Source organism: Ptychodera flava, chromosome 7 (assembly GCF_041260155.1).
Source record: "Ptychodera flava strain L36383 chromosome 7, AS_Pfla_20210202, whole genome shotgun sequence".
NCBI classification, from domain to species: domain Eukaryota; kingdom Metazoa; phylum Hemichordata; class Enteropneusta; family Ptychoderidae; genus Ptychodera; species Ptychodera flava.
The window spans coordinates 25,513,446-25,574,393 of record NC_091934.1 but is presented as its reverse complement, the minus strand read 5'-3'; the positions used below and the strand labels follow the sequence as shown (position 1 = coordinate 25,574,393).

The window sequence follows — 60,948 nt, the reverse complement described above, 5'->3', positions numbered from 1 at the left end:
GCATGGTTGCAGAATATTGCATCGTTGTGCAAATTATGAGGTGAAAAAGAGGTTTCTGGTTTTCATTGTGGATATTATGTTTGGTAGACATGGAATAAAAATATTAAAGACTAATCATGGAAATTAATTTGGCTTGTTCCATTTCCAACTGTACAGTTGCTAGATATTATTATACAGTGCCTATATATTCTCATGTAGGAGTAACTCGGTATCATTTGGAATCAGAAAATGTATTTACATTTGTAAAGCTGTACTATCTATAACTGTTCCCCTGTTTTTATATTTTGTCCTGGTATCAAGTGTGGTTTCTCGTCTAACTCTGTAAAGCATGATGAATGTAAGTTTTTAGCCAATGAACACAACTTAATTGTGTACAATCACTGCTGTTTAATGTTGAAAATTGAATTTACGTCTGGATTTAAAGTCATTTAACGACAAAAAAAACAATCAGACCATACACAACCACATCCTGTATTAACAAGCAGAAAACTAGATATTTTAGGAAGCAAGAAACGTTATAAACAAGGATAAACAGAAGAAAAATAGCGAAGAATTGTCAGAAATTACAGACAGTAACCCTTTGCTGCAGATGCAAAAAATTGTAAAACACCAATGTTGAGAAGTCCCTATCAATGTCCCTTGCAATGTTCATATCTTCCTAGGGAAGTGAAGAGATTTGATCAGCACTTCATCTGGATATATACACTGCTTGAACACTGCTGTGCATTAAATCAGCTTTTCTGAAGTTCCTTGCTGTTTCCTTATGAATATTTGAATACTGCATGGGAAATTGACAGTGCCTTATCAAGTTTGGTATTTTATATTTCTTGCATCTGCATTATAAATCCTAAAGATCAGAAAAGGACAAGCGATAAAAATGTCTGTTTACTTTTCAGTACCAAACTCTGCAAAAGTCAATAGAAAAACTGACCTGTAAAACAGTGCAATTAAAGAGGATTCACAAGAGGCTAACACACAAGAAATACCATATGATAAGTAATCCGCAGGTAAGTATTTTCTGGCAGGAGACTACAGCAATATGAAGGATTAAAATTTGAAGCATATATAATTATAGTAGCTTTGCATGTGGGCCTTAGGTTGTTTCGACCGGCTTCACCTACAAGCACTGTGCTGCAAATAATCATGCACTTTTGCACATTTACAAAAATACTGAAAAAAATATCCTTTTAACTGAAACATGCAGAATTTACGATGAAGAGAAGTGGAGACATGTAGTCCATTTCTGTTTCACTCGTTTGGACCTGCTTTTCCAAGATGAAAATGTTCACATCTGAATAAAATGCCTGTACTGTTTGTTTCAAAATGTCATATTGTCTTCATACTGTCGATATATTCAACCCTTTTCAAGTTTCTCAATATCATTCCATAGCATTCAAAACATGCGTAGCCGGTATGGCCGCCGAACACGCCACCATTGCAAGCGTGTAGGAAAACTAGACATTGTGTAATATTGACTTCCACACTGAAAGGGGTTGCAAATAATGTCAGTATGAGGATATGATATTTTGTAATGAACAGTGCAGGAAATTCATTTATATGTGAACATTTTCAATTGGAAAGCAGGTCCAAATGAGTGGGACAAATCGGCCACTTTCATGACCCCTGTGTGACCCCTACATCCTGGCATTTTTGTTGGTATAAGTTTTACTAATTTGAGTTCAAACTCTGCAACCGTGAACCTAATTATCATTGAAATTTGTGTACTCCAACTCATCCTTGAACAAAACTTAGGATTTTATTTGTCACAAAGGGAGAAAAGTTGAAGGTTGTATGATGCCATACCAACAGAAATACCAGATTGTGAGGTCACTCAGGGCTCAGGGGTCATGAAAGTGGCCTATTGGTTTGCGTCATCTCAACTTCTATTCATATCCTGTGGCAGTGCTTTTCCAAGCTTAGCATAAAATATGCAAATTGCCTGAAAACAATTTTCAATATCAAATATTATTTTATAGCACGTGACAAATTTGCATCATTTGTGGGTGAAGAAGAATATTATTACTGATAGTTTTTTGTTGTGCATTGAACGAGTGTAAAATACAAGTAATATTTCAAGAGTATTACCATACAAAATAATTCTGTATATTGAATAACTGGTTAAAGATCTTTCTTTACCAGATGAGGTGCGTCAAGTCATATCTAATTCTGTCATACCAAAGGAGAGTTCACCAATTACAGAAAGCCCATCAACAGATGAGACAGAGCATTGCTTCGTTACAGAGGCACTGCATTACTGAAACTGCTGGCTGCATCAGACAACATGAAAAGGTGAGTTTTTAACTTTTCCCTTTAAGTGATGATCCCTTATGTATGACAGGTGTCCAGTAACTTGTAATAATTTCTCACTGAATTACATTAGATGACAGTTGGTTTTACTGGAACACCACCTGCACATTTTTTCACAAAATGCAATCCAACAAGAAGGTTCAGCACTGTCACTTGTTATGCTGTGATTACTGAAGAAAATGAAATATGTTAGTATCATGTCATTCTATTTCTGAAACACCGGATATACACTTGATAATCTCAACAAAACAATCCATTTTGATGCATATTGCATGATAGTTGCAATTTCAGGAAATGCACAGAAGACGCCAGACAGGTGGTACTAGAGCTGAGAGCAATCCCGGTGAAGATTTACATGGGAAGAAATGTAATTATCTTCAATAAATCAAAGCACTGATTGGATTGACAACACTTAAAACCATTATTCATCTTCCAAAATTAGGTCTCTTCAATGGCAAAAGATAACCATGAAGAGTAAAGGCGTAAAATGGACCTTGCCTCAGTATGTTTACCACTTATGACTTATAAGTAATTAAATTTGGATGAAAATTAAATTTGGATGAAAATGTTTTTAAGTTGCTTGAAATAGAATATCGAATCAATAAAGTAATGTTTTGTATGTCTTTTTCAAATTTACACCAGATAATAATAGCTTAATTGTCATGTTGCTACAATAAAGTCATGTCATGATCACTTTTCCTTCACACTCTCTTTCATTAACCATGTCCTCACTTATCTAAAAAATTGTAATTGCTTCTTATCATAGCATAAAGTCATCATACTTATAATATCACCCCAATTAACATCTAAACTCTTTCTCTTTTTACATACTTTCTACATCACCCAATTTAGTACTACATCCCATCACATCACATCACATCCTAACTATCACTAGCTTCATTTATCTTTCTACATCCAGGATCAGACGTTTGTGAGACTCTATAGCTCAGCGGTCAGAGCACAGATCCATGTTACAGCACAGACGGGATCTGGGGGTCCCAGGTTCAAACCCTGGTGGAGTCAATGTACTTTTTCCTGGCATTAAGAGTCCAGCAGTACTGAATGATGTATTTGCTGCATCTCTGTTCCATCACCATTTTCAATCTTCCACATCTGGCAATTAAAACACATTTCATTTTCCAGGTTTATTCCATTACAGATTTTACTGATGAATTTACTTCCAGTGGAATACCATGTATCCTGAGTTCACTGCTCCTGAAAATGAACAAGTAGATATCAATGAGCACTATTTTATAATAGTTTAATTCCAAATTATTTGTAGAAAGTTGCACACTTAATAAGATTCATGAATTATTTTTATTGTTAGTTGTACATGTTATTCAAATATGAATGCAGATTTAACAAACAGATGAAACTGTAAGAGATGTAATTACTGGGCATTTCAATTTTTTTTTTTGGAATTCTCACAAGAAACTTCAGTAGATGCACACGCACAAAATATAACACAACATCCAAAAGTTACAGCTAATTGAGCTTCAAGAAATATTTTATTTTGTACAGGTAATGGGGCATTTACCTAAAAACGAACTCTGGGATAAGCTTTATTCATTATTAAGTTTTACTCTCTTTTTATAATCCATATGCAGGACAAGAAGCTGACGTGTGTGCAATATCTGGATGCAAATATCCGGGAAGTAAACGTTTACAAACCTTGCATGGTGTGTACGAGCTAAAAGATGATATTGTGTTAAAGATGAACAACAAAGACCACATTAAAACCTGCAACAGACATTTCAACAATGAAAAAAAACGTGGCCACCCACATGGGCACACTAAATATCAAACCAAAAATAATCTGCCAAAAACAGTTACAATGAAAACTTGTAGTCTCTGTCACAAGGAATGCAATGTAAGTCAGTCACAACCATGCAATCTGCACTGTGTGACACTTGGACTAACAAATCCCCAAACATACCAAGTCACATGTGATTTCTTAGATGAACATGAAGAAATACCATTAGAACAGAAAAAAGAAAAATAAATCTAAACAGTAATTTGTACAGCACCATAAGTGACAGTGTCAACATCGAGTATATCTGCATGATGTGCAAAAAGCTTGTGTTACCATTACTTAAATGCCAAGAAAATACAGAGAAAAACTCCATACCATTAAATCACCATTACAAACAAAAAATCAACACACAATGCAGCATATTGACACTTCATTTTGTTCTGAATTAATCAAACATGTTAAATGTAAAAGCAAGCTTCCAAACAACTGGTCTGTTTGTAGTTACGACCAAAATACAATCCTTTTTCAGAACATTTAATTTTCAATGAAACTTGGCACGTTCCCCGTATGATCAAATCAGTCTATGACCATGATGTATTAGTCTGTCAATTTTATCTTCTTGGTAAAATGATAGAAACTAAAAAAGTGACCGGGAATTTTGAAGAAATTTATGACAAATTGTCAGATGAATTAGAAACACACTCTAAAGTGAGAATCTGTTGTGGTATTAACTCAACTGATGACATTCTAGCATGTCAGGAATACCAAGTTACACATAAAGAAAGTTCCCCTTTCACAATAAGCCAACAAGCATTTTCACCTCGACCATCAAACCAAATCATAGTCAAAACGATACGAGCGCACAATAAAAATGATGACACCAAAAATTGCCAAATAAAAGCTGGCAGTGATAGGGAAAGATGCCCTGCTTGTTCATCGCTGTGTACATACATAAAGAGAAATATTACCAAAAATGTAAACACTTCAACACCACCTCCAAAAACAAGTTTTTTCCAAATTAACATATGAAGCTCTACTTCAGCGGGCCAGGAAACTTGCGTCTAAAGTAAAGCTATTCAAGAGGAAAATGAACACATTGTCAGAAACTATTTTTTAATGAATGCAAACCCGAAAATCAAATAGAAGCACCGTCAAATATCAATCTCACATCAACAAATCTCACTACATTGTTTGACTACGCTATCAGAAATAATATCCTGTGGAAAATTCAGTACTCTACAGTCTGATATCAGACACGGTAATATCTCTAACACAGCATGAAAAAGAATCAAAAAATCGAAAAATTACAGAAAATCATCGTCCAAAAGGCATTCGCTTTAGCCCCCTCGTAATTAAATTTTGTGCCAGAATAGCAGAAAAATGTGGTAAAACTGGATATGAAGTTGTTAGAAATATAATTCCCATACCAACGTGGCAAACTATCAAAACCTACCGCCAATCATCAAAGTCGTATCATCCCATTAATGAGGAAAACTTGAAACTTATGACACAAGAACTTGCACGAAGGAACTGTAAAGGGATTGGTGGTGTCCACTGGGACGAGATGATAATCCGTAGGGTGTGACGGTATGCCAACGAACAAACAACCTCATTGGATTTGAAGACCTTGATATTCCAGATTTGTACACTAACAGAGATATGCTCACAGAGACTCAAAAAACAACACTACAAGAAGATGAAGATGATGGAGGCTTTCCTTTGCATTCATCAGACAGTGATTATGAAGAAATGGATCCTGGCACTGAAAAAGAACCACTGGCACCAGCAAGACTAATTTTACAGTATTTTTGGACATCTCTTGAAGGGACTTCATTGGCCCATTGCAAGTTTTCCTCTTGATACGATAAACTCTAACAAACTGAAGAAATGCACTGATTCAGTATTAAGGGCCCTTGGAGGTTTGAAATTTGGAGACAACAAAAAAATTGAGACTATTTATGGTGTGTGTGACGGGGCTACCCACAGTGCTGCCTTCATAGAAAGGAATAACAAATTAGATTGGATGTCAAGAAATCCATACAATGATAACAAACCAATTTTCTGGTTATGTGACCCTCCCCACATAATGAAGCGATTACGTAACTTTGTTCTTTGTCCAGACAGAAAGTTGACACTTCATTCCTCTCATATAAAACCTGAACATTTCTTTGATGTGGCACTACATAAAAGAACTAAATTATCTGAAAAACACATCAACCTTGATAAATGTACCAAAATGAATGTCAAACGTGCAGTCGAAACGCTTTCAGAAGAAGTAGCTGAAGACATGAAAATAAGCTCTTATGGAAGATCGGAAACTTGGCTGACAAGGCAATACATACACAACTGTACAACATACTTCTCAGTAATGAACGATGTTGAAGAGGACCACCAGAGTTTGAAAAATTAGTAAAAGTATTACTTTTTTTTAAGAATTGGTTTTCCATATTAAAGCATCATGAAAAGGATCGGGCCTCAACAAAGACTGATTACTGGAAACAGTTCATTTCACTGCAAACATACAGAGATGTTCTAAGATCTATCAGAGGATTTATAGCTCTCAGTGGATACTAAAAATAAACCATCCTGAAATAAAATTTGTGCCAAGGACAACCAATCAAGACGACGTAGAAACTACTTCAGTTTACAGCGGGCAAGACTGACTGGAGGTGAACCGACAGTTGAACAATACATGGACGGAAATAGCACACTAACAACATCATTCTCCTCAAAGCTGAGAGAACGATCTTGTAGAACAATTTGGTTCTTACAATAAGGCAGTCCTCCCAAATTTTGTTTCAATACCACTAAGAAGAAAAGTCACTCCTGTCGATTCTGAATCAGCAACAACTCAAGATCTGTGGTCTACCTCAGATGTACTCACAGAAAATCTTCAAAACCATCATTCCAGCATATAGACACATTTCAAAGCAAGGCCAAAGAATTTCAACTCATTCGACACGCACAACAAACAATTAAATAATTCTTTTAAAGATGCCAAATAAAATGAAATTCAATACACTCACCGTATTTTGTCATTAATGACAGAGAAAACCAATCAACAAACTTTGCTAGACTTTCTTCACCATCTAGACTGTACACTAAGAACCAAATATTACAATACTCCATCTTGGACACCTTCAACATATATGACATCAGTGGAATGCCTAAGGAAAGAAAAAGCTGTAAGAGACCACTGGACAAAGTTACTAGAATCTGTGAATTTGACACCAGCTTCCAAATTCAACAGGAACAAAGCATACAGTTACTTGGAAACTTTGTCAAAAATTTGCACGACGAAGGTGTGTGACATATCTGGCTACTGATGGTCTTAACCCTACAGTAAAAACAACTGCTGTCAGGAAATTACTAAAAGAATATTCCGAAGATGTTCAAGCGCCCCACACCAATGATGTCTGTTTTAATTGTGGAGTTAAGGGTCACTGGGCAAGACAATGCAGAGCTACAGCAAAGCATGATGAGAGTGGCTGAAACATCAAACTGCTACTTTTGTGGAGAAGCTGGTCATCTGAAGAAGTCTTGTCCTAAACTGAATATTAGATTTAGTGAGGTAATAATGCTAATGAAGCAAGACATTGCAAATTCTATTACATCTACAAGGAACAACAATGCATTTTACAATGGTGTACAGTGCATAGTGCATAGTGCAGTTACATTTAAAGGGGAAGGACACCAATGCTGATTTTGTCATAAGTGCCTCATCTAGGTTCACTAATAGTGGGGAAATCATTTTCACCAATTATAAATCATGCAATTTCTCTACAACAGACGGGAAAATCATGCAAGGTGCTCATATTCAGGGCTTCAAAATGGATAGAGCCTGACTGCTGCCATTAATTTTTGGTCACCCCATAAGCACTAAAATCTAATATTTCTTTCAAAGAACTCACCTTTATTTTTCATCAACAATCATTATCCACAATCATTATCCACTGTTTAACTGTTCATGATACTAGAAGAACAAAATAACAAAAATATCATCAATGAGACGGAGACGCTCACATTTTTTTGCAAAGTGGGTTTTAATACTATTATACATCAGACAACAACTAAGTTACTTGTAGATACAAAATCAAGATACTTCTATGTGAAAAATTTCATCAATACTTTAAAAGATATAAAAGATATAGCTAAAAGATATAGCTGTATCTAAGTTATGCTAAATTTAGCCTGGTGTCAACTGACCTGTTACAGCTGATGACACCATATTGTACATGTACACATTACCAAAAATGAGATAAGCTCACCCACAAATACATTTTGGATATTTTCACAGTAATTTTTAATCAGTATAATGAGAATACCCAAAGGAACCCCAAAACTAAAATTCAAAATAATTAGATCAATAAATTTTGTAAAGAAAAATTTTGACCAAAATGCCAAAAAATTGCCCCAAATACATTAGTATTTCCTACATAATATTAGTATGTTACAAAGAGAGGATAGCTACCATATAAGACTCTAAAATCAAATGTCAAAGCATTGCAACCAGAAAATTGAGAGAAATAAATTCTTGATCCAAAATGTCAATAAATTACAATCTGTTTTGTTTTTTTGGACAAATTTTGTATAGTTAATCCTAGCATATAAACATGTAAATGCCCATATCAGTGCCAAAAATCCATTGCAGTGACATTCACAACTCTTAATTCTTAATTTTAGTATAGACATGTTTCAAAACTGAACATTATGCCAAATTTATAGCTTTTGTGTCCTTTCCCTTAAATTTTACAGAATGGAACACCAGCTGCTGAAGTCCTAAAACTGCCAGAGGTGAATTTGGACAACCGTATAGAGAGTATGAGTGACAACCAACAAATCAATGGAGACAGAAAAGACAGCAGATATTTTAGACAGTGTTCTTCAGAATGGTTTGAAGTGAGACGAGGCCTTATCACTGGTAGTAAAGCTGCAACAGCTTTGGGTAAATTGTTAATTTTATAAAATCATGCGACTGTCATAAAAAATAAATTTATTGAGTGCACGTAGACAATGACAATGATTATGCAAAAGCAGATGAACATATTTTAAATGGCATATTGCTACGAAAATGTGCTTTACCCCATTTTCATCTTTACATTGTGCATTCTCAAAGGTCTCCTTACTGTGCTGTACCAGGCACTCCACCAATAATCTTGTATCTTGAAATCTGCTTCTAACAGGATGGAGAGGAAAGAAGGAGATGGATGACTTGTACCGAAGTCTAAGGAACCACGATGACACACAGCTACAGCCAAATAAAGCTATGAAGTGGGGAACCATGTGTGAAGACTCTGGTGTTGTCACATACATACATTATTTAAATATTACTAAATTTGTGAAGACAGGGTTTTGGGTTTTTGAGGACAACGAAAAATGTAAATGGCTAGGAGCCTCACCTGATGGCATTGTTAACAACAAAATTGTAATAGAAGTTAAATGTCCATTTAGCAATGGCAAATTATTTCCTTATAAAAATATTCCAATAAATTATATACCACAAATACAGCTTGAAATATTGGTTACAAATACAGATGAGTGTCATTTTGTTTGCTGGACACCCAAAAAAACAACTATTTACAGAATTAAAAGAGACAACGAGTTTATTGCACTCCTACTAACAAATCTGAAAAAATCTGGGATTGTGCCCAAAGTGGAAACCCTGTAATATTAACAGAACAAACAAAAATATTAAAGTTGAAGGCAAAAGAAATTATTAACAAGAGTGAACTTCTCATTTCAGCTCCTTCATTCAAATCAAATGATATTTCTAAACACAAATTCTTCGATGATTTTTGCAAACATGATGACCTAAAACAAATACAGACATTTTAAAGACAGCTTCTTCCCATGTTTCTCAATATTACCAATCTTATTCTTATAATTCAGGAGGTGTAAGTAATTCATGTTTTATTGACACATTTTTGGAATGTATGTATAATGTTGTAAAAAGGAAACTTTCAGCCTTTGAAAACATTTCAAACCAAAGTGAAATAATGTCAACTTTTATGAAATCTTTAGATCTTAGATCTAGAAATATGTTCCATGCAAGCAAAATGTCAATGTGGCACTACCTGTGCAACCATACCACAGATGGTCTTATGCTTTTTCCAATAGGTAATATGGCTGCCATTGGAACCATTTTTGATAAATTTTATCAGAATATGAAAGAAAATGAAAAGCAAATGTTTTTTTTTAAAAACATCCTTATTTAATCAATGTCCAGCTGTTCAAACACACAACAAACAGCACATAGCATGGTGTCAGACCCTACCACTGTTACGAAAGTCAATTACTCTTGATTTTGTCAATAATCAAGGAAAGGGATATGATGTGGTTAAGTTGTTAGAATTTTTACTTACACAAAGGAGAAATCCCAGCATTTACAGATGTCATAGACGACTTGGTGATAGGGTCTGCAATACCACTGTATTTACAACATTGTCTGTAATAAATGAACCATATTTGTTTACTGTGGAGCTAGAAAAAGATGAAAAAAATTATCTTCAACCATTCTTATTAGAAAATAACCTTGATATTCATATAGGCCAAAATATTCAATATGATTTGGCAGCTATTATTTACCATAATGCCCATCATTTCTGGTGTGAGATTTTTTGTTCTAGTGTTGGGTGCAAGCCAGGATGGTATATGTACAATGACACATTGGATAATGGGAAATCACAGTATAAGGGTAGGAAGCCTTGCGTTGCTAATCCAGAATACATGTACATTTTAATTTTTGAAAGACATGCATCAAACACATCTTCATCAATGTATGCCAGCAAAACAATCAAGGATGCAATGTCTATGTTTCATGTCAATAACACCATTGCAAATGAAAGGCAGAATAAAACAAATTTGACTACTGTCTTACAGCAATGCCATATAGAAATAATGGATAAAGACACCATTTCAACACTGAAAGAAAAAATATTGGCCAACAAGGCCCAAATAATGAGTATGGCTTGTGGCATTCAAAGCACATCAACAAGCCAATCTAATGACTCAGAAGCAAATGACACACACGAAAAAAAGATCTCGCTTGTTGAGCTAAGTAATAGCAATAAGGATGGACCAATAGAGCTTTCTATCCTTGATCATAACTACAGCACAAATATCAAGCGATGTCATTCAAACAACGAAATTGGTCCATCAGAAATATGTCTCTCTACAAAAAGGCGACGTACAAAGTCTTCAATATACCCAGAAAATGAATGGGTAAAATAGCGCAGTGTATGGATCCGAGGTATAAACTAGAAGGAGATTCAAGGTCACCAGGCCGATTTTGACATAATGTCCTTTTGGTTCCATAAGTAGGGGAAAATCATTTTCACAAACCATACATCATGCATTTTTTCTCAAACAGGGGTGAAGGCTTGCATGTGTGGGGGCTTCAAAATGGCTGCAATGGAGTTTTTAGGGATCAACCATTCTTGCATGAGGACTGGCTCTGCTGAAGTTGTTGACCTTTCACAACAAATAATGTTGGCATATCTCTTCTTTACACTCAGAGTTAACGGCTAAATGTTGTTTACATCTCTAAATTTCAGAAGTGGAAACATTGCTACTTGAAAATCATTGACAATTAGTTGCAGTTTCACGGTTTTGTCCCCATGCAAAAAAGGTTGATCCCTAAAAAGCACCATTGCACGTATGATTTAAAATAACAATAAGGCCGAGTCTCTGAAATGTTCTTTTTTTTAATCTTAACGTGCTTTATTGTTTACCAGGTACACAGCAATTTTAGCCAAAGTTAACTTTCAAACAATGAACGCATTGTTTCACTGAATTTGACTTATAATGAGACATTCTTAACTTTTTTTAAATGGATCTATTAAGTACCAGTATGTCATTGCTTGAGAGTAGGTACCACTCAGCAATAATCATCCATTTTGTTCATGTAATCTTTTTTATTGAATGAGCAATTAACTTTCAGAAAGTGAAATTCACTCTCAGATTAATTCTCTTGAATTTATTCAGCTTCTGATTTTGACCACAGTAAAGTTTAGAATTTAGGCTTCAAAAAAATTGTGCTGGTAACATGCACTGCCACCAATTTTTTCACAACAATATGTATATTGAGTTCAAGCTAACAACCTTGATGAGCATTGATATGTATTTTTAAATTTATAAAATCAATGTTGTGTTATGGATTACATGTCCAGAATCTGTCCTTAACATTATATTGCAGTCATGTTTTTTTTTTAATCTATTGCAGAGTAAGATTTCATTAATAATTTCAAGGGAACATAACAACCTTACCATTGTGATATAAACTGTGCCTGTAACTAATAAAAAGGTTAGCTTTTCATTTTTAAACATACAAGTACAAAAATGTTATAGAAACTTACCTTCATACTGCTTATGGACATTTGGATTTGGCATGGATTCATTGATCTAAAATATAAAATGACAAAAATCATTTGTCAGGATTAATTATTACACCAGCGATTGGCTGTTTTCAGGACAAATACATAACCCTACCCACTGGTATTGTGTACCAATCATTTTTTGCCAAAAAAACATGTTCATTTTTGTTCTAAAGGGTTGAAGGTTATGTAGTGGTCATGAAAACAGCTCCTTTAACAGGGCTCGAAATTAACTTTTTTGATCACTTGCATTTTGGGCAAGTATAAAAGATTTTTACTACCCCCATGGACAATACTACTTGCCCAAGTGTTTTTTATATTTCTATTCTTTTATTTTGGGTTGTCATCATTTATGTTCGTTTCAAACATCGCAGTCCATTAGTGTTGATCTGCATGCTTTTTGTCATCTTATCCACCAATAATCAATCACAAGATTCAGACATTTAGGGACTTGCAAATCATTTAAAATCATTTCATATTCTAATCAGCATTTTTGGTAAATCAAACTTGGTAAATGTGCTGATGCAACAGCAAAAATGACTTGACGTGCGTCTCTTAAATGATTCAAACTCTAAAAGCACATTTTTTGCAGATGTACTCATATTCCATTGCTTGATCAGTAGAAACAATGGAATTATTTTTTTTTTCAACATCTTGTCTTGTCATATCTATCCTACCATGAGCTTTTATGAATTGTCTACGGTAATATTTTTAACCTTTACTTGTTAAATTAAATGTGTACATTTTAATCTCATAAATGACTGAGTCAATAAACTAAAGAATTGCTTCAACAAGCTTCATTCGTATATGTATTGTTTGTATACTAATAGTATAGATGAGTTATTATTTCATTAAAAGTGAAATAAAAAATCGTGTCAAGGACACAGTCGCTTCCATATAGTGTGCTAGGCAGATTTCAGAGATTTTTAGCCAAAAATGTGATAAATTGCCCCAAAATTCAAATATAGAAATTTCACTTACAATTTGGGTATATCTACTTAGGTCAAAAATAGAAACCTGCATAATACAAATTTTAAAAGCAGTTGGATAAGCCACATTTCAGAGAAGACTAATTTTGGACCAAAAATAGGGAAAATTGGAAAACAAAACAATCCCATTTTGACCAAAATAACCAAGAATTTGGATGTATTGCTTGACAAAGTCACTGGAAAATAAAATAAACATATTCTAGTCACTGAGAACCATCCTTTCACCAAGTTTGAATGATATACCTGACATAATTTCATATTAGAAAATATAAGCTCTTTTTGGTATTTATATATAAAACCAAATATGAGCTAAAAAGATAATGATGTATGATCAGTCAGGATTTTTAAGAGACACATGAATGGAGACATCATAATGACAGCTGTTTACCCAGCAGGGTGTAATGAAACATGTTTTTGCAGTGCCAGCTGTTTAAGGTAGTTTTAATATTTTTCATATGATATATTTGTCAAACTCATTGGGAGAACAAAAATACGAGAAAAATACTCAAAAGTTACAGCTCATGGAACTTTAATTTGTTTCACATTGTGTGATTGACCCTTTTTTTGCTCTGACAAGCAAACAAACAAATTTATTTTTGTGACTAACTCTGGCAAGATGAGTTCATATCAGGGTGGTGTAACACTATGTCATGACTGGTCAAACGGTCTTGTTTATTAGTGAAATTAGAGAAGAAAAGAGCATGTGATTCATGGAATGGATTTGTGATGTTGACAAATCAGAAAGTTTCATCAATGTTTTCAAAAAAGTAACTGCCCTAGATAAAATTGAAGACAATGTCTCCTTTTGATCTAAGCCCTCCAAGCCAAAGTCTCCATTGTACTGATCCTCTCACAGATTAAACATTGAAAAGTTCTTAGATAGGGTGAACTTGAACATGAAAGAACTGCAGTACTCAAGTGGCATACTTCAGGAAATATGACATCAAATCAATTCCAGCAATCATAATCATTCAAGTATTATTACCAGGTCCAATAAACAATAAAAACAAACAAACAAACAAACAAACAAACAAACAAACAAATCAATGACAAAATCAGTAGTACAATCTTGAACCACTTTATAAGATCAGAGCCTAGTTAACCAGGCTAGCTAGCATGCTACACCCGTCAAGATTGAACTAGAGTGACATGTTACTGTACAGTAATTCAGCTAGCTGCCAAATTACTGTTCTGAGTCAAAGTCAGGAATGCTGTCTCTCATCATCTGAGTGACAGATTTGTCATATTTGACCTTTGATTTTTCTCACTTTCTGTGACAAAGTTGCTACATTTCCGGTCGAATTTGCAAGATAGATAGCTGTTTTCACATCCTCAAAAAGAGTGTCTCAGATTTCCCCTTTCATTGTTTTAAAGATATGGGCAGTTAAATGTGTTGGACTAAAATTTTTATTGCTCAAAAAAGAAGGGCAAGCATAAGAAATCTGTGACACTGTTTTCAAGCATATAACAATATCTTTCCATGATATAAATTTCAAACAGAAATCTATCGTGGATCCTTGGGTCCTATTGATTTTCATAACTTTCCTAAAATTGATCTTCTCAAAATCAACTGTGACTGATTAAGACATCATTTCACATGTGATGATTCTAGAATTTCATTGCATACTAATTATGAGTATTATAACAATTACCTGGTGTTTCTACATGATAATTGGTGGTGTCACGGTCCCTCCACACCCACAGGTTATCGTAACGTTGCTTGGATAGTCGTTCGAGGCGGGCGGCCGCAGGTCGCCGTTACATGTTTTACCAACTAAACGGCGACCTCTGGCCGCCCACCTCGAACGACTATCCAAGCAACATTACGATAACCTGTGTCCACACCGTGATGGTGTACATGACAAACAACATGCGTTTATGAGTATGACAGCCATTAAAATATATCAAACCTGGCAAAATTCTTTAAATTTATTGATAAATCTTTTGAAAAAGGGCAAACCTTTCAAAATTGGCATGCACTAACCTGGTGTACCAAGGATTCCATATCTGCAATCAAAATCAGTGCCACGTATATGGAAATGTCCCATCCAGGCGGTTTTTTGCAGCAAAAACGTCATTTTATGGACGATTTTAGGTCAAGTGGTGATGACCACAGCTGACAATTTTTCACGAATAAAACCAAAAATAAATGCAAGAGCCTGTCAAAAGCACACGAAACATAAATTCCGATTCACTATCGAATCAAAGATATCATCCTTCAGTGAAATGAAAACATATTTACATGACAAGGAGCTGAAATACGACGGGGTCGTTTCTGCATCGGCGACTCACTCACGCCCGCTATCAGCTGTTTGACCTCTGACGTCACAAATGTACATAGCATAGGACCGCGCGTCGCGTTCGGAGTTTTCCCCTCCCTCCTGCCCTCGTCGGATGTTCTCCTGACGAGAACGGTACGCCCAAACGCACCCACGCTGTTTTATAGTGCGCCCTCGATAATCTGAGTACTGTCTGACTTTTGTTTTTCAGGCTTCAGGCACACTGGTTGCTCATTCTGTCGATATTAATTGATTGCAAAAGAACTGTGGGCAGTATTTTATCCTCGGCTAGGTTCGAGCCCAATCAGCAAAATGGGACAATTATGGCTCATAAGTCCGTAAAAAAATATAAACCCTTACTAAATGAGGCTATCATGAAACAAATAGAGGAAATCAATGGGAAGATGTTGCAATAAAGTTTAAAGAAAGTACACGGCGCTCTGTGCATTTTTGTAAAATTTCTCGGGTCGTTTCATTAAAATGTGTTGTGCTGTTGTTGCTGTTGTTGTTGTTGATGTGATGATGATGATGATGATGATGATGATGATGATGATGATGTGGTTGTTGTTGTTGTTTTAACCAGCAACCCTTACAACGAGTAAAAATAAAATGTTCTGTGCCAGCAGTAGAGGAAACTCTTTCAAAGCAACTAAAAATGAAAGAAGCACACCGTTTCCAATAAGGCGTACGTGTAAAAGACCGTAATATGATTCTATGACGCGCGCTTCTAAATATGATTATGTTGCAATGCACAAATACACAAATTTCAAGTATGATGATACTGTTAAAAACATTAGCTGGTAAACATTTCTTTTCATTTCATATGCCCACCATCTACGCCTCACTGAATAAAAATACCGTCTATAAAGGTATATTCTATGTGAACGGATTCCGACCGCACAAAAAATTAAATATTCTTTCAGCACTTCTACAAAGACTTGGTTCAGGTCGCCGACTATCAAAAATTAAAATAATTTGCAACATATTCTCTTGTGTATCTCCTATTTCATACAAACCAATTCGAAACTTTGCAGCCCAGGTCAGGTTTTCCTAGCGATCGATTGCGTTACCCTTGAGTACGGTGCGCAGTAGTGAGTTGGTTTCAGTGATTTCGGGTGAAACTCCCTTGTATTGCGTTTAACCTCACTCATCACGTTCACCCCACTCACAAGTTCATAAATCACAGACTTGAACCAAGTCTAGTTTCTATTTCTATTTATCTTTTGTTCGAAACAAGTGAATGAGAATGTAGCTCCTCTGTACTCTTGTTTCCCGTCTACTGCGAGGAAAACACCGTCAACGGTAGTACGATGATTTCATAAAGAGTCAAATACTCCTGCATGTATGTACATGGGGCAGCCATCAAAGTGGTTCGTGCAAAAAGTCGTTCGTATTGTTTCAGCGATTTCTTGGCAGGCGGGCTGACATTTCACTCGCTTCAGTTGGCGGAAAACGGGCATGTTACAATTTTTTCTCGTTTTAGAGGGCATAGATTTTCTCTTGCCTGGAGTCATAGCGGACAAGTTGAAAAGGCCAAATGGTCCGACAGGGAGTAAACTTCGGTAGCTTTCGGAAGTTTGTCAGGGAAAGGGGAAAACATTTGGCAAACAGATTACAGTAGGGACTTTTGCTATGTGGGGGCGGGGGGGGGGGCGCTTTTCGAATTCTGTCTAGAGAAAGACAGCGGGGTGATTGGATGACGGGGAGTAGGGAGATAGAAAACTAATGAGTTGGAGGAGAATTTTTAAAGTTATAACGGAAGGGTTGTTACAAAGAGCTATTTAATACTTACCCTCTTAATTTCAATTTTATTGATATACGCAAGAGTATCATGTTTGTATGTGAAAACTAATTCGATTAAAGTTCTCAAATTCATCTGATGGACCCCTCCCCAACCCCCACCCGGAGTACCAGTCTATTTAAGTTTTTTTCCACTACAGTGGAAAGATCTATTTTAGACAGCAATTCACACATGACATGACAGTTATAGTCAGAGTTAAGTCAAGACCTATGTGACTTACGCGTCTTACTTTTTTCGACCTTTGATATTCGTTCAAGTTTTAGTCACTAGGTTTTACGATCCTTGGAAAATTTGCGCAAGCTTCTGACAGAGAATCCATGGGCGCATGATACAGTACCGTTGAATTGCGAGAAATCTATAACAAGAAGCTGTTTATTACGGAACAAAACAAAGCAAAATGAAGTAAAATATTAAATCTTTCACTATATTCACAATTTCAGTGAGTAAACACAATTAAAGTGTATACAGAAACAATGGGTGATGATGGACAGTGGGGCGAATTAATGTATCAGTACGCTGGTCTTACGAGCCGTGATAACAATGCATAGAAAATGAAACGTCGCTTGAATGAAGACTGATTAAAATTGGTATTATTTCGAAAATTGCCACCAGCAGAATGGTTCATTAATGCGGATCAATTTTGAGAAACCATAAAATGTGTAATTCCTCATTTTTTCTTCTTAGTCACGATTGCCTGATCAAATCAACTTACTTAAGATTCATAAAATGCATATCTTTTCATCTGGCGGGGGTTTTTTTTGGAATGTTGTCCACAAACTATTACAGTGTTGGTTTTATCGCATATCTGGATTATGGTCAGAGATATTTTTATCCGAAACGCGTGTCGTGCAATCCCACCTCGTAACTTCTGATGCTCGCACATTTTCCCAAAGTTACAGCTCGGCTGGCGTATCTCGACAGGCCCATCAAAGCAAAGGTATGGGAAGCTTGCGGTCTCAATTTCGACCCCTCCGATCTTATACGGCATTGGCTTCAGACCAAACATTACGTTTCGGAGAATTTGACCATGGCGGCGGCCAGCTTTGATGCATTCGAACCTGCGACCCCCACTTTCTTTAACTGCCGATAGGAGACCGCCTGGCCTGGCTTACATGGTAAATGTGGACCTGCCTCTGTGTAGAAGGTTGAGAAGTTGAGCGAATAAAGAGATTAAATTAACTCGATATGCATCATATAATAATCTTAAAGTTATACTGTCCCTCTTCACTCTCGATATCGTTCGCTGGAGTATTAATATAGAACACGCCTCGAAATTGAAAGGGTTTGCAAATTTTTTTCATAGGGAAACTTTGACTCATTCCCTTTCAAAATAAAAAGTAAAAAAATAAATAAATAAATAAATAAGAGAAACAAATTACCGAATATTTCCCGACACTTGAAATCCAAAATGGCTGCCATCCCTGTATTAATTCGACCGGAGAAAATATTATCTCCGATTTTCACGAAAATAAGCTGGCAAAGTTCTATTTTCTTCATAAGCTTCAAATTCAGCCCTCGATATGTGGTAGACCAAAATGTATCGGAAAAGTTTGAGAGTCTGTGGCGCATTCTACCTTCCAGGAAGAACGCGCCTCTCAAACTTTTCCCATTCTTTTCTGATCTACCCCTTGTGGGGGCTCATTTTGAAGCCCTTGGAGAAAGAAAACGTTTCAACGTCTTAGTTTTTTGAAAATCGAAGTTTTTTTCCCATAGAGATAACACAGGGATGGCGACCATTTTGAAATTCAAATATCGGTAAACCTTGGGTAGTTTGTTTCTCTATTACTAAAACTTTGCACAGCGACCCCTTCTTGATTTTGAAAGGTAATGGTTGAAACATTTCTCAAATAAAGTTTTGAGCAAAAGTTTAAGTCTTTCACTTTTGAGACGCATACTGCCTTAAAGGGACAGAGGGATACTGTTTTCACATGATATCTGCTGTAGAACACAGACAAACCACTCTTCATCTCTTCGCTACTAAAGTAAATAGAAATACAAATTATAGCCTTGCAAACGCGACTCATCGTGCAAGGTATGGAAGCAAGGAAGGAATTCTAGCGAGGAGTAGAATTAAGTTGTCACCAATAACATTAGACATTCACATATCGGAAGCGTTGACTATTTGGCTTCTTTGGTAGCAGGACAAGGAAATCTATATAAAAAACATGAATTGAAATTACATAAGAATCAAATTTGTGGAACTTTAGGTCATTTAAAGGTATGCAGTCACCTGTAATCTAAATATGCCCATATATGGTCAAAGGGGCGTACCTTTGTATTCAAAATGCCAATGTGAGGGCGCTCTCTTTAAAAAGCGGCCACCAACTTAAAATCTGTGATTGGTAAGATTTTCTCTCTCCATGGTAACTGTGGTAAAATTGGAACAGGTGACAGTATACCTTTAATTTTGCATTTTTTGCCATTTTGGCTAGGATAATGTTAATATGAAAAAATCGAAAAACTCGTTATAGTTTTGATTTTTTGTTTCACTTTAATAGTTTCGTTGTTTTGACCTAAAGGCACAAGGTATTTACTTAGGGAAAGGTTATCGGCTTCCCGTTGTCGAGAGGTGAGCGAAACGTCGTTTGGCTTGTACGAAGAGAGTCAAGTTTAAGGGTGAACACACCAAAAGGGCGCGGCTTTTCGGACTTTGATTTTTGTTAACTGTTCTTTTCGTGGACCCAATTGGAAGGCTATGGAGTAAACGAATTCTTAGGCCTAACTGTTTTGTTTTTTGTCAAAAAAAATTGAATATTTACATTTTTGGCCATGGAAGGCGCTGCAGCCATTTTGAATTTTCAATAACGGTAAATTTTAGGTGATTTGTTTCAGCAATACCAAACGTTGCACTGTGACCCATATTTGTTCTGTTGGATTCACAATCGACCACTTTAAAGGGGCGATCCCAGATCCCTGGTTCTCGTACAAGTGGTTGTTGACATTCACTGCTTCTGTGATTTCAGTCCTTTGTTCTTCTTTAAAAGTTGTGCACAGATAGTCAATTTGCAAAGAGATAAAGCTGACAAAAACCCCGCCCCTGGAGCCGGAGGTGTCTTGGCCAAGCTTGCGACTTTGAGTTTCGGGGCGTGTGCTACCTTAACGAATGGCTAACCTGGTGGCAAAATCAGGTGTAATAAAGTGTACAGGGACACGAACAGTTTAAACTTAAAAGATATACTGATCTAATGATGGTCTTCAGGCAGGAGAAGATTTGTAGCATGGAGAAGGAACCCCGAGGAAGCCGGGATGGTATATTTGTCCATCCCGAGCCTTGACAGCTCTAGTACGGCATCCCTGCTTGATGTATGTTTATTAGGCATTTAGATAACGGATTTGACAGGTTATTGGCCTGTAAAAAACGCTGATGGCGCTCTGGTTACTGGCTGTAATATTTTATTGGGTCGAGAAGAATGCAGGCAAGAACGCTGGATAACACGGATTAAAATTTGTGGGCCATAAAAGCCAAAGCGAGAAATCTCATTGATGCTGTATCGTTTGTCCACTGGTCGTTCTTAATTTCAGCATATTTTTGCTGTCATTTTATTTCGCGAGTTTTAATAGCCACCGTTTTACAATACTCTTGTTCTGAGCGCCGAAAAAATATGATTTATAGCCGGTATTCATTTTATAAATTTGTCGACTGCGTGTTTTAATAGCCGCGTATATGCGGGGGAGAGGTCGTGACTTTGGGACGATGTATGGGTTGTGGTATTCGGGAATTCGCGATAACACGAGTCGCACCAGGCCGCATGCATGTGCGGTTTACGGACGATGTACCCCGCTGGGTTAAGTTTTATGTCAAATTTAATAGCGACCTTCCGCCGAGGTAAAAATGCAAAATATTGACTTTTATTATTTTCCGCGACTCCGCTGGCGAGAAAAGCTGAAACAGATGTTCGGACGTGGAGTACGAGTTCGCTGTCTGAAAGGGCATGTATGACGTCACTCTGACGTCATCCTGAATCACACTCTGAGTAGATCCGTATTCAACGTGATATCGAACAATGTGAGCCTGGCGAAAAGATATTTCAAGTCTTTACCATTCTTCAAATGCAACTTATGTTAAAATGCTTGCAGGAGTGTGACCACAGAACGTTTTTTTTCAATGGCGACAACTTAGACTGAATAATTTTCGAGTAGCAATTCAAACATGACCGCCGCAAATATACGCGTAAACGCCTTAAATTAATCGATCAAATCCATCTACAAGGAATGAAAAAGTGACATTTTCAAAGACGATATTACGTAATAACGGGAATCAAAAACATCTCTCCGAAGACTGGAAGATATTTTGTTTAGGAGGCAAAAATGAAAAAAATCCCCAGCTAATCATGCTTTCACATCAAACGTTGGCTACTGTAAATTTCACATACTGGCTGCTAAATTTGACGCAACTGGCTTAACCAATCACATACGTTTATTGTGAGTGCTATTTCTAAATTCTCAATTGCCAAAGAATTTCTTCAAATACTTCCTCAAGTAGAGTATGAACTAAACTCAAAAAATGCAAAGTTCCAGGTTTTTATTGCCGTGTAAATACTACAGTTGATCATGAGAGGAATGCCTTTAATAAAAATAAAGTATCGCAACGTCCAAAAGAAGAAAATGGAAAGGCTTTATTGTTAGATAGTGTCAGTCATTTGGAAAAGGAAGGCCATTTCCTCAGTAAAGTGATGAGTAACTCCATCTATCTATTCACTAAACCATCAATCCATCCATCCATCCATACATACTGTATACATGCATACATTATGTAGAGAATATACAAGACACGTATTTGAAGATTATATGGTTTAGAAATGTCTGTCTGTCTGTCTGTCTGTATGTATGTATGTATCTAATATGTATGTATTTATGCATCTATCTATCTATCTATCTATCTATCTATCTATCGCCCTACCTATCTATCTATCTATCTATCTATCTATCTATCGCCCTATCTATTTCAACCTCGATGTAAATCCCAAGTTCTTCAGTAAATCTTTGGCATACGTTTGACTGAATTGTGAAAGGACTACACGGTTTTAGTTCATAGCCCATCTAGATTTAAGGGGTTGGTAAGAAAAGCGTTCATAAATGCCATTTTCCACACTGCGTATAATACATCCATTTGTGTTTCTTCCTCTAGGGCTCACGCCTTCGTTTCGATACACCTCACCGATTAGCAGAATAGTACATAGGATTGAGACACAATGACAGTGACCTGTTTACTCATCTAAGCAATCATTGCGTTGACAAGTATGAATGCAGTAGTGTAGAATTTGAAAGAGTTTGGAGAGAGAAAAAAAATCAGAAGACGAAAACTTTCCCAATTCAGAGCTATATATATTTTTACAGTTTGTAAAGTGAACCTCAACAGTAAATACATGGCAAACAAAAAAACATTTAAACTGTTGCTTGTAATAATGAGAATTCATGTTGAAAATGTTTTAAATTGTATTTACTATAAAATGGACACAGGACTTAAGTTACTCAAATATTTTCATAAATACATTCATCTGTGACAAAAAATGACGTCATGCCGTAAAAGATAAAAAGTCTCGACATAAATGGACAATCGGGAAAGTGGCTCTACAGCATCGTCTGAAAACTGCCAACCGTGTTGAGATCGGGCATCCAGCGCTTCGTTACAAAAAGTATGATATTAAGCACATTTAATTTCAAGAGGTGAGCGTGAAATTAGATGAAAATTAAACGATTTCACCAAACGACTGAAAAGGGGCAAATGGTTAGATTTCTTGACATCCCGATATGTAAATTAATTGTCAGTGTAGGTCGAAGGTCAAAGCAATTCTCTCAGTTTCAAACAAGAGCCGTTTATAGAAACTTGACAAACGCGCATGACTATTTCTGTGGGGCCCATCGTATTTTTAAGACTCATATAAACCTGTTTTATTGCTTATAATACTGAACTTCCATAAATAATCACTATAGTCTTTGTGTGGCAAGTGAAATTTATAATGCCGGTTAGTTTTTTTTACCCATTAGTATTTATATGGGCCCTCTTTATTGATGGGGAGAACTTAAACTTTACAACAAACCAGAAGTGACAAGTACTGACCCTGCAATTCGTTAAGCTTTTTACGTACAGTTTGCTGAGAAGGTAAGTTGATTGACAGTGAATATACAGACTTTACAGTGTGTTTCGGCGGCTTTTGCGAAGCACACTATGACGTCACTACTTGTTTTAGTTGGATAATAATCCGGTCATCCGGAATATCGAGTTTTTTTGGCATGGACAGATGCAGGTAACCTACGGCACGTACGCCAACAACGCCAAAATTCTAGTATCAGGTCACGGCATATTTTCACCCAACGCTTTGTGCCAGATAGCATAATCGAGCACTTTTTGTCGCAAACCAGTTGAGATTGAGTGCGATTTGAATTGCACTCACATCAGAATCATAAAACTACAATGCAGTGGTGAAAGTTTTGGCAAGATTGTAGGAGAGACGAAAGCTCAAGAACGGTAATAAATGTGCCAGCTTTTGGTTTGTATGTCGAGGGTACAACAAGTGGAATGTCACAAATTTTCACAACGACATCTGAGCAACAAGCACACATCCGCTGAACGACATCAATGCTGTCTACATTTATTACCGGACTGAGTCACGTTAAGAAGAGGGCATCAAAAACCGCGCCATTGTCCATTTCGAAGCAGACGACACCCATGATTAAGCAGGCAATAATTTTTTGGCCGCGCGTCAATCGTTGTTAGTGGCTGTAGTCACTGAATCACCGGATGGGGACCTCGCTCTTTACTTACATTTAAAGACACACATATATAAATATTTTGAAATGAAAATCACGTAGATGTTGGACAAAGCACACAAATATAACTGGAGTAGGTATACCCAGCGGTGAAAAAAGTGTTTCATCGTTTGGGTAGCTCAAACGTCAAAAGTTTCGTCAATGAGAAATAAATAACAGACAAAAACACCCTGTGTGACGGCCTACGGTAACATCTTTTGTGCAAGTTAATTATCGCTTTGATGGCGCAGTGTCCCCGGAGAATTGAAACACATAACAGTCTGTGTTGTATCCTTGAAGGGACGCGTTGAAGTTCCTTTAAGATGTCTGCGCTGTTTCTCTTGTGAGGTTCAATGTTGCCTTTTTTACTTGCATGTGTGCAACTCAACTGTTCTTTTACACTTTTTGCACCTCACGTAACAGCACCAGTGGAACTTACAGCTGCAGCGCTCGACAATCTCCACCGTTCGCGTGTCGAACCCTCGTCCGCAGCACATCAAATCGCAGCCGTCGATTGCCTTCGAGGTCTTGTTGCACTCCCTGCCGATGGTCCCTAGCGAGCCCGTTTTTGGGTCGTATTCGCAGAAATCCGGAGATCCGTCGAGGTAGACCAGGTCTGCGTCCGTGTGCGGCTTAAACTGGGGGTCGACGGGGACCAACTTCTTGCGGTTGTCGACGACAACCGCTACAACTTCCGTCGCACCGTCGAACTTCTCTTTCAACTTTTCACCGACTTCACGGAAGGTCGGCATGGCACGCCAACAAGTTTTCATTTCACAGGAGCCCGAAACCCCGTGACATTTACACTCCACTTTCATATTGGCCTCGACAGTCTGAAACAGAAAAGAGCGGGAAAGCATGAAAGCAAGAATCGCCAATTTGACAAAGTAGGCCTGTCGGCTTACAATTTTAGAAAGTACAAAATTGTAACACAAGTAGTGTTCGACGTATACCACAGCAAATATGTATGAAACGTAAAAGCATTTCTTTCCTTTTCCTAAAGCAATATGAGGTCAAGAATTCTGTAGGGCAATTTTACTGTGAGTAATGCACTTTGGTCGGAACGGTCGTTTGGTAGACGCACAGACACGGTTGGTCAATGAAATAGCTGGTCAATGAACTTGGTAACGGCATTTCGTGGTATTTCGCATTGGGCACTAACTTAAAGGTTTATCCTGCACATGGGATTTGTCAGACATTGCAGACGATTTTGTAAAGAATCCGAAGTGAATAACAGAGTCGTCGTTGTTGATGTTAGGGATTAGTTTGACCTTTAACCTCAGAATTCTAAGCCACCATTGACAAGCAGTGAGAAGATACTGTCTATGCCGTAACAGACGTGAATTTCCCCAGGTTACGCGCGTTAGTGAGTGTCGACGTGGACCAATTCTGGAAAATACATACACCCGTGACGATGATGCATATTTATCGTAGAAAATTGCGCCTGATTATCAAGTCTTTCAGCGAAACATGGTCCGGACGGACCTGCCATTGCGACAAGTTCGTCTGTGCACATCTTCGGAATCACCACGGGTTGTTTATCTGGTTATTCGAAAACATCAATTATCTCGTCTTTTGTTTTCATTGTTGTTGACCTTCCATGGTCTATCATAATTTTCAAAAGTTTGACAGCCCTCACATTGAATGACGAGTGTGGCGACGCAACTGTCGCCAAATAACGCTTACAAAAAAGTAACTTACAGTAGGTTCAGGTTATTGTTTTGGACACGAGAACAGTATTCACAGTTCCTTTAAATTACAGCCATAAAACAATGTCACGTGGTCAGTCAATTATGATAATGATATTGGCAAGCAGATAATTTTGCCAGCTTTCTTAATCACTGATTGGTGTGGTGAAACTATGTGCCTGTAGCAAAATGCACACCGCAAGAGTATCAAAAAAGCTGCATTTTAAAGAACGCCTGCTTTGCGCTCATAATCTCGCCAAAATGTAAGAAAATAATGCTCAAAATATCTACCAAATTCAGGCTACTGGCGGACATTGCAAATATGACCGGATCAAATCAGATTGAAGTTGTGAGCGATACTTTATTTCGCAGGTCCATCGAAAATTGAACACACTGTGAATGGAATTCGATATGGTGATAGTAACTACTTCTCAAAAATGGGCTGTAAAGTTACAGAATAACAGGACTGGTCATTTGTAGGCGTGCCCGTGTCTAAATGATATTGTGTGATTTGATGTGTGAAGTTTGACCAGAAATTAAAGTTTAGCAAACTCCATCCTCACTGGTGGATTGGTTTTAGCACGCAGAGAATTTGTCCTCCCCCTCTTCCAATGTGACCTTGTTCGTCACGCACTGTGCCTCGCTTCACTTTGTACTGCCGTAAGTCGATCCATCAGAACCGAACCAAGAACCGATAGCATCGCATGCCCACCAAAAAAATCCAATTAAAAATATGTTAACAGACTTAACCAGTCCATTGTTTGCACATTACAATGCCGATGCCCACGTCCCGGATACGACCGGAAACACGAAGGCTATTATGGGATTGTTGGCGTGTTATAAACCATTGAATCCTGGACCCAGCGAGCTATTGAAGGCGGTGTCGTAAATAACTATGATGATTCAAGCCATTGTCTTGTTTAACAACTGCGTTTGTTTCGTGTAATTCAGAAATGATACCAAAACACTCATCCTTTAGCAACACACGTAAACAAGTCACATTAGATTTGTCCCGCCCACAGAGTCTGTCGGTGCAAGGCATTCACTGAGCACGGAACTGTGAACTCCATTGTGCCGTCCTTGACGTGAAAAAAGATGAGACAAACAAAACCATCAAAAAATAAAAGGTCACAACATATTATTAGTGAATTTCTTAAAGCTGACAACAAATCACAAATTTATTAGGATTTTTCACAGTGTTTCATTACTGTTAATTCGTAGAATTTTATGTCGAATACGTCACGGTGAGAAGGTGATATGCCAAGCATTGCGCCTTTAAGGTAGAACACGTCTCGGGGACAGACATTCGGACTCTCAAACTTTTCCAATTCTTTTATTTTTCCCGATAGAGTTAACATAGGGATGGCGGCCATTTTGAATGTAAAATATAGTTAAATCTCGGGTAGTTTGTTTCTCTGGTACCAAAATTTGCACGGTGACCCCCGATGTTTATTCTTGATTTGAAAAGAGTATGGTTGAAAGATTCATTGAGGAAAGTTTGAGCAAAAGTTTGTCTTTCACTTTTGAGGCGCATACTACCTTAAAGCATCTCAATTTGGGCGGGTTTTCTTGCACAGTAGTCAACTTTCGAGGGTGACTAATATTTTGCAGCCTATTTGCTAGATTCAAAGAGAACATGCGACAAAACATAAAAAGTTTTTTTTCGACCTAGAATATCTGAAAGTAGCATGACTATCATTATTGAACGTATTGATTTGGCCATGTTGACGCTTTGTATTACCCAGATCATGGAGATCCGACTGATTTGATAAGAACATGTTTTTTTTGGCAAAGAGGACTTGTCTACCGATGGAGCACATGGAAGGAATGGCTTTCAGATGCAATAAGTAAAGAAAGAAGATAAAGAGCGATTTGAAGATCAGAGAGAGAGAGAGAGACAGAGAGAGACAGAGACAGACAGAGACAGATCTCAGAGAGAGAAGGATAGTGCTCAAAATCACATGAAATAGGATGTGGGAACATTGAAATGGCAGAGAAAGGATTAAACAGAGTAATACGATTCACCTGGGCAAATATCACCAACAAAAAATACCGTAAGGATATATGGATACAACAGTTTAAGGCAGAGATTGCAATTGTGTAGCCCTATACGGAGGCAGGGGACCACACCGACAAAAACGACCTCCCTCTTTGACGTACGTCACACAATGGCTTTCAGGGGGATTAGCCACTGGGTGACAACTTTTTGCTCTCCTAACACGTGAGGGGTAAAATGACCACCGGTGGGTCCTGTCACTCAACGCCACTTCAGTGACCCTTCGGTATGTCCTTGTTGACCTCTCACGCCTACTGAACATTTGATAGTGACCACGAGCGACAAGCATCTAGAAATCACGGGCGGGGGGGGGGGGGCTCATTGACACCGTGCCCAAAAGGTGGCTCTGCTCGGTAAAATTGACACGCCATGAAGGCCAGTGTGTGTGTTCGCAAAGAGAGGTGCATTTTAAACAAGCAAATAAGGTTTGGTCCACCCACTTGAATATATAGGCAGAATGAGGATATAGGCGACAACGAAAATAATAATAATAGTCGAATGTGTTACAGATCGACACACAAATTAACACTGCAAAGCATCATGGATTGACAGACATTATTGGTGTGTGATCAGATATATAGATCATATATAGGTAGCGCTGGCAGATTGACATATGTTGTTCTTCATTGAATATAGACTAAACATGAGGGGTTATCGTTTTTGCAATCATATATAGATAAACATACTTTTCTGAGTCGCCCGTTCGATGTGTTAAAATGAATCAGCACAATTCAAATATAAACAAAAGTGACTGTTAAGGGGTGTTAGTCGTTCGACGAATGCATTGCCCAAAGTACTGAGTATCACAGTGGAGGCGAAAGCAACAAGGGTGGACAACTAGATTTTTTCGAGGGGTGGTCGAAAGTTCTAACACCTGGAGAAGAGTGAAATTGTCCCAAAATTCTTTATTTTCATTTCAGCTGTGTTTTTATTGTATTTACGTGACCAGGGCTGGCAACGACAAAAATACTGGAAACTTCATATAAAGGTGAGCATGCAAGCTCCGCGCGCCGTCTCCGAAAAAAATACGTCAAATTTTGTAAGACGCGACGAACAACCACCGCACATCCCTGTTCTGATCAACCGTTCTAAAGATGCAATGAGGAAAATTCTTAGCAAAGCATTTGGCTGTGGGTCCAAGGCGTTGTATGAGGGAATGGGCCAGACTGTACATCCGGAATTGACATCAAGCGAGTACCGTGAGATCATGCTAGTCAACCGTCCCTCATTAAAGAAGTTGACATATTTTATTGATGACATGCGCTCTGAAACATCTCTTCCAGATCTGGTTTGTCTCAAACTTTCGCATCAGGTGTAGGGGCGGCGGGGAGGCTCTTGGGAGTGAAAGGCATGACGTAACCAAGGTTAAATTAAACTTTATCAGGGGGGCTGTAGCGTGGTCTCCCCACAAAATCGATAACTGTAAACCCATCAACAATGCTATGGTTCAGTAATATAGCTGCCTTACGTTCACGCGTAAACGTAGGCCGATTAGAAGAATCTGGAAAAGCCATAAGTTTGAAACGGGGCAATTGTATGAGCTGTTAGCATTACGAGTGTGTCAGATAGTTAACGCTTTATAGGAGACTGTCATAACAATCGGGCGAGACGACGAGGGGCAATGAAAACGGCCATTTCCGTGTTTTACTAGGATTTAAAATGACCACAATATAGTGTTAACGATCGTGTTTACGGGGTAATTTGAACTCAATCTCAAGGCTTCGACCAGCTACAGCCCCACTGGAAAACTCCCGAAAATACCTTTATTTAAAAACAGCCGAACCTGATCGATTCGACAGAGAAATATAAATTTAAACGACATCCGCTTCCACGAGGACTGTTTGACAGTGTGGCCCCAACCACCTCTGTCCGTTGTGTAAGATGCCACACAAGCACATTTTCAAAAGATGACAGGTTACTAAAAAGTTGTTTCGGGTTGATTTGTTTTTTCTCATCAAGCAACAACGGACCATGGTAGCTCCAAGGTGATGCCTAGTCACAAGTGGATGAGTTCCGTATTCGGAAGGTGCCATCACGGCGTAGTAGTATACAAAGTTTGATTTTCAAACTTAAATATAGACGCGGGGGAACTTTTATTGACAACAACAACCATCATCGGTTTGTGAACCGTCTGATAAATGTTAGAAGTTGCGTTGAAACGCGCGTGACGCCAACAGTCCGTTTCAAAACTTCACACGATCCTGTGGAATGTTTAGCCACCTGTAGGACGGGAATACAGATTTGAGCACACTGGACCGGGCTGGGGATGCTAAAGCCACATGGAGCGGACGCGCTGTTCGTGTCCCTCATATCGCCTTTGTCATTATCGAACTAATATGACAATGATGTAGATTGTGGCTTGGTACTGCTTTTCTGATTCACATATGCCGTCCTGACACTTTGCACTTGCAGGCGAAAATCGATGAAGTCACAAGTATGAGCAAATTCAAGTCGATATCTCGCGTTTTTTATTGCACCTATTGGCTAGAGAAGAAAATTTTCGAAAACTGTTTCAATTACATGTAGTCTGAGTTTAAAGCTTTGTCATGCAGACCCGAAACGATGTCTAAAGATTCGATCATGGGACAGAGATTGCCACAAGCACGTTCCTGGCTTGACCGATGGAAATATATATATATATATATATATATATATATATATATATATATATATATATATATATATATATATATATATATATATATATATATAAAATAAAAATAATAATTGTAAAGCGCCTTGAGCACATGTAATTGTGGATATGTGCGCTATATAAGAACCCATTATTAAATTATTATTATATATACTGATGTCTTCGTAACGAAAAGTGTTTTATATTAAATTAAAACGTATATTAATTATTTCAAGTTTCGTGCAATCGTCAGTCTATAAGATATCAGTAGGCTGTAAGATGCACGAAAATTAAGTAACAGATATTGTTACTTTGTACCTAAAGTTATATATATATATATATATATATATATATATATATATATATATATATATATACATACATACATACATACATACATACATACATACATACATACATACATACATACATACATACATACATACATTGTGCTCTAGCTGTGGCTGTCTTGTGACACAGGCTTTAAAGTGGCCCAAGGAGCCGTTTTATGGAAATGTAACTACCCTGGCTAGCATTTTCAATGACATGCAAATGCTGAGTAAATATTGCCGTGTCGCGGACCGTCCTGTCAATCAGCTCGCTGAATTGACCGCCGTTGTGTGGAAGAGAAAGCACCGCTCGGATACGGTAGCGATACTGTGTGCCTTTGTGCGGTTACATTTTGTTTATGCGGTCAGGCCAGTTATGCCGCGCTATTCACATCAATGACCTATTTGCATTGACAATGTATTCGGCGTTGGTCCAACACTGTATAACATTCAAGAAAAACGACCAAGCCGTATTGGGTTATTCTATTTTGATGTTTTGGGCGATGTTTTTGTGCCAGTGATTGTAGCCTTCGGCGCTAGGGGGTTCTGTTTGGGTGTCCGCGTCAATAAATTAAATAAACTTAAGCCGAAGATTTGAATGAAACGAAACGGACAACTAGTTTAGTTGCACGGTGACCGTAGCACATAACTGTAACAAGAAGGTGGTTTTGAAATATTTTCTTTGTAAGTGAATCGGGTGCAACTCGTGACATTCGAGGTCTTTCAGACACGCTTCAGACACGTGAAGGTGAGAGTAAATCAACAAAAAATAACCGATAAAGAAATATTTACTTTTTCTGGATATTCCCGACAAGTCAAATAGGTTGGCTCTCACGGTGAACAAAGACGGTATCAAAACAAAGTTGTTCAGGCGTGTGTCAACTGCCGTGGACACCCCTTCATGTCCAATTCCTGTCACTAAGCAGTACAGTTAAAGGTATTTCATCGTATTATCTAGACCTTTATGCAAGTGTCGCATAGAACACACCAACGCCGTTCAAGCTCTTTGTCGGTTTAACTTGTACCCGTCAGAGGGACAGTACCTGCAACTTAGACATTCTTTAAGTATGTTTAATTCTCCGCCATTGTCGCCGAAAGATGGTTGTTAAAGCCCCTGTACCGCATCATGAAGGTACAAATGCACTGCTTGTCGGTACATCCACGTATTGTGCACGATTTTTCACGAACGACTAATGATCTGAAAGTATGTTCTAAATATTATTTCACATTATGTATACACCAACATGCATAGATATTTAACTTTACAAATGGAAATAAAGTAGATTACATATAGCACACATTCAATTGCTAATTTTATTATATTTATATATATATATATATATATATATATATATATATATATATATGTGTGTGTGTGTGTGTGTGTGTGTGTATACACATACACGTATATATATATATATATATATATATATATATATATATATATGTGTGTGTGTGTGTGTGTGTGTGTGTGTGTGTGCGCGCGTATCTCTCTCTGTGTTTGCGTGTGTGTTATATAGTAGATATAGATATAGATACGTACTATCGAATGTATTTATACTATATATATACATATATATATATATATATATATATATATATATATATATATATAGTATCTATACATTATTAATATATTGATATACAGACATAGGTGTACTGTACTTTTACCATTTGCAATCCCAGTTGGTAGGATGTAATCGTAAATATCATAATATATCTTGCAAAGTGGATAAAAGAGATTGGCGTTTTGTTTATGACCATTACAGTCTGGACAGCTATTAATTATTGTGAGAAAATGTATAAAATGTCACAAAATGCCAAAGAGTTTCATTAACCTTCTAAAAACGTACCCATGGGTATTTCAAGTAGCTAAGAAAGCTAAGATATAGTGGAGGGAGTCACAGATAAAATTAACATTCACGATAAATTTATATAAACAATTAAGCGCCGGGCCTAATATGACAGCTCTTGATCAAGTCTTCAGTGTCAAATATTTTGTGAGAGGGTAGAGCCGGGCGATCAAGATGTGCGTAATTTTAAATGAAATTTTAATTCAATAAAAATCAAAATTACATTTTGATTTAAACTAATTCTTCAAATATAAATCTTAATTTTACATTTTTATTTAATTTAATATCGATTTTTATAACTTTCTACGTTTTAATGCATGTACCGGGATTGTAACGAGCACCATCGAAATAGTACGTGGCGATCAGCATGTTCAATCGCAGACTCTAGGGAAAAGGTCTATGGTTTAACGGAACGACATTAAATTAAATAGCAACATATAATCAAACACAAAGCGTTTTATTCACCATGTCAATTTTTGCTTGTTTGAAGAAATTCGTGTCACTCACTCAGCATATTCGTTTCTCCTGACCTTTGTAAACTGTTTTCAGTGACCTTGAGGCCGAAGCATTCATTAAGTCATCAACTCACAACCTGTGTCAACTTAATGTGAGTTCGCTTCAATTAGGTAATTTTTTTTTCACGCGTGCGCAAATTGTGACATCGAAATACCGACTACATAGTCATGCATATTACGCATATACGCATGGTACAGCCTAAATAAATGAACTTTCTCAAATGATTGTGACTTTATTGTCTTTCCTGTCCCTGAAACAAATATAAAGTGATCGGCTTACCCGTCTACCGGCTTCATTATTGTGTAAATTCATCAACTGCCTATCGCTTGGGTCCTTTTTACCCCTCCGTTCCCGGGCGTCGACAAAGTTCTTCGTGATCATGTTGCCGTAGTCGATATTGTCCGAGCAACCGGACCACTGGAAGCCCTCCGAACTCACACCTGTCACGCTCCGGTCGCAGCCGCACCTCTGGAGATCGCCACTGCTGCATGACGTGGTCACCATGTGGGCTGCCCCGGCGGCCGATATCGCGTGGACAAACGCTGCTTCCCTCGTACCTGTAAAACACGTGGTGACCAGAGTGACATTAGAATAAATTATACTCCAGAAGACTTGAGAATTGATATGGACCTCAAATCTCCGTGTCTGTGATTTTATATCTCTTGGCACCTTCTAGTTTGTCGCGTCTTCCCGTCACTTTCCAGTCGTTTGTTTGTTTGTCTGTCCGTTTCTATCTCTCTTTCTCCCTGCCACTGTCTTTCTGTCGTAATCTGTCTTTGTCTATGTCTGTCTCCTATTTTTGTCCGGCTACATATCTGTCTGCCTCCGCACGTGTGTCTGCCTGTGTGGTGGTGTCATTTCTTTCGTCAGTGGTTCCCTACCCCTGTCTCTGTCTGGCCTCATGTCTATCTTCTGTCATTATATCTGTCTGTATATCTTTCTCGCTCTCCGTTTTTTCTCTCTTCCATCCCTTCGCTCCCCTCCCCGTCTCTCTCTCTCTCTCTCTCTCTCTCTCTCTCTCTCTCCTCTCTCTCTCTCTCTCTCTCTCTCTCTCTCTCTCTCTCTCTCTCTCTCTCTCTCTCTCTCTCTCTCTCTCTCTCTCTCTCTCTCTCTCTCTCCCCACATATCGCCTAGGTCTGTGTCGAAACAGTTTACAACAATACATCTCCAGTGATGGATGAGACACTCCGTCAAAATATCTGTTGTTTGTTTGGTCGTTTTTAGCACTGCATGATTTAGTCTTGCACCACTACACTATGGTGCAGCCGGTGTTATCTTAGACTAGGTATGACACGTGCACGGCGAAAATGGATGGCGGGGGGGGGGTCATGTTGATCTCGCGTTATCGTTACAGCAGCAAGCCAATGGAATACTGCCACGTTTAGCCAAGAAATGACGACAAAGTAAGAGAATTTATGAAACAACGTGCAAAATGATGAATATTATAGTTTACGAATGCCAAAAACGTAAGTTAATAGCCGAGTTGGTCCATTCTATAAAGTACATCGCATCCCCATTGGAAGGTTCTTGCAGTGCCCAGTAACCGAAGACAGGTATTTGATACGCGAAGCAAGTACAATACCGATGATGAATGAATGACACGCATGTTAAGACATACAGTTCACAGGTGCTGAAGTTATCGAGGACATAATTTTCTTTGAACTCTGCATATCTTTTTGTATTTCTTCAGCTTCTTGCATCATACCAGCATGGGCCTTGTAGTTATGTAGTTACGGGCATTTGTGTTTTGTAATAATGCTTGTCTTGTTGGACAGTTCTTGTTTGATGGCTTTATTTGCCCGGCGATTTGTCATGATATTTGTCGAAGAATTATCGTTTTAGTTTCGACACCTACAATGTCATGAGCATTTTTTTCTCAGACCAATTGTTGAAAGAAAAACTGTGTAATCTTGTCGACATATCATTAGGACAAGTAAAGCTTGACTAGATACGCCAATAAAATATTAATATCTTGCATTTTCAAAGATATTACATCATACCTATGCTGATATCGATGGCGCAAATGCAGTGGTCTGATTGGTCTACACATGAAAAAACCGTGCTATATTTGCAATATAGCACGATTGGAAAAGGCACAAGCTCTCAGCTACAGAAAATCCCCCTTTTGACATTTCACGCCAGAATTTTAATTCGAGATTATGACAGTATAGCAAGAAACCACGTCGGCAACCGGTATACATCTCGATTTTGACCATTCCACTCCATATTATTATGTACTCGCTACTGCTCGTGCACATACGTCGTGAACTGGTCGAAATCTCAGTCGCTGGGTGTGGTTTATTGCTTAAATATTGATATTGTCAATATTTTCGTTATCGGTACGCCTTCCGCAGAAGCGAAAACCACAAATAACAAAATCAGAGGCATGCTTTTTGGAAATGTTCGCTGTAATTCATGGATAGATTGTCTCCATCTATCCTCTAAGTTCAATTAATGCACCATACTTGCCAAATTCGTCTGGTACAGTGAGTGCCATTTTTACAGCATATGATCAATTCCCGAAATACTTGTACCACGTAAGGTGCGAAAGCTATGTGACTTACACATATCTAGCAAGCCAAAATATCAATTTCGTTATTGACAAAAACTCGATTTCCAGGTTTTTTTCTCTACATCGATGAATATTACCGAAGAAAGTAACCAGAAAAGGGTGAAGAGATGTATTGAGCAACGCGTTCTTTTTCATGATATCTATCTAAGAGGTTTCTTTCCCACTTGCACGTGATCGCAAAGTTTAACGCAGTGCTACCACAGATGTTATACAGATAATAATAACGTTGAAAGCGATGATAAATATGTTATTACTGGCCAATATTTACCTGTCACGGTAGGAAAATAAACTTTCTGATGGGATCATTAGTGGAACGAGTGCGCGGTATTTTCTGTATGATCAGTCTGCACGCCCCTATTACCCTAATTCAAGAACCAGGGATGGGTAAGCGTACCTTTAAAGCATTTCACCATATCTATGCATTACAGTGTGTCCCGTGCTGTCACGCGCACTGGCACGCTTTTTGCTGTAAACATGAGTTGATTTGAAAACACAAACACCCCTTGTCCTACGAAGCTGGTGGGTTTTCCAGGTGGGCCGACTGTGCTTCCGTTTCTTTCATGTCCGCGCACTTGATTTGCACGAGAGCGGGCCCTCATGAAAAATGCATACTCACTTAATCCCCGCGAAGAAAAACGGTGTCAGTCAGCACCCCTGTATCGATTTTCACACTGTATTGTCACAGGTCGACACTTACACGACTTGGGGAGGGATGTATCGTCGTGAGAACAATTTCTAGGGTTTCCGGCTGCAGGAGGGTAGGGTCAGGTCGAACTGCGAGTCACAAAAAAGTTAAGTGCAATTTGTAGGGATGGGAAAAAAGGGAAACATAGTGTGGAGGTAATTAAAGCCCAAACATGTGATACCTTCTCTATTTATTGATGGCACGGCAACACGTTGTTGGGCCTTTATAATGCTGTTCCTCCAACAACAAACCTTAAATCCCTTGATGTTGGCTGCTGCTCGCATGAGGTTTTTATCAGCTTTCTATGGTGGAAGGAGGGTTACACACCAAACTAAAACAAAAGGCTCCCAGGGCGGTGTTCTTGTTTACGGTACAATGCGCCTCGGGGACAGATATTCGGACTCTCAAACTTATGCAATTCTTTTCTGATCTACCACTTGTGGGGGTTCATTTTACAGCTCTCGGTGTGAGAAAACTTTTTACAGTCTTACTGTTTCGAAAATACAAACTTTTATTTTTCTTCATAGAGTTACCACAGGAATGGCGGCCATTTTGAATTTCAAATATCGGTAAATCGAGTAGGCCTAATTTGTTTCTCTAGTACCAAAATTTGCAAGGTGATCCCCGATTTCTATTCTTGATTTTGAAAGAACATGGTTAAACATTTCCTTGAGGAAATTTTGAGCGGAAGTTTAAGTCTTTCACTTTCGCGGCGCATACTATCTTAAAACAGTACAACACCGAAAACAAGCAACGTAACCCAAGACATTTCCAGCGTCTACCGAATTTGACCTAGTTCTCACGAACGACGTCGTCTCTAGCTCCGTGCAGCGTTTGAACACTGTAGGCCTAATCGCGTGGACGAGAGCTCAGTAACGTGTTGTTGTGTCGCGGAAAACGCAGCACATCACCTACCTTATCTCATGTATTACTTTCGTAACAATTTCGTTTCCTAGTAATTTTGATAGTCACAAAGCTGTCCAGGCCACTGTAAATACTATCGCTGAAGAACATCTCACCTAGCATTTTTTAACATCAAACAGGTAAAAATGTACCGAGCAAAAACTAATGAATGTCTAATACCATTGATTTCATCGGAAACCATTGCATGTTCAGTAAAGAATCGGATTCTCCAAAATCATTCACGCGTTCTCCTTAAAATCATACCGTCCATGTCACATTTGGATTACAATTGCGTGTTTTTTTATGTCTGTTCACGTTTCTCCACTGCGTTGGGACCAGAGAGATTTTAACTGCGAACGAATTCACCACCGAAATACCGCGCTCATGTCCCACGGTGTGACCATTCTTGTTTGGCGAGATACTCCTTCTCACAAATACAGTGGATATAATTCGAGGCATGTTGACACACCGAAACTAAATATCAGAGAGGGTGCCCCGCATACGAAAGTGAAGACGACGTTATGTACGACTGTGCAAAACCGTCACTGACCTGACGTTGTATCGGTGCGCATGAAAAATGAGGAAATGAAGCGTTGCGCAACCTCCCCGTGTTCTATTTGTCTTCATCTTGAGACTGAAAAATGACCAATCAAAGTACAAGTAAACGGACGCATCCATTCGAACTGGGGGATGCGTCAAAAATATAGATGGTTTTTAAGGTAAAATTGATTGTAATGCTCTGCGAAGTAATTTTGTTGCTCTTTAAAAAGGCTTAGGAATTTGAGAGATATCATCTCTGTATCTATATCCCAGATTTAATGTTGTCGAACGAGGAAGGGCGAGGATGGACGGAAAATTACCTCCCTACCCCAAACACCGCAATTATACCAGAAATAGTAACTTGTATTTTTTCTACCAAAAGTGGAAAATTGAATCGTCTAACGGAGACAATCGTACAAGGCCACACGTCTTCATTTCATAAGTTTCCAAAAACCCGAGTGAATTGGCCCCTTTGAAAGACCCACATTCTGTTCTCTGAGAAAACCAAGCCAGGCAGAAGGGTATTCGCTGTCCGTGTAAATAAAAGAAAATCGGAATAAATGAAACAGCTCCGAGCTGAAGTCTGCAAGTAATTTGTGATTTGCACGCCGTGGCCATATGTAGTCACTTTGGGGCCAATTTTGCTCGGTAGACACGCGGACAGAATATAGATATTAAATTCCTTGGTGGTCTGTGTGAGTGACATTTTGTTAGCCCAGTACAAGTACGTACAATATTATCGGGTATGACATGAGGTTCTACCGATAACACGTCAGTATGCAAATACTTGTGGAGGTGACCATGGCAATTAGAGGTGCATATGGTCATTCCTTGCCAACTTGTAACAAGTGCAGTAACCATGGTAACAAGGTTACCCCTTTGTTTCGATATTTTGTCATTATTTTAAAGCAATATTTGAAAGAAATAACTTTAGGGCGTTTCCTGATATTTTGGGTTGTAATCCGGCATTCAGATTATTGGATTTTTTGTACCGAATTTCCTTGTTATTGTTACGTTGCCATGGAAATAATACTACTTAATGCACAGGAACTATGCTCTAAATCTTGGTTGAAGCTTGTTGGGGATCCGATCTTCTGATTAAAAGAGCAAGCAACTATTGTATGTGAGCTCTATGTTGCAAGATGCATCAGTTTAAAACGTTCAGAGCTGCTATCCTAAAACCAGATATCAGGTCGGGTGGCCGCGAACACCGCCCACTTTCCCTCGCGTTTATCGATCATATCAAATATATCGATGCAGGTGCCTCGACAGATGGACGAAGCCAATACCAAACTCATAGCAAGTATGATTTTCTTACCAGGTCATGCTCGACCAAAGTTTCATGAATTCGCAAATTTCGGACCACTGTGGAGAGCAGACAATGGGATTACTTAGCCGGATGATGTTGGAACCACCTAGGAGGTATAGAAGTTAAACGAACAAAGTGTCGAGAATACACGAGCAATTAACCTATGTCAAAAATCTTAATCGGTTTCAACATAATTATTTGGTATGGTGTGGGTTTCGTATAACATATGTACGTGTATTAACTTATTAGTCACCCTTATGGAAGCTGCGTGTAGCTTACAGCCCAGGGCGCACTCTCCGCACTTCAATGAGAATCTATTAAATATACAATTTTCTAGAGCAGAACACCCGAACGGTAGGCGATCAGTTTATGGATTTATTTTCGTATTGTCGTAATCATATCTGTCCAGGATGGTTAATTACTTTCCCGATTTGGGTGACTACCATCGGAAAAGGGGTTTTTGTATCAGGGCAAACGTACAGGCATGTGTGTATTCATCCATGTATGTATTTATGATGTGTACGTGTGTATATACCACGTAGGCTGTATGCCTCTATGTCTGCCAGCCCGTCTGTCTACATGCCCGCCTGTATGTCTCTCTGTTTAAATATTGTATGTGTCTCATATATATATATATATATATATATATATATATATATATATATATATATACATACACACAAATATATTATATTATAAATATGATATGTCTACAATTGTGTATGTGTATCTATGTATGCATGTAATATATATATATATATATATATATATATATATATATATATATATATATATGCGTACATTATGTAAGTATGAACGAATTAATGTATGTTTGTATGTACGTATGTATGTACGTACGTGTGTATGTATGTATGTATGTATGTATGTATGTATGTATGTATGTATGTATGTATGGATGGATGGATGGATGGATGGATGGATGGATGGATTTTGTACATACGTTTGTACGTATGTTTGTTTGTTCGTTTCCATTTCCGCGATCATGGCAAATATAAAATTGGGAGAGAGTCGTCGGCGATGCGTGTGGCCGTTCTTTCGCTTTCATCTTTATCATCTTCACTACCACTATTAACATGAAGCACCTTAGATCTTCAAGAAGATAGCTTCCTAAATACGATATAGAACTTTGAAAGACAATAGGATAATAATTTTAGTCATACTTGCTGACGGTCTCAGTGACTAAATTTATATGATTAAGTTGAGAGATGGTTCGGATGGCATATGTGCGTGTGTGAGAACATCAGAATATGATATTTCCTGTGATATTATTGACTTCTACATGGATAGAAAATTCTTCCCTTTACCCGACAACATTTTAGTCTGATAATGAAAAAATAACCATCGGGACTGTTTTTAACAATTTCTTCAAACACCCACTCGCAGACCGCGAAGATTGTATTAGTACATTCGTATGTGCACTGAGTACTTGAAATGTTCTTAAATGTATTCATTACGGATGTGTGCCGCACTGCCCAACTTTGAGGTAGTGCACTTTACACTGTAAAACTGCCTATCACACAGTATATTTTTTGGGATAGAGGTAGACAGCCACGTCCGTCGCTGTGTTTGTGAATATTTTGCCTAAGTATTTTTTTCGTCATGTTCACATGGTCAACTGATAGCTCCGCTGGAGGCGCTACAACTCCGCGATATCTGCCGAATACACGGATAGCATTATTCTCTGGTATATCCTCCGAGGCGGTACAACTAGCTAGCTATACATGAAGGGATACGGCCGGCCGAATCCCGTGATCTGAGCCGTGAACACCGGGAGTGTGCGGGGTGTTCTCACGCCCTTTACAGTTTTCATTTCCGTAGTTTTGTACTGATTTCCCGAAGGTTGCCTATGAGCCCGTGAAACTGAAATACATACACAAGACGGACGAAGCCGTGCAGAGATAAATTTTACGAGTGTCAGTCTTTTACGTGCTCTTTACCCATTTTTGTCGTTTCTGTTCACATCCAAGGTGAACAGAGAATAGGGGGAAGCTCGGTTTAATGAATCAAAGTGCATTTCTACAAACTTTGCCGATGCAGCGAGTATGCCCAGCAGAGCGTTCAGGCTACCGCGTGCGTGTTTCATGAGAAATCTCTCCATTCACGAAAGGAAACGACTTTACGCGTATCTTGGTAGCTATAAAAATATATCCTCACGGCTCCTTTCACAGTGGTGTTTTGCACTCCAAGTATGTGACTGTCACGACTTTGCCGAACTGAACCACAAACCGACTGGCGCGGCATGGCGTACGCCTTGAACGCTTTTCTCGCTGCCTGCTGGCGGATCGACAGTGTTAAGTCGTGTGTGACGGTCGGTTCGCCTGTAACGGACCCCACCAACACCGGTACCATGTATTATTAATTAAACACGCACAGTCACATCGCTCTTGTGGGTTTTTTTTAATCCGTCTCGCCTTTCCCTTAACCATTTCTTTTTTGTCTTGTATTGTTTGTTGCATGCCAATTATGATGCTGGTGTATATCCACTTGCCACGCTCTTGTTTTCGCCAGCACCGACGTTTGCTGTCCCCGAACACAGCGATCGAGTATCTGTTTTGAAGCTATAATCGTGACAAATAGCGGAGTATCAGATAATGGGTTGTAACAGCGATCGATCCCGGCAAGTATACATTGTCGCAGATACCGCTTCAAACCAACAAAACACGTTACGTGCGACAAAGCGGATCGACACTTGTGTTAATTCGATTATACGAGAGTACTCAGATCGATTGTTGTGGCTCCCACAACTTCAACTCGAGCCCTTTTCAAATTCGCCGTAACGTTGTTCTTTGCACGGTGAGCGCCATTTCAAGTGGGGGGGGGGGAGGTGGGTTTACCGCGTCCGACACCTGCCGGACTTTTTGATCATGGAGGCAGCTACATTTGTTCAACAGGGGTGTCTTGTGTTTAAGTATGTCTTTCTCCGAGCTGGTTATATTCCCATGGTCTGCTTGGGCACACTTCACTAGTTCTGACGAATGCCAAGAAGTTCTGTATTTACGTCGCAATGTTACTGGTCTCCTTCGATTTCACCGAATCTCCCAAACCCCGTTCTGCTATCACAAATAAACACGAACAAACTAGATTGGTCGAATTACAAATTACGGTATACAATTCGCGAGACACGCCGGACCAAAAGAAAAGTTGGCGGGCAATAGAATTCGAAATGCACGCTCGCTGCGTGGTCGATCTCCAAATCCTCGTAAGACAACATGTAAAACCGGTGTTTTTTGACATTTCTGCCAACCTACGCTTGTCGCTTTCGGTTCGTTTTTTGAGTTTTGGGGATTTTCTTCGGCACTACGGCATGAAAACATTGCCTGCCTGGCGTGTGAGTGAGTGTGTGTGCCAAGGCGGGAGGGGAGTGTGTGTGTCCCCGAATCTTTTAGAGAGTCCTGAACTGAAACTTGCTACTGTTTCGGTCTAGTGCTTTCCAAAACAACTTCGCTCACCCGTGTTACCTCTTGCTCCCAAAGCCTGTTGACGACCGTGATTTACGCGGACCAACCGCAACGTACAATACATTTTCATACGGGGCCTCGTGTAACCGAACCACGGTACAACTAACAGAGGGATATGTTTAGGGTTGACCTAACGGTATGGGAAATATGTCCTCCTCACCACCTTTACCCGAGTCAGGATGTGTGAGCCGTCTTTTTTGTACAAACGAGGGAGAAACACATTTCTGCGACACAAATTAACACTCCTTATCCTTGCCAGAATAAGCCAGTGTTATACTCGCTCAATCAAGGCGGTGCTTAAATCACATCACCTGTGCCGCTATGTAAACTTACCGACGAACCAGAGAAAATTTTGTCAACGACTTTTATCCGCTACGTGTGCGACCTATCAAAGCGACTCGCTTCAATGACGTCACGCGCATTCCTAGGACGCCGGTCTTCTTTTCTAAGTTTGCCGTGTCGGACACGCCGATGACGTCGGCTAGCGGCTTTGCCTCCAAAGCTGACGGGGAGATGCATTACCGAGTCGGCCTGGGTTGTAATCCAGCCGTGTAGAGGCAGGATTGCACCGTCTCGCTAGATGAGAAATGTCTAACGCGATTCTTTGGTGAATGGAGTATAACGCCTGAGTGGACAATCCTGCAACTGCCAATCACTGGCAATCAAGATGGCCGACTCGGCGGACAACAGCAATCAACATGTGTTCGCAAACAAATTACTGTTTATGAATTCTGCTATATGATCACCATGATATGGCTTAAGGGTTTCTTTTGACAATTTGGAGACGGCCCCTGGCGTCAGAAATCAGCAATTACAATTTATTGATTAAAATCACGGAACAAAATTTGTGAAAAAATAAGAGAAGAACGGTACTGTAATCTGCCAACGAAATATTTAGACCTTACCTTCTTCGAGAACTTTTCCAAATATCGGCGAATTGTCCACGTTTCTTATAGAGCAGTTCCAACGTCGGTTTCTGAACTGAAACTGACACTCGTCCACGGCCATGTTGGCTCCCGTAATCACACCGTTCATAATTTCCACATTTTTTTTGCAAAGATTAATTTGCTTGGGGATGAAGTCGGGCCTGGGCAGATGATCGCACGACTCCGCGTTGTCGATAGTTGCAATGTCCGAAGAGCTCGTGCCGACACTGACAATCGCCCTGTACCAGAGAGGGGGAGAAAAAACAGAAAAACAACGCTGCTCAATAGTGCGGCAATTGACTTATTTAACGTAAGACGCTCTGCCCGGCCCTGAAAAATACAACACTCGCACTATCGATGTTATTTCTACGTTTTATTCCCTATGAGCAATTCATAGGGTCATCCCCCTTCGCAACTATTAAAATCAATACACGCAAGAAATCCGCTCCTTTTAGCCGAGAGAGACAATAGTTATAGAGCTTCTCGCCCTAATAGTTATTTAGCTGCCCGTCTCATCAACTCAAACAGTTGCCTATATTTCCAAAGAGAGGTCACAGGCGTTAAAGAGACAATCGTAAAACTTGATGGAACCGTGTTAACGGCGAGCATGGTGTATGTATACTTCTACAAAGTCTTCTAATGGATAAACCATCTCTATTCTGTCATTTATTTTTAATAATTTTGGCGTGTCAGTTTCTGCGAAGACCGCCGATCTCTGACGTCGAACGAGTGACGGAGGTCCCCGTGCATATTTCTTTAAAGAGCAGTGTGGACATGTATTAAGTTGTTTTTGGTACTTACAGCCAAGCTGGTGACGGGGAACTCACGCACAAGCAAGCGGCGAACACCGCCAACAGTAGTGTATTCTTTCTTACAAGTTGGTGCCGATACATAGCCATTGTGTTCCGTTTCAGATCGTTCCTCGATATGTTGGACTCCGCTTATGGTCAGCGAAAATAGAATTTTCCTAACTTCAAAGGCTTATGTTGAATTCTCAGCTACTTTCCAACAGCGACAGGGATTGAAATATTCGGGGGTCTAGGTATATCTACATGCTAACAAATTTGCATAGCCGTCTCGTTCCTTCGTGCAGTACTGGACGTTGTGGTTGCAACTGTACGTCGATAGAAGTTATACTGGGTCCCGGCTGATTCAACTTCGACGCTGGCAAGTCTTGTCAATCAAATTTCAAGAAATCACTATCATCGGGTTATACCGGAGTCCAATTCCGTGGCTCGGATAGAACTTTTAACAAACAGCGACTCAGGTGACGGGGAAAAAAATGAAAATGACGTGAACTCCCGCTTCAGAATCGTTGGTGTCGACTTCGGATGGACGCTTCCCGTCGTGTCTGGGCTTCCGGGGGAGTGTTTGCAACAAGCCGTAGCAGGAACGACCGAGGCGTGCTGATCCGTGTCGATGTGTGCAAAGAACTAACGATACGGCGAGTTGCTAGTGAGTACCACTATGTATCGGAAGAGCACTGAATAGAATTAAGGCAAGCCATACATGCGCGAGGGACCGCCCCATTCGTGTGAACTGACGCTTCCATTCAAATTAAGATATTCTCATAAAGCGAACCCAGAGACATGGTAACACGCGAGTGACTTATAGGGGAGACAGAAAAAAGGAGAGGGGGGGGGTAGTTTTGAAATACGTAAAATTAAATACATATAAAAAACCCATCTCCCTACGTTCAGCGGTAGAACACATCGATACAAAAGGGGTGGCTGGGGCATTGTGTGGTGTGTAGGGAATACAGTGTCACTGGAGCGCAATCGAAATTTGTAAACACTGGCTCACTCGAAAATGCGATTACACACAAGCATTATACATAGAGGTTTTTTGGTGATTAACACGATACCCTATCGCTATTGTTTAACCACAGCCTTGAAAAGATAGTCTCAAGAAAAGCCGTGTCATCGATCCGGTCTTTCATCCGAAAACTTCTTTTTTTCTCCCCCCTGACTCATCCTATTATCATCATTGTTGCTCTTACATATACATATACTATTTACTTTAGTTCCCAAATCCCCCCCGCTCCCTCTGTCTCTGTCACACAAACAGCTAACGGATGTGCGCGTACCTGCCTCCATCGTGAACGCTCAAATTCCCGTGCGAAATTCTCAGGACGATTTCACGGGGCTATGGAAACCATTGGTGTTGGACCTTAATAAGAGTTTTTACATGCAAATTCTACGTGTAGAGGGAATTTTATTGTAGGGCGGTCGCGTCGGTAGCCAGCTCCCGACGTAGCCCCGTTCGCGTATATAAACGGCTCTAATACCGCGTAGTGCACCGGTACGAGCACTACCGGGAGAACATGCTTGCTTCGCCCCAAGGATCGCATATTAACACGATGGTGACGCCAGGTGTGACGTCATCAAAACCCGTTACTTCTGTGTGTATCACGCCGTCTTGTAACGTCTTCGACAACTTGATTTATGCTGCGAAACAAATCATTCCGTCACGGATTTAAATACCGGCAGACTCGGTGAGAAAACCAATCGCCTCGCTTTTAATGTGTTGAAAACTGCATGTGCGAGTCCTGTGCAGTTGATCACACCTCGTCCCCACGCACATGAAAGCAAGATCTCGGCTGTTAAGTTGCCAAATTTTTGACGCCTGGCCATTCAACGATTCTATCCCCACAAACACAAACAGCATGCGAATGAATAGAATTAGGACTTAATTTATAGCGCGGACGATGAATTATTCAAACGGCGTTGTCACCCCGTAGCCCGCTCCCATTTGAAACGCAGACGGCGTGTGAAGACAGCCGCGGAAGTGTCAATAGTTGTACTGTCTATGAGTATACTAACTCTTAAACTACGCGAGACAAGGGAAATTGAAATATGCAAATTTCGCCTCACAGAAACAGTCCGGTCCTTTGACAGAGGGTTCCCAAACTCTCATACAACAACTTCAAAAAAAAAAAAAAGTTTCCAAATGCCAGACAAACGTCAGACAGTAGTTTTATTTAAATTTAAATTTCAAACAAAAAGCTTTTGAAAACAAACCCAGTATCGTCTGGTAAGTCTGTCATCGGTGCGGTTTTACACATTTCCTCAATATGAAAGACATACCCACTCGGCATTATTCAACCTTTACGTCAAAATCTTGTCTATAACCAGATTACCATGAAAATCTCTCTTCATCGCTGATAATATCACCCAATCTATATTCATGAAGGGGGTGAATCCTTTTTTTCCGCTTGTATTTTCAGAATAAACATAGTTTAGAATATGGCCGAGAACGATTCCCAGTGCCAATTCTGTTAGTGTGTTAATGTAATTAAAAGGGTTCTTGAACTAAAGCCAGTCTTAACGCTCTCGCGAAATTCCAGACATTTTTGTTGAAATTGGAAGTGGTGTGAGGGCAATTGACGAGGTGGTGACGTCCTTAAAGCCCCCCCCCCCCACCCCGAAAAGGCGATTCCCAGGTAACCCTGAAAAGGACGCATGCTTTAATAGCAATGCTGGACGTGCCTCAGCCGTCAGACGCTACAGGTGTTTGGAGCCACCGCCCGATCAAAGCGTCGGCAACGGCCACAATTGTTTCTCAAAAAGAACGCTCTATAGACGGTCAACTATGATAAGACCCTTAAAAATGCAGCCAGAAAAGAAAATTAGGTAACCGACCAGTCAAAATGTGGTCATTAGTATCGGCAATGGAGATATAGCAATTCCCAAAGGTAATATTATTTGCTGACTAACCGTCTGGTCATCCCGTAGTGTCGACAAACTACGTTTTTGGTACACTCGTAAAATGCGCTTCAATTCACCTCGAAAATATCGCAAATTCGGTACGTACAGGTATTGAGGTAGCAAGAAACTACCTCCATGGTAGGGTGAAAATGCTAACCCGAACGAAACAAAAAGCACAAAAATCCGGGCTAGCAAAATGCAGAGCTCTTAATATCTGGTGAATCCTTGAGTGGGCGATATCTTGTACATGTAATTGCATTCCGATTAGGGTATCGACGTGTTGGGACATGCGATGAGAGTCACAAGTCAGAGGTCACCTTACGACAGTCTAAAACAAGATTTGCCTGTTAAATTCGATAAGATTTGCAATTTTTTAATCTGGGATTTGATATGCCCCGTGTAGGCCCGAAGGTGAGAGGTCACGACCACAGCGGCTGGTCCCCGGTTACAGCCGGGTGAGTCGTGTTAAACACTTTCTGCGAGAGTCGAAAAACGTCCCGCCATACACCAACCCCGAGCAACCTGAACCCGAGGACCAGTATATATAGTGTCACCGTAAAGTGCTTGATGAAAATTTTCGGCAACTCACTCTGACAGTTGAACTTGAAGGTCCTTTTGCGACTTCGGTCTGTTAGCAACGGTAAATTTTGTGTCGACCTCAAGCTATCGTAAGAAACAAAACGATGTACTTGTACGGTGCACTTGAGTGTGGACCGTCTCCACGAGCAACGTGACGGTCCTCACCGCGCTACAACCAATCAAGAGCACCGAATTTTGAGTCGAATTCACACATTCTTCACAATATAACTTGCATTTCGACTGCGAATAAAACTCTTACGGAAGTTGACCAATGTCGGAAGATGCTCAGTACAGAAATAAACGTTATTCGATCAAAATCACAGATTTTATATTTTGTCAATTTTATCACTTCAGAAGAACAAACGAAAACACTCCAACAGCACCATCGAGACATTTCTTGCTCAATCAACTCAAGATTTTTGTGTGTGAATCAGAAGACGCATGATGTAAAATGAGATGTCCACCCGTCATAAGTTCTGGCTATTTATAATTTGAGGCATTATAATTATAGATTGTTTACACGTATCGTTTGGCAGACACACTGAGACATAACACCAATGCTACCAGATACGGTGCCGACAGAAATATAAAATAGATTAAAAGTCAAAAGATACAATTTAAATTCACCCAAGTAGAACATGTTTTCATAACTGGCCGGACTGCTCAATTACCACGACTGTATAAGAACATCTTTAGTTGATGTTTGCTTATAATGCTTCTTTCGGGTCCATTTTTAAACGCCTCGCACTGAGACTAATCACAGGGCCCTAATATTTGCATATTCACATCCATGTAAGTATATGTTGGTTCGGACCTAGAAAGGTGACGTCTCAACTTGAATTTGTGAATAACATTTAGATCTCTATACGCATAAACTTTGATACATTTTTCGTTATTTTTCTACTGATTTTAAATGAAGTGTCACTTTCTACACTCTCAAAATAATTCCGAAATCTCCAGTGTTCAACTTAAATCCAAAGACCTCAACTTTTGCTCAAACGTGCCCCAGGGAAACTTTAAACCATTCTCATTCAAAATCAAGAATAAAAACCAGGGAGTCAAGAGCAATTTTTGTAACTAGATAAAGAAATTTTCTTAAATTTACCGATATTCGTAATTCAAAGTGGCCGCCATCTCTGTATTTATTAAAGGGATACAGTCGTTGGAACTGCGCTCAAATGTCGTATGGGACCTGTATGACCAATGTTAACAAGGTGCGGTGGTGATTGATGAAAGTTAAAACATGTCTATCATAATTACATCGTATGATTTAAATGTTGCAGCTATGATGAGGTGCATTTAGATCTCATGCACGAAATGCGGTAAACAAGAAACTCGCACAGGCGCAGTTCCGACGAAAGAAAGACCTCAACATTTGCTCAAACGCTCCTCAAGAATACCTTTAACCATTCTCTTTCAAATTCAACAATAAAAATCAGAGAGTCAAGAGCAATTTTTTGTACCAGATAAAGAAATTGTCTTAAACCTGATGATATTCGATATTCAAGATGGCCGCCATCTCTGTTTTTACTCTTTTGGAAAAAATCAGATATTCTATTTTCACAGAAATAAGACAGTGAAACCTTTATTTACTTCAAAAGCTTCAAACTGTGTCGCCAGCAAGCGATAGAGCAGAGAAGTATCGTAAAAAGTTGAGAGTCCAAATTTGAGAGTCCGAATATCTGTCCAAGATTCACATTCTGTTTACCTTTTTTTAAAGGGATACAGTCGTCGGAACTGCACTCAAAGGTCTTATGCCACACGACCAATGTAAACACTGTATCACAGGTACAATGGTGATCGATGAAAGTTAAAATATGTCTTTCATAATCTACATCGTATAATTTAAATGTTGCAGCTATGATGATGAGGTGCATCTAGATACCGTGCACGAAATACATTGTTTGTAAACAAGAAACTCGCACAGGCGCAGTTCTGACGACTGTTTCCCTTTTAAGTCCAGACTAGAGTTCATTTCTGAACAACTGTACAGTGTTTGCCAGGACAATGTTTCACATTTCAACAAATAAGGGGGAAGAAGACGATGTTGTAAGTAGAAAAGAAATTATTGATTTATCGGAAGTTTTAACACTGGCTATTTAAAGGCCGGACACAAATTACTTATATTTCTCTGCATCTGAACCGGAAATGAATTTGCCACTGCAACGACTTCGACTAGGATCGAACGACAAACAAAAATACTCAGACACGATGTTCACCGAGCAAATACTATAATCTCACCATTCTGCTGCGCACTGGAACCATGAACCAGACACCGAGATTGCAGGCAATCGAAGATTTAGATTTTGATATCGATTTGTGAGAAAGTTACAGTGGATCATTACGTCATCAATGCTCGATGGTCGTGCGTTATTACGGAGTTGATAGCACGGGCCATATGCTACATGTGTCCGTTTTTTGTTTTATATGACCGTCGATTTTCTGCCTGCACGGATTGCATGATCAAAAGTATTTTACTCATAGATGACAATGTTTACACGCATCAATAGAGACTGATGCTACTACATAGAGTGCCAACAGAAATTTTAAATAAATTGAGGCAAAAAATACATATTAAATTCATTCCAGTTCACAATGCGTATAAATGTTCAGAGAGACTATTAAGGCAGTATGCGCCTCGGAAATTAAAGTCCTAAACTTTTGCCCAAACATTCCTCAAGCAGATATTCAACCTGTCTCTTTTAAAATCAAGAATAAAAACCAAGGGTCACTGTGCAAATGCTGCTAATAGAGACACAAATTACCCAATGTTTACTGATATTAAATTCAAAATGGCCATCAAGCCTGTGTTATCTACATGGGGGGAAATGAATTATCCGATTTTCACAAAACTAAGTCTTTAAAAACTTTTATTTACTCCATAAGCTTCAAAATGAGCCCCCCACAAGTGATAGGTCAAAAGAATATTGTAAAAGTTTGAGAGTCAAAATATCTGTTCCGAAGTCGCATTCTTCGTCGTCAAGGGATTGTAGGTTATGACTGGCTTTAAGTTTACATACACGTTAGCGACACATTTTGGTAATATTGAGCTTGGGTCAAAAGTGCTACTTTCTTAATAAGTTTGGAACGCGTTGCATTTGTGCTGTCAACAAATCCCATGCATTATGTTCTAGCGCGTTCAAGAAAGTACATTTAAGTCCGGACTCAAAAAGTGTCGTCACAACTCGGATTTGCAACATTTTAAACAAGTTTATGTTGTAGGCACGTACGTCACCCAAGATCGTACTGGTCCTGTAGGTTTGAAAAGTTTGTTGCAAATTTACAACGGAGGGGATTGAAAACTATTACCATTGTTATTTTAATTTGCTTCACCCAAAAATAAATTGTTGGAAAAAATTGTTCGTGAAGAAGAAAGCGGCACATGCGCAGATTTGACGATCTGGTCACCTTTCAAAATTTGATACCAGAGACATAAATTTCTCAACATTTTCCGACACTTGAAATTCAGTATGGCAGCAGTCCCTGTGTTCAAGTAGCTATGAGGGGAAAAATTAAATTTTCAATTTTCGCAAAAACAGGGAGGTGAAAACTTTAGCTACTCTATGAGCTACAAACTGAGTCTCAACAAGTGGTAGATCAAAAAGCATCTGTCCCCGAAGGGATTCTAGCGTAAAGTTCCAATTTTCCATAGAGGATAATTGTTCATAGCAGATGAAACGTACACAACAAACAAACATACACCCACTTGGATTTCACAAGCAAATAATGCAATCATCTAACTGTTGAAAGACACCATGTCGTAGACGACACGGATGTGACGACAATGTCGTATTTACAGAAAAGTATAGTAGCTAAGATTTGGATTAAGATTTTGAGAAATTTTCAGCGGATAATGACACTATCAATGGCTTGCGGTCATGCGTTATCATAGAAAGTTAACAGTGCGCGCCAATGCACGGTAACTCGTAAATATTTGTGTAACAGTCGATAGGGTGACCCGATCAAAATTGTTGAAAATAATGATGTGGAAGCCTGTATGTATGATAGCTCGATGTTTTCCAATTCTTAAAGGTAGAACGCGCCTCGGGGACAGATATTCGGACTGTCAAACTTTTACAATTCTTTTCTGACATATCACTTGTGGGGGTTCATTTTAAAGCTCTTGGTGTAAGAAAACTTTTCCCTGGCTTAGTTTTTCAAAATTCGAAAATTTTATTTGTCTTCATAGAGTTAACACAGGGATGGCGGCCATTCTGAATATTGGTAAATCTTGGGTTATTTGTTTCTCTGCTACCAAAATTTGCACGGTGACCCCCGATTTTTATTCTTGATTTTGAAAGAGAATGGTTGAACGATTCCTTAAGAAAATTTGAGCAAAAGTGTAAGGTTTCACTTTCGAGGCGCATACTACCTTAACTGTATCTTGGATATTCTCGAGGCATATTGAATATTCTCGAAGTTAGGTATGGTAGAAGCCTTGCTGAAAAACTTTACTTCACACACTCGCTGAATTCTCTCTGTACGTCGTGTACACAGCTTCTTTGGTATGAGGGTTCTCTTAGGCAGCAAGTTAGGCCGGAAGTCACGTGTCGGTTCATGATGAACTTCCGATAACTTTGGTCGAAACAACTCTGCCGAGGACAAAAGAAAAACAACACTATAACAACAAACAAAACAAAACTTAACCTTCGTAAACGGGGTCAACACAATTTTTTTTTGGAAGATGGATCAATGTTATAAACGACGAACTGTCGTTGGTGTATACAATCGCTGCCATGCAGTTAGGACTAAGTCTTCTACAGTAGATACCAGAATGGCCTTTAATTGGTATAGATTAAGATCAACAGGTCTGAAAAACTTCAAACATCACTACCACCGCCATTAAAATAGGATGTGTAATAGATAAATATGTTAGTAGGCGGGTTTTCATGAACGCCAGGTAAGTTGGTTCAATGACTGGCAGACGTGTCGACAGATATTTGTTTGTTGGATACCGAGGAAGGGCGAGGCGGTAGGGTCGACTCGCAAATTGCAGGTTAGATCAGCAGGTGTTGGGGGAAAGGGGATGAGGGGAGGGGGCGTTGGGAAGTGATGGGTATACAGATATTGATATCAGATACGGAAGTAGGTGGGGTCGATGGATGGACGCAAATATTGGTGAATGGATGTTGTATGAGTCGGCAGATAACTGGATTTCCCTCATTAGAATCCCGGCAGTCACTGGTTGCTTGAGAAACCGAGAGTCGGAATAGAATTACTGGCCTTATTTTGTTTTTAATTTCTTCTGACCAATATGCACAAGCATGCGTTTTAATATTATCGCCAGTTTTGCCTGTGGTTTCCTTTTTTATACGTGATGTTATTGAAGTACTTTCACCGTCGCGAATTCAGAAATTTCAGGTCAAACTGGTTCATCATCAAAAGTCTGATCAATATGCGAGCAGTGACAAAACGCAGACGACAGTTTGAAAGATTGGCAAGACAACGAAGAAAGTTGACTGTTAATAGCAAGTTTACGGTACGTGAAAAGCGTTATTACGCGGGTAATATAACTGTAAATATTTTGTTTTCTGCAATTTTCGGACAGCCGAGGATACTTACCGTTGCTGTCCCTCGCGTGTGTGTCGGATTGAAGGTATAAACGAACAATCAGTGGGGCCAAATTATATTTATTTATCTTATACCACCCCGAGGCATGGATGTATCGTATTAATTCTGACTGAATCCCCTGGTGTACTTGAGGACTAATCAGGCGAAACAAGCGAGCTTTGGTCCAGGAACGCTAAAGGGCAAGTAGAATACTTAGAACCGCGTAAAGCCGGCAGTGATCACTGCGTCGGTTTACATTTGCCGCCAACATCCGGGGTATTGTGTTCGTCACCACTTCACAATTTAAAACTCAGAGAGGCAGTACATCTGGTCGGCGTGCGATACTTGGGAACTTGTAATGAATTGATGGTCGCGTTTTGCCTTTCATTTAATCGGATTGTCTGGTGTAGACTTTAGTGAACCCAACCTAAGCTGTTAATCGGTCTCCTTGCCAGCCAAAACGAAAATCACCGAAGACAGTCCCGGAGGTCGCCTTGGAAACGTGTTTCAGAATTCATAACACGTCGTAAAATCGGCAATTTTTACTTTCAAGTTCCGGCAGAGTAACTGCAGCTAATTTGCGAGATCTGCCTCGCCTTTCGCGCTCTGCGTCTTTCGACAAGGTTACTCGTAAAAAATTTACAACCGTGAAAAAACCACTTCCCGATCAAAGACGCCGATAAGCTGCAGCTCATGGCTTTAAAGTCAAACCGCATAATTACTTCTGCAAGCGAGTGCGAGCGGGGATGGCGAAAATTAAGACGACTGGTCAAGGTGAGTGATGGGTGTCACGTGACAGTGTTCCGCGGACGCGAGTGCACATGCGCTGTACACTCGCTGCACAAGAGCTGTAGACCGTGACAGACTTGTATATCACCGGCCCGAATCTCAGTTGACGGCCGTTACCGGAAGTGCCAGAGATGCTAACTCAGTAATGTTCTTTTTTATTTATGATTTCTGAATATTGTATCAAGGAGAAAACGTATTCTTGTCGCAAAAGATTATATCCTCTCATATTGCATGGATTTTCTGGGGTGGAAATTTCGTTTGACGAGCCTGCAGCCCTTCAGAGCAGACGATGCAATAATTGTACTATGCGGAAATGGTATTCGAAGGGGCGAAATTATTTTTGGCAAATGGCCGTTCGAATCGCTTATCCTCAAAGCGGACGAGGGGGTTCTTCACTGCCCATATCAATGCATCTATGCGGATGTTTTGATGCTGCCATTTTTGTGTGCCCAACATAAACCGTTTACCTTTTACAATTTCGAAGATTAGTAGACTTTGTGGCGTATGAGATTCGACTCGTTTTAGCACTACGTTTTGATGAAATGTTGCAGCGCTATCGCTGCTAAAAAGGAAGGCCTAACTGATGAAATGCAAACATTAATAAAGTTTAGCTCAAATTGTAAACAGACTTTAATGAAAACTTACCCCCACTATCTCGCCATTTGCCGAACAACGGCTGGGATGTTATTGAAGTGAATTTAATTTGTGGGTGGGGGCGGGGAGTTAACATCCAGAAAGAACAACAATGTCCATCGAAGCTGACTGAAAAAAAAATATTATCGTCTTCAAATTCGGAAACAAATATCACAGCACGTAATGTTCAAGACGAACAATTTTGAGAGGATTTCACCGCGATTCCTGCATAGCAACAAGGCACGCCATAGCAACGAGATCACGCCTCGAATTCCGCAAAGTTCAGACTGAGGTCATATTTAAATACTGTATTAAATTGATTCACAACGCCGGACTGTGTGATATGAGACTAGCTGACACCGCTTTCAGTCACGCTTTCTGAAAATAATTTCTCGAATTTCAAGATGACTGCTCAATCCTATATCCGACCATAAAATTTTACTACTCGCTGGAGGCGATGAAGTGTCGTACTCCTAGGGCCGTGACTGCGACAATAGCGGGCCGGCTTTCTTCACCGGCACATAAAACGCCGACATTTGGACACAAGGAGCCCATCTGTTTAACCAGTTATGTCATAATCATAACGCCAGTAAGGTGTAAAATGTCAAAATGATCTGATATTTCCGGGGAAATACACCGTAACAAAATCCGAGACAGTTTTACTCGTAGAAATCAACACCTAGACCGGTATTTAATGCTTGGTGAGATACGTACGTACTACTGAGAGATAAGTGAAATAGAGTGAGAGAGAGAGAGAGGAGAGAGAGAGAGAGAGAGAGAGAGAGAGAGAGAGAGAGAGAGAGAGAGAGAGAGAGAGAGAGAGATTTTCATTTTCAAGGGTTAATGCGTTTATCAACCTGTTGAAAATAACGTACTTTTTTCTGAAAATAATTTGTCGAATTTCAAGATGACTACTCGATCCCCCTAGCGCTATCACTGAAATGAGACGAGAGAGACAGTTCGCTAACTTGGCGTTAGTTAAGCAGCTTAAAGCGGACCACTTCAAATAGATAACCATAAATTATCAACACGTATCATGTCAGATTTTGGAGTGATTTACCTTGAACTACCCCATATCCTCAGTGTACTTACCCAATTTTTCTCTGCTTGCTCAATAAAAAATCTTAACTCACAGAAAACAATTGCAACTTAGGGAAAGATAGCAAACCGCCCGATAACCCATATATCATCAGCGGGTAATATATATCAAAGGGCTTTGGGCAAGCCGGCATATCCTATCGCTTGTCATTCAACATCTTATATGAGTCGCGATTAATCGATCAATATCAATTTACCAGTCTGGTAATCAATTGATCGATGAACTAATCAGAGGTCATGAACCCGATCAGATGACCTATCTGGCTATCAATCCGCCCGTCTGGCGGACTATATGTACCAGACATTTATATCTCTCGCGTCTATCTGTTCGAGTCAAAAGAACTTTGCTGTAATTTAGCCACCAAACTGGCAGACGACTGGGAAATCGCGCCATTTTTCCACAGCCAATCAGAGTTGGTGTTTCAAGATATCGCAAGGACTAATTAGACGTGTTACATTTAACTACCTGATATTAGCCAATCATGAGACGGCACATTTTAAAGTGTGACAGGACATTTCTCATCTCTAGCCATTGTGCAAGATAGAAGGGACAAGTAAGTTCAAATTTTCGTTTATCAGCCGTCACGCAAATAATTTATATGTTGCAATCACTCGAAGCAAGCCATTAAAACAACGATGAAGGTGTTGCCGAGTGCAACTTCAATAATTTATCGACGTCGGCTGATGTTCAAAGCAGCACTCTGCAAAACCGAGTGTTGCGAGACGATATCAAAGGAAGAAATACGTCTGGTTTAAGGGTATACGGTGAATATCACGTCATTTAAACACAGAACAGCATAAATTGCAAAATTCTATCAATGTCGAATAAGGATATTGCGCTCTGCTGTAAGCATAGCTTCCTTCTTAATGAAGAGCTCACTAAATGATGAGAGAGAGAGAGAGAGAGAGAGAGAGAGAGAGAGAGAGAGAGAGAGAGAGAGAGAGAGAGAGAGAGAGAGAGAGAGAGGGGCAGAGACAGACAGACAGACAGACAGACAGACAGAGACATAAAGGCAGACAGAGTCAGAGACAACCAAACAGAGACAGACTACAGACGGAGACAGAGACAGAGGCACAGAGAAAGACGGAGACAGAGACAGCGAGGGGCGGACATAAGACAGGCAGACAGTGGACGTAGAGGTCGAGAGAAAGACGAGTAGACAGACAAGCAGACAGGATACCGTGACAAACAAGTGGCAAGATAACCATGTGGTATCAATACTGAGAACGAGATTGACGTGTAAAGAGGGTACTATGTACACACAGACTATGTACATACATACATACATACATACATACATACATACATACATACATACATACATACATACATACATACATACATACATACATACATACATGATGGCAAATGACAAAGATACGAGAAGGCAATTTCTACCGCCCTGAACAAGCTGATGTAAAGGGACGCAAGTGACAGATGGGGATTAGAAGAAAATGAGAAAGAAGAAGGAATGGTTTGTGGTTTTATATTTACGACAAAACATTTATTAATTTTACACTTTATTTTACCTTCAGAACAATATACAAATTGACCAATCTAGTTCCCCTCTTATGAAAGGAACACGATGTTCCTCATCCCTTTATTTACTGATTTTCCCTTTTTATTGGAAAGAATATTCCCGAATGCTCACTAATCGAATCGCCTCTGTGGTAGGTAGAAAACCAGCCACGATGCAGAATGTATCTGATGTTAGCATAGTGGAGCTTTAGAGCAGTGACTGCTATTCTTGATTAGGCCTTGGAGATTTCTGCGGAAAGTCTGTTTCGGTGGGATCTTCTGTTTGTTGTGCGCTCTAGGAATTGGAGAGGGCAAAGAACCGAGTCTTGTTGTGTTTTCACGTCATTCTGAAATACTTGGCGAATACCGTCTGTCACACAACCCCTGATGCACCGTATAATCACACTAAACACGCATCCAAACTTCGCGAATTCGGCTTCCATTTAAGTTATTGTTATATTGGACCTGACCTCGAAAAGTTCTTGTTACGTTTAACCTGACCTTGAAATTCATGGAAAGGATGAAACACCCTATGATTTCACAGCGAGCACCCTGGGCTTGAAGGTGACATTTGAAATCTGTCGACACATATATAATAGTTTGCATGTTTAAACAGCGGCGAGCAAGTAGATGGTGTCGAGAAAAGGTACTCAGACGTCACTTTACATATAATCCAAATGTAAATTTAGAGGGCGTGAATGGAAGTAGTTCGCAACTGCTATCGCGCTACGATTTTGAAACGTTCTCCTCCACCCTCCCCACTCCAAAACAGGAATTAGTGTTGGTTCGCTCCCCTTTACAAAGCCTCCCCTCTGTCCTTCCTAAATGTCAAAAGTCCCAACTGCCGTCTCCCGACATGTGATTTGCCTAGCCCGATATCGGAAACAACCAAATGCTACGCCCCATTCGTGCACTTGGCTTTTCCCCTGTGATATCCACTGAGCTCGAGCGTAACTTGCTCAAGAAAATACTCGCCATTCTTATTTTATGTGTAATGTTAGCGAATATGTCGACAATCAGCTATCTTAAACCGTTACCCCAAACGAACGTACGTGTGATTGCCAATGTTATTAATGTAGTGTGCGGCTCGGGAACAGATATTCGGACTCTCAAACTCGTACATTATATGTCTGGTCTATCACGTGTAGGTGCTCATTTGGAAGCTCTTGGAGTAAATAACTTATTTGTGTGAAAATCGAATACGGAATTTTCCTCATAGAGGTTACACACATGGTTGGCGGCCATTTTGGATTTCAAGTGTCGGTGAATTGTATAATTTGTTTCTCAGTCCAGTACTGAATTTTGCATCATGACCCTTGATTTGTACTCTTGATTTCGAAAAGGAATGTATTAAGGTTTTCTTACGGAAAGTCTGGGCAAACATTTCAGTCATTCAAGTTTCGAGGCGTGTACTACCTTAACAACTTTTCGCAAATATTTTTCATCAGCTCATCGCATCTATCCACACACACACCCATCTCCAGTTTGGTTTCGAAACGGACCGAAAGACAGTAGACTATATCTACTACAATTTGAATCTGATCTACCCAACAAGTGGGTAGTGTTCGACACGCATATACGTGTCTGAACTCACGGGATTGCGGCATGAGTGACAAATGTTCAGTTGTACGAGTGACCAGATCAGAGAAAGAGAGATGAGAAGGAGAAAAAGTGTAAATAAAGAAACCAGCAATGTTTTATTCTTGCCGCTCGTTGTTAAAGATTTTAGGATTAAGGTAGAACGCGCCTCGTGGACAGATTTTCAGACTCTCAAATTTTCCTATACTTTTCTGTTCTACTAGTACTTCTTGGGGGGGGGTGGCGGGGTGGTGGTGGCCATTTTAAATCTCTTGGAATGAGAAAACATTTCACCGTCTTAATTTTTTGAATATTGAGGCTTTTATTCTGTCCTTTAGAGTTACCACAGGGATGGCAAGCATTTTGAATTTCAAATATCGGTAAATGTTTGTAATTTTTTTTTTTACCGGCAATAGCATGGTGACCCCTGATGTTTATGATTTGGTAAGAGACTGGATGAAATTTCCAATTAGAAAAGCTTGACCACAAATTTAATTCCTGCTCTTTCACATTAAAAATGATTAAAAACGACATTAAAAACAACTCGGATCGACCGCCCCGTCCTGCTCATTGGATAAAAGGATGGTACGAGCACTTGAACATAAATAGGTTTTGATACTATCGTAATTGTCCGTCAAGAGTTCTAATAACGCTTGTTACAGTATGTGCCTATTGCTTCTCTCGGGAACGCCAAACCATAGACCCTCACAAAGCGTTTCACGCCCGACATATTTTAAATGAGAGAAATGTGACATTATACGTACACAAGTGTTTAATTTTTGAGCAAAATTCTATTTCTTTCCCAAGGATCAAAACGAAAAAAATGTTCCATAGACCTTCTTCGAAAGCGACCAAAGGCGGAGAACCAACCTACTTCATACGACTCCGTAAATTTACCCAATTAGCTTTGACATATAATTTCAAACAAATAAAAGTCCATCATTAAGTAGATAAATACAGTAAACGCTGTTGATATTGTCAACAGATGTGTTTGTTCGTAAATTAAAAAAACCAAAGAACATGATCATTAATTTATCACTTAAGAATATTGCAGAGCCGAAATGTTTGCTGAATTTTCGAAAAGAAAATTCAAAACTGATAGACGTATAAGCGGCGATGGCAGGGAACATAACTTTATCCACCAGAGCTGATAGTAATCTTGAAAATAAATTTGATGTACATGTACACAAATATTATTCAGGCAGCGCCACCAACGTCAATCATCAAAAATAAATTTTTATAAAGGCTTTTCAAAATAAAAATAAGTATCTATTAAATGGAGTAGTTTTTAACTTCTTATCAAACAACAATTGACATCTTGTAAGTCCGCGCTCTGTAACACCGATTTAGTATTCATATTATTGTTTTCTAATTCTCATATTTTAGCGCATGGCCAGGGCCTTAGCATCATTAAACTGTGCCATAACAAGCATTTTCGACCGTCCCAAAACAAACAAACAAATAGATGAACGTACACAGACAGCAGAATGAAGACATGAACGAAAGACGAGCTACAAACTGGTGGAATTCGTAATGCAGTCAGTATCCAAAAGTTTGTTTTCATTTTGATAAAAATCTCTGGTCGTGCAAATGTATCTATTCCAAGACTGGACACCATAGACAATAAGATGTTATAATAAGATGCTGTCTCCTGACCAGGGAGATTTGCAAACTAGCACCGCCCTAAGTTCCCGACGTAACTTTCTCCAGATGCCCGTGGCACAATCTCAGTGTGCACACTTCCAGTCACCGGGAA

General features: G+C 39.3%; 1 protein-coding gene and 1 long non-coding RNA gene across 3 annotated transcripts; both read right to left on the bottom strand.

Moving 5' to 3' along the window:
* Positions 1 to 867: 867 nt before the first annotated feature.
* Positions 868 to 15,805, bottom strand: LOC139137098 (uncharacterized). Of its 2 annotated transcripts, none has more exons than XR_011553309.1 (7): positions 15,406 to 15,805; positions 12,415 to 12,460; positions 10,423 to 10,505; positions 9,143 to 9,236; positions 7,972 to 8,033; positions 7,087 to 7,243; positions 868 to 3,522 (listed from the first exon to the last, which is right to left on the bottom strand). It is a non-coding gene; the product is annotated as an uncharacterized lncRNA (long non-coding RNA). The 2 variants fall into 2 exon arrangements; XR_011553308.1 differs by having other exon boundaries at positions 7,087 to 7,227.
* Positions 15,806 to 22,805: 7,000 nt separating this feature from the next.
* On the bottom strand, positions 22,806 to 45,298 carry LOC139137097 (protein Wnt-4-like). Its single transcript, XM_070705061.1, has 4 exons — positions 44,541 to 45,298; positions 43,719 to 43,978; positions 33,605 to 33,882; positions 22,806 to 25,084 (listed from the first exon to the last, which is right to left on the bottom strand). The coding sequence occupies exons 1-4, from the start codon at positions 44,636 to 44,638 to the stop codon at positions 24,617 to 24,619; spliced, it is 1,104 nt and encodes a 367-aa protein (XP_070561162.1). The 5' UTR covers positions 44,639 to 45,298; the 3' UTR covers positions 22,806 to 24,616.
* Between the last annotated feature and the right edge of the window lie 15,650 nt (positions 45,299 to 60,948).

What these genes read in the sequence shown, in the direction of transcription:
- LOC139137097 (XM_070705061.1), bottom strand. Translation starts at nt 44,638, where the DNA reads ATGGCTATGTATCGGCACCAACTTGTAAGAAAGAATACACTACTGTTG. An exon ending in TCCCCGTCACCAGCTTGGCT is followed by an intron (nt 43,979 to 44,540) that starts GTAAGTACCAAA and finishes TCTCTGGTACAG; the next exon opens with GGCGATTGTCAGTGTCGGCA. An exon ending in ATAATGAAGCCGGTAGACGG is followed by an intron (nt 25,085 to 33,604) that starts GTAAGCCGATCA and finishes TTTCTGTTTCAG; the next exon opens with ACTGTCGAGGCCAATATGAA.